At 43.4% G+C, this 72,089-nt stretch overlaps 1 non-coding gene across 1 annotated transcript; it reads right to left on the reverse strand.

The window, feature by feature from the left end:
• Positions 1-41,641: 41,641 nt before the first annotated feature.
• Positions 41,642-41,832, reverse strand: LOC130296136 (U2 spliceosomal RNA). The gene has a single exon (XR_008849128.1). It is a non-coding gene; the product is annotated as a U2 spliceosomal RNA (small nuclear RNA).
• Positions 41,833-72,089: the final 30,257 nt, after the last annotated feature.

Consider the following 72,089-nt stretch of genomic DNA (forward strand, 5'->3'; position numbering starts at 1 on the left):
CGTATTGCCTGATTTGTTGGGCCTAGGGTTGAAACTAGAGGTGAGCGAACTTACAGTAAATTCGATTCGTCACGAACTTCTCGGCTCGGCTTTCCGGTGCTCCGGTGGGCTGGAGAAGGTGGATACAGTCGTAGGAGACTCTTTCCTAGGACTGTATCCACCTTTTCCAGCCCACGGGAGCTGAACTCATTTATGCAGGATAAAGTCATCAACTGCCGAGCCGAGAAGTTCGTGACGAATTGAATTTACGCTCATCTCTAGTTGCAACTCCAGGGCCCAATTGCTAAATCTTTGCAACAGGGTCCCCCGACTTCCAGGTGCCATTTATAATACTGGTATCTTCTTGTGTGACATAGAGACCACTGAAGGAACTCCGGGCACTCCAGCCCCTATAAATATGCCCATGTCTGGGCCCTTGCCCCACCTATAGCAGGTTCTGACACACTGTATGGAACTTTGGATATTTGATGTAGAATTCCTTGCTGGATCTGTATAAAAAGACACAACATTTTTGTGCATTGAAATATTTTTATATTATAGGATTGATGACTGTTCAAGACCCTCGTGAAACCAAACCGCAACATATGTGAATATAGAAAATGTAGTATTATACTGGAAATATGATGTTTTTCTGTAATGGTGATGGGGTCCTGTATTTCAATAAATGGTATTCCCCCGACACAGTTTCACAAGGTGGAGCAGGTGGCAAGTAAAGGAGGGGATGCCAGTGGTCCCTAAGGACCTTCTGATGCATAGAGACTAATGAAGGGAGGACACAGACGACTGAAAAAACATAGCGCTATAACTTTTAACCCCATGCTGGCCAGCCTATGTTTTGCTGCTCGATTCATTTTTTTATTTATTTGCCCGTTTTTTCTCCGAAAATGGGACTAAAGGTGAAAATGTTTTCCTGTGGAGCATTTCATAACAAAATCTACTAAATATAGGAATTATAGTCATGATCTAAAGTCAAAATGCTGTTAGGAAAAGTTATAAAAGCTGTAATAGTTTAGATCCATGGGTTGGATTAGTAGGATCTTTAGCATCTTAGTAGCAACTTCTATCTATGTATCTAGGTACAAGGACTCACGGCATGGCCTGTTTCATTGAAAATGCTAAAGAATTTGACAGGAAAATCCAATAAGAACAGATTACCGTATTTTTCGCCCTATAGGACGCACCGGCATATAAGACGCACCCAATTTTAAAGGTGCAAAATCTAGAGAAAAAAAAGATTCTGAACCCAACAGTGATCTTCAACCTGCGGACCTCCAGATGTTGCAAAACTACAACTTCCAGCATGCTCGGACAGCCGTTGGCTGTCCGGGCATGCTGGGAGTTGTAGTTTTGCAACATCTGGAGGTCCGCAGGTTGAAGACCACTGGTATAGGAGGTAGTACTCACGTGTCCCCGCTGCTCCGGACCCATCACCGCTGCCCTGGATGTCGCTCCATCGCTGTCGCCGCGTCCCCGTGGTGTCCACGACGCTCTGGACGTCTTCTTCCCCGGGATCCACGCTCTCCGTTGCCGTCATCACATCGCCGTTATCACGTTGCTACGCACGCCGCTTCTATTGGATGATGGGACAGCGTGCACGACGATGTGATGACGTCGAAGGAGAGCGCCGGCCATGCAGGGGATCCCGGCACGGAGCAGACACCGAGGAGGCAGGTAAGGTCCCTCCCGGTGTCCTGTAAGCTGTTCGGGACGCCGCGATTTCACCGCGGCGGTCCCAAACAGCCCGGTTGAGCAGCCGGGTTAGTGTCACTTTCCCTTCAGACACGGCGGTCAGCTTTGATTGCCACGTCTGAAGGGTTAATACAGGGCATCACCGCGATCGGTGATGTCCTGTATTAGCCGCGTGTCCCAGCCCCTGATGGCCGCAGGGACTGCCGCGATAGGGGTGTATTCGCCGTATAAGGTGCACCAACTTTTCCCCCCCAGTTTTGGGGAAGAAAAAGTGCGTCTTATACGGCGAAAAATATGGTACTTACAGATTACTGTCAGCCAAGTATTCCTTCTGACACTCCCATACACATTCAAAAGTTTAACTCCAACATGTCCTTTCCTTTATTCCACTGGCATCAGCTCAACAAACCATTTTGACACCCCCATACACATTAGAAAGTTGTATTCCACTGACATGACATTAGTGGGGTTGGCTAATTTACTTTTACTGTCTATGGGCACTTTTAGGTGTCAGAAGGTCCTACTGGACATACCAACAAAAATAATGAAATCTATTAACAACAGTTCTTTGGAATATGACCAGATACAGTCTACTTTAAAGGGGTACTCCGGTGGAAAACAAATTTTTTTTTTCAAATCAACTGGTGCCAGAAAGTTAAATAGATTTGTAAATTAGGTACAATGACAAAGGCACGTGTGTGCACTCACCGCTCAGCGGAGACAGCTCGGCATGGGAGTCCGGTTCAAGGAAGGCTGGATCACAGCATTGGTGCAGGTAGAAGGGCGCCCGGAGGCTACGCCGGCTGTTTCACATGTGTATGCGTGCTTCTTCCGGCCTCAAAGCCAGAAGAAGCACGGAAGAAGCACGCATACACGTGTGAAACAGCCGGCGTAGCCTCCGAGCGCCCTTCTACCTGCACCAATGCTGTGATCCAGCCTTCCTTGAACCGGACTCCCATGCCGAGCTGTCTCCGCTGAGCGGTGAGTGCACACACGTGCCTTTGTTATTGTACCTATTGATACTTCATATCCTTCGTATGTGCACCCCGCAGGAGACCTACTAGGGGCCACTGAGACCTTGCAGTACCCTTAGAGACAGGTGTAGTAACACCTTAGTGTGCCTTCTCCGTTCTTGCTTCTTTGAATTGCAGATTTGTAAATTACTTCTATTAAAAATCTTAATCCTTCCAGTACTCATCAGCTGCTGTATACTAGAGAGGAAGTTGTGTAGTTCTTTCGAGTCTGACCACAGTGCTCTCTGGTGACACCTCTGCCCATGTCAGGAACTGTCCAGAGCAGAAGAGGTTTGCTATGGGAATTTGTTCCAGTTCTGGACAGTTCCTGACATGGACAGAGGTGTCAGCAGAGAGCACTTTGGTCAGAATAGAAAGAACTACACTACTTATTCTGTATACAGCAGCTGATAAGTACTGGAAAGAATTAGATTTTTCATAGAAGTAATTTACAAATCTGTTTAACTTTCTGGAGCCAGTTTATATGAAAACATTTTTTTCCACCGGAGTACCCCTTTAAGATGACATTTTACACAATAGATTGGCAATTATTCTCTAGTGTTATAACTTTGTACATATAATGTTCTCTGCTAGCTAACCAGTGTACATTGAAATAGGTCACCAGTTCCAAATACAACAAGCTATTGGCACCATTGGCAAGGTGTAACATTACTCACGTGTCCACAGGTCACGCTGGCAAGCCAGGTGACTTATAATGACACAGATGGAAACTACCATTGGATACTTTAATATTAAGTATAATTTAGTAATACTTACCCAGCATGTCTACAGCATCTTCAAAAAGTCTCCAGGGCATCATGGGTTTTAACTTGAAGCTCCGGTGCCAAATTCACATGGACTGTATTCCACAATGATGGAACTGGTTGAGCCAACTTAAATAGCCTGTTGTGAAATGACACAGTCCTTAGGGAGCATTGTGCATTGAGGAGAGGGGATCCCATTCCAAAAACAATAGAGGCAATGATGGAAAAAAATCCCTTCCATTCTCCTTCACACCCATTTATACTTACTTACAAAATGCTAAATTTGTACATAGTAAGGTTACAATATTAGTGATTTTTTTTCTGTAATATACCTGGGATATTGAAAATTACCTAGCAGCATATACTTATTATCACTAATAGCATCCATTATACTTGTGGGTCTAGCAGCGGCAGGCCGGGGGTTTAAAGTGTGCAGTAGTATGTAGCACTGAAATGTTGGGGGCAGTAGACATTGATGGTCGCTGTAAAGTTGTCAGTGATCATAGTGATTCGAGTATCTCCTTTGGTAAGTTCTCTCACACTTCCCTAGGTTGGTACAGTGACGAGGGGGCTGCACGAGTGGTGGTGGTGATGATGTTTCCCCAGGGCACGCCATGTGTAGTATCTGACCTGATGGTGTTTTAATTAGTAGCTTTGGCGAAAAGGGGCATCGAGCCTGGATCCTTGCAGGTGCCTTTTGGCTCAGAGGTGAAGGGCAGGTTTGTTGGGGGGCCTCTTTCCTGTTGGAGAAGGGATTTTCAGTGGGACACATTTGCACTTTTTCTTGCACTTTGGGTGAAAGAGAGCACTTGGTGTTTAAAGGGGTATTACGGCGCTTAGACATCTTATCCCCTATCCAAAGGATAGGGGATAAGATGCCTGATCGCGGGGGTCCCGCTGCTGGGGACCCCCGGGATCTTGGCTGTAGCACCCACATCAATGGCTTCCGGCAACGCTGGAGGCTTCGGATCCTGACCACATGAGTGAAAGAGCTTGATGTCACGCCCCTCAATGCAAGTCCCGCCCCTCCCATAGGATTGCATTGAGGGGGCGGGGCATGACGGCACACGGGAGCGGAGCCGTGATGTCACAACGCTCCAGCCCCGTGATCGACAGTAATCAGATCCGGAGCGAACACGCTCCGGGGACTGATTTTAACGGGGTGCAGCGTGCAAGATCACGGGGGTCCCCAGCAGCGGGACCCCCGCGATCAGGCATCTTATCCCCTATCCTTTGGATAGGGGATAAGATGTCTAAGTGTCGGAGTACCCCTTTAATGTGCCTGTGTTTGTAAGGTGCATAGATGAGACCAGACGCAAAGGTTTCTTAAACAAATTCACAACCGCTTCATCCATTCATGAGGCACAATTTCTTGAACTCTTAGAAAGGCTTAAAGGGGTACTCTGCTGCTCAGCGTTTGGAACAAATTGTTCTGAACGCTGGAACTGGCGACGGTAGCTCGTGACGTCATAGCCCTGCCCCCTCAATGCAAGTCTATGGGGGGGCGTGACGTCATGAAGGGGCGGGGGTACGACATCACGAGCTCCCGGTGCCAACTCCAGTGTTCGGAACAGTTTGTTTCAAATGCTGAGCAGTGGAGTACCCCATTAAGACTGGTGAAGCCTTTTTTCACAACCGGTTCCGCAGTTCCTAATGGCAGTACCACACTGCCTGGATGGAAGCCCACCGAGGTCCTACTATCTTCCTAAAGGGCCCTTGTGTAACTTATCCCCAAAGGCAGAACTTTGAACAGGATCTAGGGTGATGACAGCACTTGGACAAAAAAGGACCTTTGTGAGGATTTATTCCCAAAAGCATTTATGAATAACTCCTTAAAAAGGAGCCTTGTTATGTGAGTGCTGTTACCAACCCATATCCTGTTTTGAAGTTTTTCCAGTTATGGGGGTAAGACAGACCAAGCCCCCCCAGGCAATATGCGCAAGACTGTTCCCTCAATGTGTTGCTTTCACACAACTTTATTTTTCTCTTTCTTTGCTCTCAGGTTAAGGTGATGTCAAGAACCAGGAGCACTTACTGCCCCAAACTATCCTGTACTCCGTACTGGTGTAGTCCTCTCTCCTCCACGCTCTACGCTACACCTGTGGTGTCTGTGGAGACCCTGTTGTGTACCCTGTTCAAGTTTATAATACCCTTGGAAAATGGAAACGGAGCCAAGTTGATCCCAACGATTGAGGCCCACCATCAAGGAGCCCCACCACAGGCACAAGAACTACCCCTTTGATATATATACCCTAAGAATGTAACTGCAATGCCTGAGCACGTTGAGTTAACACATAAAATGGCGGACACCACCATCTTCTTGATTTCCAAGTCATTTTTATTTACCTCACAATAGCAGCAGTCAGCAGTCTACGGTTAAACATTATGCAAATGTCTTAGGGACGTTCCAGATTTCATGATAAAAGATGGTTGTCGGTTCTGTGCATCTCGTGCGTCAATAGAATTGACTGTTTTATAAGATTATAACGTTCCATATCAGAGCTGTCCATCTCTAACCCAAAACGAATACTAAATGTGAACAAAATAACCAAATTACTGACATCGAGAAATCTGCAAAGAAGTCTGCTGCATCCTAAACAGTTAAAGGGTACCTCTCATCAAATAAACTTTTGATATATTTTAGATTAATGAATGTTGAATAACTTTCCAATAGCATGTTAATGAAAAATAGGCTTCTTTCTATTGTATTTTTCCCGATCAGTCCTGTCAGCAAGCATTTCTGACTCATGCTGGAGTCCTAAACACTCAGAGCTGCCAGCCTGCTTTGTTCACAGCCAAACAGGCTGTGAACAGAGCAGGCTGGCAGCTCTGAGCGTTCTTCTTTGTGAACAAAGCAGACTGGCAGCTCGTAGTGTTTAGGACTCCAGCATGAGTCTGAAATGCTTGCTGCCAGGACTGGTAGGGAGACCCCTAGTGGTCATTTCTTCAAAGTGGAAAATTAAATAGAAAGAAGCATATTTTTTAATAACATGCAATTGTGAAGTTATTCTGCATACATTAATCTATAATATATCAAAAGTTTTTTTGATGAGAGGTACCCTTCAATGTAGGTCATTCTATTATTGTCAGTATTTAAAGGGTAAATTCACCTTCAAGGACCGTTTTGTAGTATACATATAAACAGCATCTCCATATCAAGTTGGGTAACTGCTTCACTATTCTTCTGGTTGATATTTGGAAGCCTTTGGACAGATCCCCCCTTTCTGAGTTCCCATAAAGTAGCTTCCCCATTAGATTACAGTACATTATTAATTAAAATTGGGATCAGTACTAAAGGGGTACTCCCCTGCCCCAGCTTTGGGGACATTTTCTTCCGAGCACTGGGTGCGGGCTGCGAGGGTCGTGACGTCATGCCCCCTCAATGCAAGTCTATGGGAGGGGGCGTGACATCCGTCACGCCCCCTACCATAGACTTACATTGAGGGGGCGTGGCCGGGATGTCACGAGCAGGGTGTGACTGTGATGTCATGAGCCTCCACCTCGCATCGCCAGTCATCCGACACGGAGAGAAGTTCGCTCCGTGAGCCGGATGTCTGGGGTCCCACAGCCGAGATCGGGAGGGGTCCCCAGCGATCAGACATCTTATCCCCTATCCCCTCCCTCCCATAGACTTGCATTAAGGGGGCATGACATGACGTCACCAGGTACGTGGCTGTGACGTCACAACCCCCGCAGCCCGCACCCAGCATTTGGAACAAAATGTTCCGAATGCTGGGGCAGTGGAGTACCCCTTAAAATGGTAATCCGGTGGAAAATATATATTTTTTAGAAAATTAAACACATTTGTAAATTACTTCTATTAAAAAATATTTATCCTTCCAGTACTTATTAGCAGCTGTATATTACAGAGAAAGTTCTTTTGTTTTGGGATTTTTTTTCTTCTGTCCACAGTGCTCTCTGCTGACACCTCTGTCTATGCTTATGTTTTCAGATAAAAAAAGGGAGGAGGAAAAGATTACATGATGCGTAAATGAAATATTTAAGGTGCTGTAATATCCCCCTATAAGTAAAGTGCTTGGTGACCTCCCAAATATGATATGTAAACAAAAAAGACTGGAGTCACTTAGTTTTTATAGAAAATTATAAACAATTTTATTTTATTAACAAATATATTAAATAAAAGGTAGGAGAGTGTCCACCCAGGAGGGACAAGAATCAAGCAAAGGTGTCACTCAGGTATCCATTACACAGTGCCTAGTGCATAATATATTTTTAAAAAAGCATATACATAACAGTGGGCACATGTAAACAGAGTCTATTGTGCAAAATAGTGCAGAAACATATAGTTTAAGGTATATACTTAGACATACATGATAATAAAGAAGGCACAGGACACCGGAGCGACACCACCCCAACGCAGCGTTTCGGCATAGTTTGCCGAAACGCTGCATTGGGGTGGTGTCGCTCCGGTGTTGGGGTGGTGTCGCTCTGTTTTTTTTTTTAATCAACTGGTGCCAAAAAGTTAAACAGATTTGTAAATTACTTCTATTAAAAAATCTTAATCCTTCCAGTACTTATTAGCTGCTGAATACTACGGAGGAAATTCTTTTCTTTTTGGAACACAGAGCTCTGTGCTGACATCTCTGTCCATTTTAAGAACTGTCCAGAGTAGAAGAAAATCCCCATAGAAAACATATGCTGCTCCGGACAGTTCCTAAAATGGACAGAGATGTCAGCAAAGAGCACATTTTTTGGTAACTTGCATCCTTTCTTGGTGAAAAATCCCAAAATTTGATGAAAAATTAGAAAATTTTGCATTTTTCTAACTTTGAAGCTCTCTGCTTGTAAGGGAAATGGATATGCCAAATATTTTTTTTTTATTCACATATACAATATGTCTACTTTATGTTTGCATCATAAAATTGATGAGTTTTTACTTTTGGAAGACACCAGAGGGCTTCAAAGTTCCGCAGCAATTTATCAATTTTTCACAAAATTTTGAAACTCGCTTTTTTTCAGGGACCAGTTCAGGTTTGAAGTGGATTTGAAGGGTCTTCATATTAGAAATACCCCATAAATGACCCCATTATAAAAACTGCACCCCCCAAAGTATTCAAAATGATATTCAGTCAGCGTTTTAACCCTTTAGGGGTTTCACAGGAATAGCAGCAAAGTGAAGGAGAAAATTCACAATCTTCATTTTTTACACTCGCATGTTCTTGTAGACCCAATTTTTTTATTTTTGCAAGGGGTAAAAAGGAGAAAATTTTTACTTGTATTTGAAACCCAATTTCTCTCGAGTAAGCACATACCTCATATGTCTATGTTAATTGTTCGGCGGACGCAGTAGAGGGCTCAGAAGGGAAGGAGCGACAAATGGTTTTTGGGGGGCATGTCACCTTTAGGAAGCCCCTATGGTGCCAGAACAGCAAAAAACCCCACATGGCATACCATTTTGGAAACTAGACCCCTCGGGGAACGTAACAAGGGGTAATGTGAACCTTAATACCCCACAGGTGATTCACGACTTTTGCATATGTAAAAAAAAAAAAAAAATTTTTCCTAAAATGCTTGGTTTCCCAAAAGTTTTACATTTTTAAAAAGGGTAATAGCAGAAAATACCCCCCAAAATTTGAAGCCCAATTTCTCCCGATTCAGAAAACACCCCATATGGGGGTGAAAAATGCTCTGCTGGCGCACTACAGGTCTCAGAAGAGAAGGAGTCACATTTGACTTTTTTGAAGGAAATTTTGCTCTGGGGGCATGCCGCATTTAGGAAGCCCCTATGGTGCCAGGACAGCAAAAAAAAAACACATTGCATACCATTTTGGAAACTAGACCCCTTGGGGAACGTAATAAGGGGTAAAGTGAACCTTAATACCCTACAGGTGTTTCACGACTTTTGCATATGTAAAAAAAAAAAATTTACCTAAAATGCTTGGTTTCCCAAAAAATTTACATTTATACAAAGGGTAAAAGCAGAAAATACCCCCCAAAATCTGTAACACAATTTCTCCCGAGTACGGCGATACCCCATATGTGACCCTAAACTGTTGCCTTGAAATACGACAGGGCTCCAAAGTGAGAGCGCCATGCGCATTTGAGGCCTAAATTAGGGATTGCATAGGGGTGAACATAGGGGAATTCTACGCCAGTGATTCCCAAACTGGGTGCCTCCAGCTGTTGTAAAACTCCCAGCATGCCTGGACAGTCAACGGCTGTCTGACAATACTGGGAGTTGTTGTTTTGCAACAGCTGGAGGCTCCATTTTGGAAACCGTGGCGTACCAGACGTTTTTCATTTTTATTGGGGAGGGGAGGGGGGCTGTGTAGGGGTATGTGGATATGTAGTGTTTTTTACTTTTTATTTTATTTTTTGTGGTAGTGTAGTGTAGTGTTTTTAGGGTACAGTCGCACGGGCGGGGGTTCACAGTAGTTTCTCGCTGGAAGTTTGAGCTGTTGCAGAAAATTTGCCGCAGCTCAAACTTGCAGCCCGATACTTACTGTAAGCCTCCGCCCATGTGAGTGTACCCTGTACGTTCACATTGGGGGGGGGGGGGGGGACGACATCCAGCTGTTGCAAAACTACAACTCCCAGCATGCGCTGACAGACTGTACAAGCTGAGAGTTTTAGTTTTGCAACAGCTGTAGGCACACTGGTTATGTATCACTGAGTTTGTGACCTTACTCAGTGTTTCAAAACCAGTGTGCCTCCAGCTGTTGCAAAACTACAACTCCCAGCATGTACGGTGCATGGTGTAAGGTGACTGCTGGGAGTTGTAGTTTGCAACAGTTGGAGGCACACCGGTCGTGAAACACTGAGTTAGGTAAAAAAAAAACTGAGTTTCACAACCAGTGTGCCTTCAGCTGTTGCAAAACTACAACTCTCAGCAGTCACCGACAGCCAATGGGCATGCTGGGAGTTGTAGTTATGCAACCAGCAGATGCACCACTACAACTCCCAGCATGCACTTTAGCTGTTTGTGCAAGCTGGGAGTTGTAGTTATACAACAGCTGAAGGTACACTTTTCCATAGAAAAAATGTGCCTCCAGCTGTTGCAAAACCATAAGTCCCAGCATGCCCATAAGGGAATGCTGGGAGTTGTGGTGGTCTGCCTCCTGCTGTTGCATAACTACAGCTCCCAGCATGCCCTTTTTGCATGCTGGGAGCTGTTGCTAAGCAACAGCAGGAGGCTGTAACTCACCTCCTGCTGCTGCTCCGTCGCAGGACTGTCCCTCGCCGCCGCCGTCGCTCCTGGGGCCCCGATCCCAAAATGGATGCCGGGGATCGGGGTCCCCAGCACCCGGGGTCATCTTCCCGCACCCGCTCACATCCTCCGGAAGAGGGGCGGAGCGGGTGCGGGAGTGACACCCGCAGCAGGCGCCCTGATTGGTCGGCCGGTAATCCCGCCGACGAATCAGGGCGATCGTGAGGTGGCACCAGTGCCACCTCACCCCTGCAGGCTCTGGCTGTTCGGGGCCGTCAGAGACGGCCCCGATCAGCCAGTAATTCCGGGTCATCGGGTCACTGGAGACCCGATTGACCCGGAATCGCCGCAGATCGCTGGACTGAATTGTCCAGCGATCTGCGGCCATCGCTGACATGGGGGGGCATAATGACCCCCCTGGGCGATATGCCATGATGCCTGCTGAACGATTTCAGCAGGCATCGGGCACCGGCTCCCCTCCGGCTAGCGGTGGGGACCGGAATTCCCACGGGCGTATGGATACCCCCTGCGTCCTCAAGGACTCGGAATGCAGATACCCCCTGCGTCCTTAAGAGGTTAAAGGGGTACTCTGCCCCTACACATGTTATTTCCTATCTAAAGGATAGAGGATAACATGTCTGATCGTGGGGTGTCCTGCTGCTGCTGGGTCCCCCCCCCCCCTCCCCCCCCGATTTCCGGTCCAGTGCTACGGCATTACAGTCAAGGAAGCCTGGGGCTTCCATGATCGTGAAGTCATGCCACGTCCCATTCATTCATATCTGTGGGAGAGGGCGTAACAGCTAGTACACAGCCGTCACGCCTCCTCCCATAGATATGAATGGAGGGGGCGTGGCGGCTGTGATCGTCAGTCACCCGGCACGGAGCGGAGTTTGTTCTGTGCACCGGATGACTGGGGTGCCGCGGTGGAGATTGCAGGGGCTCCCCAGCAGCCGGCCTTATCATTTGGATAGTAGATAACATGTCTAACGGCAGAGTACCCCTTTAATGTAGTTCTTTAATGTACTGTACACCTACAGTACCACAAGCTTTCCGTGACATAACTGGGAGCTATGAAAAAGACTCAAGGATCTGCATATGTATCACTAGTTCGTCCATAGTGTTTTTAGTCTCTGGTGGGAGGAGTGCACAGTAAAGTGCCTTTAAGTGTGTGGTATCCCGGTGCCGTATTGCATGCCGTACCTTGGTTAGGGTTCCCCAAAGTCAGAGTTCCTAGGAACTGTGGGGGGCCGCTTCTTTAGTCTTCCCCTAGTCACCCCTCAAATAGTTAATATATTGCTAAAATAAATGTAAATACTGTATAGAAAGTGTATACTTACCTTGCATAGCATCGCAGGGCCTGTGGGTCATGTGACTGTGGTTTAGTCTCTATGGTAGGTAAAAGGACCTTTGGAGGGTCTGGGTCATGTGATACCCACAATGCCTTGTAAAGCTGATGGTGGTGACCAATCCTAAAATGGCCAGCCCCTGCCCATATAAGGGAGCTGCAGCCAATAATCTATCTCTATCTCTCTCTGTCATCGGCAACCACTGGGCCAAAGCCTGCCGGCCTCGGCTGGAATCAAACAGTGAGTTCTTACAAACTTCCCCGCTACATCTAGCAAGGACCCTGGACCTAAACATAACCCTAAGTCCAGCAGATCTGCGCATTCTAAATCCTACTAAGCTAAAGAACTTACAAAAGTCCAAACCATACGTCAATCTCAGCTAAGCTGTACATAGACTTTATTGTAAAGACTGTTCCTGTTATCCCATGTTACAGAAAATCTTCAGTAAAGTTTCCGAAAGTTTTCAGCAAAGCTCTGGTTGTGGACATTGCTTTTATTCTACATCTCCCTATCGCTTTTGGGAAGGGTGGCGATAGGCCAAGCATCACAGTATTAAACCTCACACTGGCGTCACGACTGACAAGAGTTAATTATAACCGTGATATACCTCACAGCAACACCCCAACTGCCATACACCCCCCAAGGCACCACAAGTGGAAAACATCCATAGTGCAAAAAATGTAAGTGCCAGAATGATATAGGGGGCTAACATTGGCATTACGCCATTTTTTTCCTTTTGATGTAGGGTTTGAGTTTTTTTTTGTCACTTTTCTGTCTGACTTTGTACCATGCACATGCTCCCATTTTACTGTGTCACGATGAGTTCTCTGGAAGCACCATGTAAGAACGCATTCTGGAAACCATTCATCATAGTTTTGAATGGAGTTCTAAGAATGAAATATTTGCATCTTACTCGCACATTTGCTTCCTATTAGCATTTATTGGCCTCATTTGTTTGTTGTTGCTTGTTCAGTCTCTAGTGTCTACCCAGAGGCATATTTATAGCCCATTTCATTTTAAGATACAGCATGAGTTTTTAATGCCTAGGTTCATCTACCCTTAAATGGGCTATCCTATGGGAGCCTTTTTTTTTTTTTGCCCAAACAACACTTCATTTCCACCATCTACATCTACTACTATTTAGTCTAAAGTGTTATTATTCAGTTTAAAGGGGTACTCCTGTGCAAAACAATTTATTTTAAATGAACTGGTGCCAGAAAGTTGAACAGATTTGTAAATTACTACTATTAAAAAAAACTTAAACCTTCCAGTACTTATCAGCTGCTGTATACTACAGATAAAGTTCTTTTTGAATTTATTTTCTGTCTGACCACAATGCTCTCTGCTGACACCTCTGTCCATGTCAGGAACTGTCCAGAGCAGGAGCAAATCCCGATAGCAAACCTATCCTGCTCTGGACAGTTCCTGACACGGACAGAGGTGCACCTGAGTCACAGAGAGCACCTGAGTCACAATACAGCGCTAATATGCACAGTGATGTCCCAGTACAGGGTTATTATACACAGTGATGTCACAGTACAGGGATAATACACACAGTGATGTCACAGTACAGGGTTACTATACACAGTGATGTCACAGTACAGGGATAATACACACAGTGATGTCACAGTACAGGGATAATACACACAGTGATGTCACAGTACATGGATAATACACACAGTGATGTCACAGTACAGGGTTATTATACACAGTGATGTCACAGTACAGGGATAATACACACAGTGATGTCACAGTATAGGGATAATACACACAGTGATGTCACAGTACATGGATAATATACAAAGTAATGTCATAGTACAGGGATAATATACACAGTGATGTCACAGTACAGGGATAATATACACAGTGATGTCATAGTACAGGGATAATACGCACAGTGATGTCACAGTACAGGGATAATACACAGTGATGTCACAGTACAGGGATAATACACACAGTGATGTCACAGTACAGGGATAATACACAATGATGTCACAGTACAGGGATAATACACAGTGATGTCACAGTACAGGGATAATACACAGTGATGTCACAGTACAGAGATAATACACACAGTGATGTCACAGTACAGGGATAATACACAGTGATGTCACAGTACAGGAAAAATACACAATGACGTCACAGTACAGGGATAATACACAGTGATGTCACAGTTCAGGGATAATACACAGTGATGTCACAGTACAGGGATAATACACACAGTGATGTCACAGTACAGGGATAATACACAGTGATGTCACAGTACAGGGATAATACACAGTGACGTCACAGTACAGGGATAATACACACAGTGATGTCACAGTACAGGGATAATACACACAGTGATGTCACAGTACATGGTTATTATACACAGTGATGTCACAGTTCAGGGTTATTATACACAGTGATGTCACAGTAAAGGAATAATACACAGTGATGTCACAGTTCAGGGTTATTATACACAGTGATGTCACAGTACAGGGATAATACACAGTGATGTCACAGTACAGGGATAATAAACACAGTGATGTCACAGTACAGGGATAATACACACAGTACAGGGTTATTATACACAGTGATGTCACAGTACAGGGATAATATACACAGTGATGTCACAGTACAGGGATAATACACAGTGATGTCACAGTACAGGGATAATACACACAGTGATGTCACAGTACATGGTTATTATACACAGTGATGTCACAGTTCAGGGTTATTATACACAGTGATGTCACAGTACAGGGATAATACACAGTGATGTCACAGTACAGGGATAATACACAGTGATGTCACAGTACAGGGATAATATACGCAGTGATGTCACAGTATAGACAGAGTGTGAGTGCACAACTGATGGCACTGTGTGCATGTGGGGTGAGTAGTAGTACTGTTGTAGAGTATATATATATATATATAGCATGGGCGAGCCTGGGCAGTGGGCAGCATGTATATGCATTTTCATATAGTCGGCTGGGCCCTTTATGTTCACTGGCCAGTGGACGATACCTGCAGAGTGCAGAGTAATGGTGGAGGCACTCACTCAGGCATGGGCAGCCAGGCACTGGGGCCGTGTGCTTAACATAGCCAGAGACTGCAACTGACGTGAAACAACAGGCAGCCAGCAACCAAACCACACAGAGCACTGACAGACCCTTGCAGGGAGAGGCAGCGGCTGTGATGTGGCAACTGTCTTCTTCTCTGTCTTAGAGTCTCTGGTGAGCAGGTGGGGGCAGGGACAGGCAGGTACATATCGGAAGTGCCTGCGTGCGGTATGCGACCAGCCCCAACAGCCACCTCTCTTAAAGTGGCAGAGGAGTAGCAGAGACTGGTCAGACACAGAAGCGCTGTTGAACTTGCAGTGGTCAGGGCCAGAGCAAGGCCCCAACCAGAGCAAGGCCTTAAGCGGCAGCCTAAGTGGCCTAATAGTAGAGCCGCCTCTGCTGCAGGACTTGACTTTGAGGTCTCCAACACTCTGGACACACACCAGGCACGACTGACCTCAGCAAAGACTTATCTGCAAAGAGAGCGAGCTAGCTCCACCTAGAGCTTATATGGGGGAGACTAGCAGGGAGCCCATAGGTCACTCTTGGGGTCACCTGGTCACTGATACCTCCTGGGTAACAATCACATGACATGTCACATGGTATAACTCTTTACAGCAACAAGACATTTTATAATACATTACAATGCAGAACATATGTGCAGGGGGGAAACAAGTACGAGGGAGCCCAGGGGACACTGAAGGGAGGCTGCCGGACAGGGTAACAGCTCCCGTACTGGGCCACCACACATTTTCAATCTATTTAGAGTTATAATTCTCATCAATTCACAAGTAATTGTTTTACCGCTCCTGAGATATGAATAATAAATGTTAGGAGGGAATAAACGTTCTTCTCATTTTCGTGGCTCTATTAAAATCCCCGGCCTCGATGGTTGTATGGTAACATGAGTATAATAACATGCTTATGAGACTTAAGGGGCTATGTACAGCACAGTGGTAACGAATTAGGCAACTTGTCTCCATCAAAAATAACACCGTCTATATTATACCAGTCTACCTGAGCAGAAGGATAAGGAGAGGGGAACCCATGACCACTCATCAATGATAATAAGGAGATTATCAGACTGTAAAATGCAAACACATGACTTCTCCATTACTACTAGGAAAAATCATTATGGGCAGGATAGGAAGGAACTGAGGATTGCTGACTGCTATAGGACATGGCTCCCATTGAAGCTGAATTTGTAGAATGTGCTCAGACACAGTAGTAGCATGAAACTCCTGTCCCCTAGTGTAAAATCCGAACAGGACACTCACATACCACATTGGGTCCATTCACTCGGTGGGATTTCTGCTTGTGGAATTCCGCGAGCAGAATTTCAGAAGGTTGAATGGGAGTGCGGAATCCCATAAAGTCTATGGTCTTTAATTTGAGGTGGAATTCCGAAGGGGAAATTCCGCCATGTGAATAGACCCTCTGCATATCCTATAGCCATGTGTCTGCTCAGATACCTGGGCATGTCCCTATTTTTCTAGTCTTTTGCTTGGCTGAGAAGAGATGGCAGTATTTACTATGTGCAACCTACAGGTCTTTTTGAACAACTCGTATGACATCAACAAATAATGGCTCATCTCATGTCTAAACAGACTATAGCTTCATTGTTAGAAAACCTTTTAAAAACCAAAAAATGTTGTGAAGTGAAATACTGTATATGGTTCTTGAAGGTGTCAAAAATATTCCAATGGGTTGTTGACATAATGGCATCACACATTCAGATGGGGCCAGTCGAAGAGCTTGTATTTTGGCATATATTTTTAAATCTTGGTTCAATAGTGATGGATTTGGTGGAAGTTTTGGGGTCTATTCACAGATATTCCAGGTTTAGGGAGAGTTATAATTAATCCTTGCAGGTTTTCTTGAGGGAAGGTCTCTTGGTCAAAAGCATACTGGCAAAACTCTCTAAGTTGTGGAGATAAAAGGCCTAAAGTCCTGTAATACAGTGACCCCCCGACCTACGATGGCCCCGACATACGATCATTTCATCATACGATGGCCTCTCAGAGGCCATCCCGTGTTGAAGGCAGCATCAACATACGATGCTTTTGTATGTCGGGGCCATCGCATAAACGGCTATCCGACAGCGTTGACTTCTTCAGCTGCCACTGGATAGGCGTTTACGGTGCCCCGTGTGCTCCGGTGATGGTCTCCTACCTGTCCTCGGGGCTCCGGCGCGTCCTCTTCGGGATCCCCTGCATCATCGGCGCTCTCCATCGTCGTCATCACGTCGCTGTGCACGCCGTCCCATCATCCAATAGGAGCTGCGTGCGTAACGACGTGATGGCGGCAACGGATAGAGAAGATGCCGGGGGAAGCAGAGGCCTTGCTGGAGCGTTGGGGACACCCCAGGGACACGGCAACAACGATGCAAGGCGACATCCAGGGCAGCGGTGATGGTCCGGAGCGGTGGGGACAGTTGAGTACAACTTCCTCTACCAGTGGTCTTCAACCTGTGGACCTCCAGATATTGCAAAACTACGACTCCCAGCATGCTGGGTGTTGTAGTTTTGCAACATCTGGAGTTCCGCAGGTTGTAGACAACTGTCCTATACTTTACATTGCACGGATCCCTCAACATACGATGGTTTCAACAAACGATGGACCATTTGGAACGGATTACCATTGTATGTTGAGGGACCACTGTATACAGTGGAAAAGCCATCTGCTCCAGGAGCTTTATTGAGAGGTAGCTTTGCGAGAATCTTAATTTTAGCCATGGTTACCTTCACATTCAGGACTGAAGGTGCTCCTATTGTAATTAGGGCAGATGCAGGTTGGAAAGATATGATTGGATATCACTTTTAAAGGATGGAGGGGTAGGGATAGTATCTTGCAAACTATATAGTTAAGATTTAGGAATAATATTTCATGAACCTATTGGTTATATTGAAGAGAGAGTATAATTTGGTGTTATTCTTTAGATTAGATTTAAAGTGTTGGACTTCAAGATGGGAAACCATCAGCTTGCCTACTCTGTCCTTTTGTGAATAATAGTGTGATAGCCTCGTGGGTGTAGGGTATGGGGAGTGTAGCTGTGCGGTAATCAAAGGGTGCTTGTTAACCCTTGCTATTCGTGACGCCAGGGTGTGGGCTCCTCAATAAAGCTTTTCCTACCGCCACCCTTCCCAGGAACGATAGGGAGGTAGATGATAATGGGTTTGAGGTAGAAAATGATAGATTGTCCACAACCGGAAAGCTTCTGTAAACAGTGTTAACTTTTACTGAAGATTTTCTGTACACTTCATTAACATAACAGTTTCTTAGCATAACAACAGCTTTCCTTTGGGGATTGACAATGGTTGGGAATTTAGCATTCAGAGTCTTTTAGTCTATTGCGCTGTTCCACTGGATTTAGGGGAATAAGTTGCGGTCCAGTAGTCACGCTAGCATTAGCAGGAATTTCGATTTGAACTCACGATTTTGGTTCTGCTGAGGCCGTAGGTTTTGAGGCCTAGCGTGTGTTTGAAAGTTGCGTAGCACCGTCCTGTTAGTCCGGCATCCACGAGAGCAGCAACCCAAGAGAGCGATAATTGGACGCAGCTCCCTTATATAGGCAGGGGCTGGACTAACGCTAATTGGTCCAAACTGATGTCAATCACCATTACAGAGATTTGTGGGTAACACGTGACCCAAGGACATCCTAAGGTCCTGCAACATATCATAGAGGTTACTAGCATGGTCACATGACCGAAGGTCCTGCGACGCTGTACAAGGTAAGTACTATACATTACTATACATTCCTATGAAATATAGATATAATTATTAAATATAGACATATATTAACATTAAAGTAAGACTTAAAGAGAGGCGACTAGGGGCTGTCCCACCTGAGGAACCCTACCTGAACGTAGTTACTCTGACTTTGGGGACCTCTACAATAGGTACGGTATGCAATACGGTACCGGGACACCACAATAGAGCATCTTGGTTTTACAGAATGCCTTTTTTTTTTTTTATATATATTTGTTTAAGAGACACCCTCTCAGTGTCTGTCACAACAGCTTTACTTTTTTTTTTACTAGTGTGAGTAGTGGATAAACCTTATTAAAGGAGTAGTCCAGTGGTGACCCAGTGGTGAACAAGGCGCTGCCTTCGGCAATCTCCGGCTCTGCCATAGAGATGTATTGAGGGGGCATGTTGGCCGCCGCTTCGTGCGGGGGTCGACACCCGCTATCTGGCCGGAGAGCCTGGCCCCCGTACAGAGAGATCGCAGGGGGCCCCAGCGGTCGGACCCCCCGCGATCTCAAACTTATCCCCTATCCTTAGGATAGGGGATAAGTTTTTCACCACTGGACTACCCCTTTAAGGGCTTCCAGTTGATGCATCTTACCTAGAAGGTAAGAGACCTGTTGGGATGTCCATTTTTAGTGCGCCATATTTAATAAAAAAAAAAAATGAAAACAAGACTTATGAGTGTTCCAGACTGTAGTCAGATCAGTGGATGTCGATGAGTTAGAGTAAAAGAATTCCATCAAATTATGTACTAAGGCTGTTTTTAATTCAGAAGTGGACTTAAAAAATGGACTACTATGCCACATAAAAGCTAGAGGTTGGTCATGTTGAGAAAACAACGACAGCATTACGGTTGTGTAGTCTGACCATTTAATCATTTCTATAGTTGAGATCTATCAATTAAAAACTTGTCCAATCTGAAATACAAATTATGGAATGGAATGAGAAGTCCCGATCTGATGGGTGGTGGATTCTCCATTTATCATATTGTTCTTTATGCCATGAGGCTGAGGCTGTAGATAATTGTGCATACGTAGATATATCAACAGAGGATGCCATAACTAAAGTGAAGTCCTTGCAAACCACAAGCTGTCCCTGCCTGATTTCGCACACCTTCCTCATTACTCCATACCATAGTAAGAGGTGCATTATTGAGAGTACAAAAAAGAAAAAATGGATCTACCAGATGGGTCCGAGAATACTTGAGTTAGGGAAAATGCTACAGTGTCTCTAATTGCTATTATATCCCCTCGAGATTTGGTCCTAAAATTCCAGGGAAATACATTTGGAAAAGTAGGGTGTTTTAGGTGATGTACATCTCTGGATACAAGATGTGTCTACTGGACACAAAGTATGTCGCCTTCAAAGATTTTGTTTTCCTCCAGAGATGAGACCATATAGTGTCTAGTACTCCTTTAATGAAGGGCAAGTAGCATGTCTCTCATAGCAGAATCAGAGTGACATTGGAGACAGGCAGAGTCAGATGTACCACCATACCTCTTCCTTCAAATGTTGTGGAGTCATACCCACCCAATGCCATTGGGATGGAAGCAAACCTTGTGGCATCATACCCAAGAGGACTGAAGGCTGTATTTGCTGGCAAAGGTAGCAAATTAAGTACTGAGCAAAGGGTCTGAATACCCCTAATACTCAATATGTCAATTCAATATTTTAGTTTTCCTTTTCAATAAATTAGCAAATATTCCTAACATTCTGTTTCACTTTGTCATTTTGGGGTATTAAGTGCAGAATGACAGTGGGGAACTTTTTTTTTTATTATCTATATTAGCACAAAACCACAATATAACAACATGTTAAAAAAAAGGAAAGGGTCTGGAGACTTTATAAATGCATTGTAGCCACATGTAGGAATACACTCCTAGCTGGCAGCAGGAAGGGCTCTCTGCTCCATGCTATACCCACTTGTTTTGGGTGCCACTTACTCTGGCAGCTGGAAGCATAAGAAGTACAAAAGAACATACAACATATGACCAAAAAAAGCAAGATAAGGGGGAAGTGCAGATATCTGCTGTCGGTGTACTAAAGTCAAGTATTGGGTGAAGGGGAATTGTGGATAAAACACATACATAGTTCATAAGGTTGAAAAAAGACCAGAGTCCATCAAGTTCAACCTATATCCCTAATGAGCCCCTACTGAGTTGTTCCAGAGGAAGGCAAAAAAAACCCCTCATACTAGATGTAAAAATTCCTTCCCGACTCCAAATATGGCATCAGAATAAAACCCTGGATCAAGGTTCTGTCCCTATAAATCTAGAATCCATAACCAGCGATGTTATTATTCTCCAAAAATGCATCCAGACCCCTTTTGAACTCTTTTACAGAGTTCCCCATGACCACCTCCTCAGGCAGAGAATTCCACAGTCTCACTGCTCTTACAGTAAAGAACCCCCATCTGTGCTGGTGTAGAAACCTTCTTTCCTCAAGATGTAGAGGATGCCCCCTTGTTATAGATACAGTCCTGGGTATAAATAGATCATGGAAGAGATCTCTGTACTGTCCCCTGATATATTTATACATAGTTATTAGGTCTCCCCTAAGCCTTCTTTTTTCTAAACTAAATAATCCTAATTCTGATAATCTTTCTGGGTACTGTAGTCCTCCCATTCCCAGTATTACCCTGGTTGCCCGTCTTTGAACCCTCCCCAGCTCCACTATATCTTTCTTGTTCACTGATGCCCAGTACTGTACACAGTATTCTATGTGTGGTCTGACTATTGATTTGTACAGTGGTAGAATTATTTCCTTGTCATAGGCATCTATGCCCCTATTGATGCACCCCATGATTTTATTTGCCTTGGCAGCAGCTGCCTGACACTGGTCACTACAGCTAAATTTACTATTAACTAAGACTCCCAAGTCCTTTTCCACGTCAGTCATCCAAAGTGTGCTCCCATTTAATACATAATCCCAGCACGGATTTTTCCTCCCCATGTGCATTACCTTACATTTATCAGTGATGAACCTCATCTGCCACTTCCCGGGCCAAACCTCCAACCTATCCAGATTCATTTGTAACAGTGCACTGTCCTCTATAGTGTTTACCGCTTTACAGAGTTTAGTATCATCTGCAAAGATTGCTACTTTACTATACAGCCCCTCTACAAGGTCATTAATTAATATATTAAATAGAACAGGACCCAAGACTGACCCCTGTGGTACACCACTAGTAACAGTCATCCAATCAGAATAAGTACCATTAATAACCACCCTCTGTTTCCTATCACTGAGCCAGTTACTTACCCACTTGCACACATTCTCCCTCAGCCCAATCCTTCTGATTTTATGCTCCAATCTTTTATGTGGAACCGTATCAAATGCTTTGGAAAAATTCAGATATACAACATTCAGCGATTGCCCCTGATCCAGTCTGGAGCTCACCTCCTCATAAAAGCTGATCAGGTTAGTTTGACAGGACCGATCCCTCATAAATCCATGCTGATATGGAGTCATACATTTATTTTTATCAAGGTATTCCAAAATAGCATCCCTTAGAAAACCCTCAAACAATTTACATACAACGGAGGTTAAACTAACAGGCCTATAATTCCTGGGGTCAACTTTTGTCCTCTTTTTAAATATTGGCACCACATTTGCTTTGCGCCAGTCCTGGGGAACAGTCCTGGTCACTATAGAGTCCTTGAATATTAAAAATATGGGTCTGTCTATCACATTACTTAATTCCTTTAGAACACGGTGGTGAATGCCATCTGGACCTGGTGATTTGTCTATTTAGATTTTTTGTAGGCGGCACTGTACTTCTTCCTGGGTTAGACAGATGACCTGTACTGGGGAGTTTACCTTATCACACTGTATTTCACCTGGCATTTCATTTTCCTCAGTGAATACAGTGGAGAAGAATTGGTTTAACACATTTGCTTTTTCCTGATCCCCATTATTTTTTAAAGGGCCAACACTTTCACTTTTGACCTTTTTGCTATTTATACAGTTAAAGAACATTTTGGGGTTAGTTTTACTCTCTTTGGCAATGAGTCTTTCTGTCTCTATTTTTGAGGCTTTTATCTGTTTTTTACATAATTTACATTTTTCTCTATAGTTTTTTAATGCTATTAAAAAAAACTTTTGAGACGTCCCTTAATCGACCAGTAGACTCCTCCTTAATATTCTATGAATTGCCATTTTGGGAACATGAGTTGCCTAACATCTAGTTTCTTAACATTTTCCACAGAGATCTTGTGATATGGAAGGAAAGGGAAAATGAATCTAGCTGATCATTTTCTAGAATATGTGCCAGCTATTTCGTAGAATTCGTTTATCTCATCAGCCATGGTGTTTACCACACAATGAAAGTAGGACAAACCCTGATGTCGTAAGTGATTTTACTAGAATAGAAAAGTCCCGGCAGTGTGGATGGTATGCTAATTTGGGGATAATATGAGATGCCATATATAATTACCATTTACAAGTAGTGATGACTGCATTATTGTAGGCGTGAGGATTTACTGCACAGTATATGGAGGCAGAAACAACAAGACCTACTTTCCATTACCAAGGTGCTAACATGAAACTCCACCTACGCCTGGTGTAATATACTACCATGTAGTAGAATGCAGTGGCCGTAACAACGGTAGCAAAACAGGTGCAGTCAGGCGCACTCCTTGGGATAGCTGGTCCTCCACTCGGCGAAATGGAACGGACCCGCTGGCGGGTCCGTTCCATTTCACCGAGTGGATGACCAGCTATCCCGAGGAGAGCGCCTAACTGCACCTGTTTTCCTACCATTGTTACGGCCACTGCATTCTGCTTATATTAGACCATCCAGTAGCCTTCCAGGATGGGTTGGTGCTGGCAGCACTCCCAGAATTCTAGCTACAGTTTGGCTTACAGGTGCTACATGGCATTGTGCTCATAGTACAACACCCGAAGGTGAGCACAATCTTATCTTACAAAAATCTCATTGGCTGTAAGGATGGGTAGATAAATCTGAAAAAGACAGCAGAGATTCTCATTGGACAGTATCTCGTGGTGGGAGCAGTTGATGCTAATAGAATAACAGCAAAAGTGCAGAAACAACAAGACCTACTTTCCATTACCAAGGTGCTAACATGAAACTGCACCTACGCCTGGTGTAATATACTACCATGTAGAGGAATGCAGTGGCCGTAACAACGGTAGGAAAACAGGTGCAGTCAGGCGCACTCCTTGGGATAGCTGGACATCCACTCGGTGAAATGGAACGGACCCGCTGGCGGGTCCGTTCCATTTCACCGAGTGGATGACCAGCTATCCCGAGGAGAGCGCCTAACTGTACCTGTTTTCCTACCACTGTTACGGCCAATGCATTCTGCTTATATTAGACCATCCAGTAGCCTTCCAGGATGGGTTGGTGCTGGCAGCACTCCCAGAATTCTAGCTACAGCTTGGCTTACAGGCGCTACATGGCATTGTGCTCATAGTACAACACCCGAAGGTGCGCACAATCTTATCTTACGAAAATCTCATTGGCTGTAAGGATGGGCAGATAAATCTGAAAAAGACAGCAGAGCTTCTCATTGGACAGTATCTCGTGGTGGGAGCAGTTGATGCTAATAGAATAACAGCAAAAGTGCTCACCTTGTGGGGTTGTGTGTCAGACACAACCACCTATTGGTAGGGAAGTTGAGAAAAAAGACCTCTTGGAGGCGCTGCAGACTCCAATGGAATAAAACCGAAGCCAGAGATGTAGCAATGGTACAAAACACTGGGAGGTTTATTGCAATAGATAAAACAATAAAATGGATTACGCGTTTCGGGGGAGCCACCCCCTTCTTCAGATCAGAATACATGCAGTGAAATATGCAGAGTTTAAATATGTACAAAATGGGCGCCAACCACTTAAGTGGGAGGAGCCAAACATGTTTATGTCACATGATGCAAAAAACAGAATATAATAAATGAGTCTAAAAAAACATCCAGTATACATTTAACAATTGTATCAGACCATTGTGAATGTAAAATCACCCAAATCCACCATTCAGGAACCCATTATTTCCACACAAAGTAACATACAGAGTTCACATACACACTCGGCCAGACACCAGAAGAGGGCTCCACTCCAGAGACGTGTCTCACAGAAACGTACCTCCTATAAAGACTCCAATATTGTGAACAATAATCCCAATGGTAATACACACTACCAACCACCCAGGACTTTTATTGCCTCCAAATCACACAATAAAACACGACAGTCTTCTGTCCTCCCTACGGACAATACACCTACTGTTAGAATGCAACCACTTTGCACTATCACGACAGCTAACCTATCTACCTCTACCCTATCAGGTACGCATTTACCATCTGTGTCTTTATCTAATGCTGCTCGACCGTCCAATATATTACCACCCACTCGGTCTCCCACCTTATCGAACAATGGCGCATTACCCTCAACTGGTACATTGTCAACACACTCATCTTGTTCTCCACCTCCTGGTCCCTCCACATCTTCTGGTTTAGTACATCTTACATCCGTCACTCATACACACTCTGGTCTAATACATTCCATAGACGTCCCCTCTTCTGGGGTATCCTCACCCCACCAACACGCTTCTGGTCTAGCTCCTAACATCAAATCCATCTCTCACTCTACCAATCCCAATTCCGTCTCATCATCCTTTTCTCAAGATATTGCCACACAAGATCTACTGGATCTTATGGGTCACATTAATAACTCACAATCCAACCTGCCTTCGGGCAGATACTGTAATGATTCTGATACCACTTTAGATGATTCCCTCAGCATCAACGCTCACTTAGATACCACTTCTAGACGAGCCTCCACACAGCTATTTTTTACTCCCACTGGTACTACTCACAGTCCGGTTTACAATACCACACATAACTCAGTATCATCAGATGGTTCTCCCAGTAACAACACCACGGTTTTTTTAGGTCTACCATCTCTCATCAAGACCCCACCACTGGTGGTGAACCCGGTGGATTTCCCCCCCCTGGAGCACGTCCACATTGCACTCCCTTTGGGTACAAAAAGGAAAAACCGAGAAAGAGGGGATGCAGAGGAGGACGTGCAGTCAGGGAGAGAAAAGAAACTCAAAGAACACATACTAAGAAAAACATGAACCTAGTCAAAATATTTAACCTCTCCACATATGTGTTGGATGAGGTACAGCAAAGGGTCCTTGAAAAAGGGCTCTCTTTTTGCCCCACTTCGAAATCAAACAACTTTGACCTGTTCATGGATCTAAATAATTTCATACGCAAAATCACCATTAAGAGATTTTTCTCTCTTAAAGAGCATGATGGCTCTTCATCTACTATCACTGCCAGTCAGGACTCTGACATGACACCTTCACCTATACATACAGAGCTTCGTCCTAAATCTTCTTTTTATCCCGTTCATGCGAAAGGCCACTTTATAGACACTTTCTCTAACCTAGTCCAAACAGACTTTGATAAACTGACCAAGGACACCACAAAGAAATATTCTTCTAATCTTACACATGTCGAAAGTATAGCGATAAAATCGCTTTCTGATAACAAATCTATCATTATCCGCCCTGCCGATAAGGGGGGAGGGATAGTCATACTCAATAGGGATGACTATATCACAGAGGCTCACAGACTCCTGTCAGATAGCATGTACTATCGTCCCATCTCACACAATCCTACGAAGCAATTTTGTAAGGAGTTGTTACTATTGGTTGAGTCTGGTGTCTCCCAAGGCATTCTATCCAAGTCTGAGAGGGACTTCATACTCATTGAAGAACCTGCCCTGCCATTATTCTACTATCTACCTAAAATCCACAAAAACATCACTAATCCCCCCGGCAGACCCATAATTTCAGGAATCAATTCCCTGTCCTCTAACCTTGCTCATTATATTGACCTACTTCTACAGAACCATGTCACCAATCTCAAATCGCATCTTAAAGATACCACAGAGTTCATCAAATCCATTTTGGAAGTTCCATGGTCTACAGATTATCTTTTTGTTACAATGGATATTGCATCTTTATACACAGTGATTGAACATCAAGCAGGTATCAAAGCCGTTGCACATTTCATCTCCAATGACCCCAATATGCCCGCAGCCCAGGTAGATTTTATTCTACAAGGGCTCAATTTCATTTTAACACACAATTATTTTGAATTTTTGGGCCAACTGTACATGCAACATACAGGCACTGCCATGGGGTCAAAGGTAGCCCCTAGCTTCGCAAATTTATTTGTGGGGCTATTCGAGGAACGTTTTGTTTACACACACCCTTTGTTTATCAACTGTATATATTATCGGAGATACATCGATGATATATTCATAATCTGGAAGGGCGATAGGTCTGCACTGGATGAGTATCTTTCATATCTTAATACCAATGATTGGTCTCTACGGTTTACACAGTCAGTTTACACCAATCATGCTGAGTTTTTAGACGTTTTGGTTTCCCATGATGATACGTCAATTTTTACAAAAACATACTTCAAGCCAGTTGACAGTAATAGTTACCTCAATTTTGATAGTAGCCATTTCAAAAAGTGGCTGGTTAATGTACCTTTTGGGCAATTTAAAAGAATAAGGAGGAATTGCACAAGGGAGGAGGATTTTATTTCCCAGAGTAATATCCTAAAAGCCAGGTTCAAAGCGAAGGGCTATCCTACCTCCCTTGTACAATCTTCTTTCAGTAGAGCTCTCTCTCTCGATCAAGCCAAATGTCTACTTCCCAAGGCGGATGTTGCATCTACTAGCATCACTAATCGTTCTACAAATTTCATAACTACTTACAGTAGAGAACACCAAGACATCAGAAAGATTCTAACCAAGCATTGGTCCATCTTAACTGCAGACCCCCATCTCAACAGCCTTCTTCCATCTAAACCTCCCATCACATTTCGTAGAGCTCGTACCTTGCGTAATCTGGTAGCTCCCAGTAAGCTGAAATCTCAGATTACATTTTCCTCCACCTTTCTTGACACTATAGGGAGCTACCGTTGCGGTTTGGCACGGTGTAAATGCTGTTCCAATATTGCACATAAATGCAAAACCTTTACCTCCACTACTACAGGGGATACTTTCCCCATAAAATCATTGTTGAACTGTGGATCTCAATACATTGTATATGTATTGCAGTGCCCTTGTGGCTTGCAATACGTGGGAAGGACGATCAGATGTTTTAGGGAACGCCTCAATAAACATCGGAGTAATACAGCTCATGGTTTTCTCCTACACAGTGTTTCTCGACATCTGACTGAGAAACACAGTGGGGATTTCAATTGTATTTTGGCTACCCCCATTGAACAGATTACAAAGAGTGTGAACCAGAGATTCAATACGCTAAGGAGGAGGGAAAATTTCTGGATTCACACCCTGGGCACCCTAACACCCAGAGGTCTGAACGAAATGATAGAATGTAATCTGTAATACGCTAAATTAAGAATATTATTATTACTATTTTTAAAATATTTTAAATATTTAATATATCTTATAAATAATTATTATTTTTTTCACACACCTTCTTATCCCAGATCGGACATGATTTGTTTTACATATCACTTTGTGTCTTTTTAGCTTATAATTATCCGCACTAAGGGATATTATATATCTATACATTTTTATATATATTTCTCTATTATAGTTTTAGAACGCCAGGATATATGTCATCCATACGTAGTGATATTTGTTGGTCTCTATTTGGCTTTAATCCCTTACCTTGTTTAACATATCTCTTTTTAATTAGGCTTTTTTTTTGTTTTTTTTGCTTATTCTAACCCCATGAGTACCACAGTGTAATATTCCATGAGGGCGCTACACCAGAAAAATCGGTGCGAGCACTACATGATCCATTCATTCACACATGTATGTTTATATGCCAAATTTGCGCATACTTTGAATTTTTCAACTTTCCCATTTATATGGCATATATGTCTAGTAGTGTATCTTTTTCCGTTCATTATATATTTATGCATCTTTGCATTTCCATTAGTTTCACCACATTATCTTACCTTCTTCCAAATTACCTCTGACAGCTCAATTGCGGTCAACTTCGTTGTCTCTGAACACCTACTGGTTCATTCCGGTCACGTGACGATCGTCTCTTAGTAACGCATCTGTGGCCCTTGTATCCGTTGGCTGTTTTTTGGTCCTATGACGTCCGGCCCGATGCCCGTGACCATAGTATCTGTTTATCAACAATGCTGGTGCGCGTAAGGGGCTGGCGTCTGTGACAGCATCCGGACCGCGGCACTGTCCGGATGTTTACATCTGTTTTTAGCATCAGCTCATCCAGCATGCGCCGGATGTTTACCTTTGACGGTCCGGACACTGCCAACAGAGATCGATGTTCTGTATGCCTGTTTTACATTCCTTACTATATTTATAAGATGGCTCTTGTGATTTTACATTCACAATGGTCTGATACAATTGTTAAATGTATACTGGATGTTTTTTTAGACTCATTTATTATATTCTGTTTTTTGCATCATGTGACATAAACATGTTTGGCTCCTCCCACTTAAGTGGTTGGCGCCCATTTTGTACATATTTAAACTCTGCATATTTCACTGCATGTATTCTGATCTGAAGAAGGGGGTGGCTCCCCCGAAACGCGTAATCCATTTTATTGTTTTATCTATTGCAATAAACCTCCCAGTGTTTTGTACCATTGCTACATCTCTGGCTTCGGTTTTATTCCATTGGAGTCTGCAGCGCCTCCAAGAGGTCTTTTTTCTCAACTTCCCTACCACAAGCTCCATCAGGATTGGTCTTCTTCCTTTCCCTGTGACCTCCGGCTTAGCAGCGGTTCCAGTACTCTGTGAACTTTTGTAACCCCACTGTGGGTTGATATGCAAGTTCTGACTTGCTCTCAGGTGAGCAGCCACTACCTAGGGGTCATTTATTTTGACCACAAACTGCTGTAATATTCCATTCCCATACGGTATCACACGAGGCGCCTCCCTCTGGTCTCTCCCTCTTTTCTTTCTACAGGTCACTAGCTCATTGGCCATCCGCAGTGGTGTGCCATTTGAGACCTCGGCGACGGTAATACCACTTGGCTCTATCCACACTACCACCAAACGAAACTCTCATTATGGATTTCAAGACCTCAAGACTACATAAAAGAGCTCATCTATTCAAGACTTTAGTTACAACGGATCCTTTGGATTGCAATAGGGACAATGACATCCCTGTTGTGGAAGGTATTAATACGGCTTTAGACTTTGATAAAATGAAGTCACTTTTCTTTGAATTGGAAAGATTGCTATTTGATGAAACACAGCACCAACTCGATGGTGCCTTTATTGACATTTACAAGATGGAAGACATCATCCCGAGAGGCTTAAGGTTACATCCTCTGGCTACGTTTACTAATGATAATGACTTCTACAATGATTGGGAGAAAGCTCTCAAACTTTGCTCCAATACATTGTTGGATCTACTTTCCAAAAAACGTAACACTTTGGTTAATGATATCTCAGACAAAATAGACATATGTCTAAACTCACTCTCTGATTTTCGACATATGCCTGATTATAACAATTGGCTATCTACTCTTTCCAATAAGGTACACAAGTGGGAGAGAGATGTGATCTCTAAAAAAATACATAAACTATCTAGAGACAGAGCAGACTACCAATCAGGAAATATCAAATATTGGCTCAAGCCCTCTTTACCACCCAAATCCACCATTCAGGAACCCATTATTTCCACACAAAGTAACATACAGAGTTCACATACACACTCGGCCAGACACCAGAAGAGGGCTCCACTCCAGAGACGTGTCTCACAGAAACGTACCTCCTATAAAGACTCCAATATTGTGAACAATAATCCCAATGGTAATACACACTACCAACCACCCAGGACTTTTATTGCCTCCAAATCACACAATAAAACACGACAGTCTTCTGTCCTCCCTACGGACAATACACCTACTGTTAGAATGCAACCACTTTGCACTATCACGACAGCTAACCTATCTACCTCTACCCTATCAGGTACGCATTTACCATCTGTGTCTTTATCTAATGCTGCTCGACCGTCCAATATATTACCACCCACTCGGTCTCCCACCTTATCGAACAATGGCGCATTACCCTCAACTGGTACATTGTCAACACACTCATCTTGTTCTCCACCTCCTGGTCCCTCCACATCTTCTGGTTTAGTACATCTTACATCCGTCACTCATACACACTCTGGTCTAATACATTCCATAGACGTCCCCTCTTCTGGGGTATCCTCACCCCACCAACACGCTTCTGGTCTAGCTCCTAACATCAAATCCATCTCTCACTCTACCAATCCCAATTCCGTCTCATCATCCTTTTCTCAAGATATTGCCACACAAGATCTACTGGATCTTATGGGTCACATTAATAACTCACAATCCAACCTGCCTTCGGGCAGATACTGTAATGATTCTGATACCACTTTAGATGATTCCCTCAGCATCAACGCTCACTTAGATACCACTTCTAGACGAGCCTCCACACAGCTATTTTTTACTCCCACTGGTACTACTCACAGTCCGGTTTACAATACCACACATAACTCAGTATCATCAGATGGTTCTCCCAGTAACAACACCACGGTTTTTTTAGGTCTACCATCTCTCATCAAGACCCCACCACTGGTGGTGAACCCGGTGGATTTCCCCCCCCTGGAGCACGTCCACATTGCACTCCCTTTGGGTACAAAAAGGAAAAACCGAGAAAGAGGGGATGCAGAGGAGGACGTGCAGTCAGGGAGAGAAAAGAAACTCAAAGAACACATACTAAGAAAAACATGAACCTAGTCAAAATATTTAACCTCTCCACATATGTGTTGGATGAGGTACAGCAAAGGGTCCTTGAAAAAGGGCTCTCTTTTTGCCCCACTTCGAAATCAAACAACTTTGACCTGTTCATGGATCTAAATAATTTCATACGCAAAATCACCATTAAGAGATTTTTCTCTCTTAAAGAGCATGATGGCTCTTCATCTACTATCACTGCCAGTCAGGACTCTGACATGACACCTTCACCTATACATACAGAGCTTCGTCCTAAATCTTCTTTTTATCCCGTTCATGCGAAAGGCCACTTTATAGACACTTTCTCTAACCTAGTCCAAACAGACTTTGATAAACTGACCAAGGACACCACAAAGAAATATTCTTCTAATCTTACACATGTCGAAAGTATAGCGATAAAATCGCTTTCTGATAACAAATCTATCATTATCCGCCCTGCCGATAAGGGGGGAGGGATAGTCATACTCAATAGGGATGACTATATCACAGAGGCTCACAGACTCCTGTCAGATAGCATGTACTATCGTCCCATCTCACACAATCCTACGAAGCAATTTTGTAAGGAGTTGTTACTATTGGTTGAGTCTGGTGTCTCCCAAGGCATTCTATCCAAGTCTGAGAGGGACTTCATACTCATTGAAGAACCTGCCCTGCCATTATTCTACTATCTACCTAAAATCCACAAAAACATCACTAATCCCCCCGGCAGACCCATAATTTCAGGAATCAATTCCCTGTCCTCTAACCTTGCTCATTATATTGACCTACTTCTACAGAACCATGTCACCAATCTCAAATCGCATCTTAAAGATACCACAGAGTTCATCAAATCCATTTTGGAAGTTCCATGGTCTACAGATTATCTTTTTGTTACAATGGATATTGCATCTTTATACACAGTGATTGAACATCAAGCAGGTATCAAAGCCGTTGCACATTTCATCTCCAATGACCCCAATATGCCCGCAGCCCAGGTAGATTTTATTCTACAAGGGCTCAATTTCATTTTAACACACAATTATTTTGAATTTTTGGGCCAACTGTACATGCAACATACAGGCACTGCCATGGGGTCAAAGGTAGCCCCTAGCTTCGCAAATTTATTTGTGGGGCTATTCGAGGAACGTTTTGTTTACACACACCCTTTGTTTATCAACTGTATATATTATCGGAGATACATCGATGATATATTCATAATCTGGAAGGGCGATAGGTCTGCACTGGATGAGTATCTTTCATATCTTAATACCAATGATTGGTCTCTACGGTTTACACAGTCAGTTTACACCAATCATGCTGAGTTTTTAGACGTTTTGGTTTCCCATGATGATACGTCAATTTTTACAAAAACATACTTCAAGCCAGTTGACAGTAATAGTTACCTCAATTTTGATAGTAGCCATTTCAAAAAGTGGCTGGTTAATGTACCTTTTGGGCAATTTAAAAGAATAAGGAGGAATTGCACAAGGGAGGAGGATTTTATTTCCCAGAGTAATATCCTAAAAGCCAGGTTCAAAGCGAAGGGCTATCCTACCTCCCTTGTACAATCTTCTTTCAGTAGAGCTCTCTCTCTCGATCAAGCCAAATGTCTACTTCCCAAGGCGGATGTTGCATCTACTAGCATCACTAATCGTTCTACAAATTTCATAACTACTTACAGTAGAGAACACCAAGACATCAGAAAGATTCTAACCAAGCATTGGTCCATCTTAACTGCAGACCCCCATCTCAACAGCCTTCTTCCATCTAAACCTCCCATCACATTTCGTAGAGCTCGTACCTTGCGTAATCTGGTAGCTCCCAGTAAGCTGAAATCTCAGATTACATTTTCCTCCACCTTTCTTGACACTATAGGGAGCTACCGTTGCGGTTTGGCACGGTGTAAATGCTGTTCCAATATTGCACATAAATGCAAAACCTTTACCTCCACTACTACAGGGGATACTTTCCCCATAAAATCATTGTTGAACTGTGGATCTCAATACATTGTATATGTATTGCAGTGCCCTTGTGGCTTGCAATACGTGGGAAGGACGATCAGATGTTTTAGGGAACGCCTCAATAAACATCGGAGTAATACAGCTCATGGTTTTCTCCTACACAGTGTTTCTCGACATCTGACTGAGAAACACAGTGGGGATTTCAATTGTATTTTGGCTACCCCCATTGAACAGATTACAAAGAGTGTGAACCAGAGATTCAATACGCTAAGGAGGAGGGAAAATTTCTGGATTCACACCCTGGGCACCCTAACACCCAGAGGTCTGAACGAAATGATAGAATGTAATCTGTAATACGCTAAATTAAGAATATTATTATTACTATTTTTAAAATATTTTAAATATTTAATATATCTTATAAATAATTATTATTTTTTTCACACACCTTCTTATCCCAGATCGGACATGATTTGTTTTACATATCACTTTGTGTCTTTTTAGCTTATAATTATCCGCACTAAGGGATATTATATATCTATACATTTTTATATATATTTCTCTATTATAGTTTTAGAACGCCAGGATATATGTCATCCATACGTAGTGATATTTGTTGGTCTCTATTTGGCTTTAATCCCTTACCTTGTTTAACATATCTCTTTTTAATTAGGCTTTTTTTTTGTTTTTTTTGCTTATTCTAACCCCATGAGTACCACAGTGTAATATTCCATGAGGGCGCTACACCAGAAAAATCGGTGCGAGCACTACATGATCCATTCATTCACACATGTATGTTTATATGCCAAATTTGCGCATACTTTGAATTTTTCAACTTTCCCATTTATATGGCATATATGTCTAGTAGTGTATCTTTTTCCGTTCATTATATATTTATGCATCTTTGCATTTCCATTAGTTTCACCACATTATCTTACCTTCTTCCAAATTACCTCTGACAGCTCAATTGCGGTCAACTTCGTTGTCTCTGAACACCTACTGGTTCATTCCGGTCACGTGACGATCGTCTCTTAGTAACGCATCTGTGGCCCTTGTATCCGTTGGCTGTTTTTTGGTCCTATGACGTCCGGCCCGATGCCCGTGACCATAGTATCTGTTTATCAACAATGCTGGTGCGCGTAAGGGGCTGGCGTCTGTGACAGCATCCGGACCGCGGCACTGTCCGGATGTTTACATCTGTTTTTAGCATCAGCTCATCCAGCATGCGCCGGATGTTTACCTTTGACGGTCCGGACACTGCCAACAGAGATCGATGTTCTGTATGCCTGTTTTACATTCCTTACTATATTTATAAGATGGCTCTTGTGATTTTACATTCACAATGGTCTGATACAATTGTTAAATGTATACTGGATGTTTTTTTAGACTCATTTATTATATTCTGTTTTTTGCATCATGTGACATAAACATGTTTGGCTCCTCCCACTTAAGTGGTTGGCGCCCATTTTGTACATATTTAAACTCTGCATATTTCACTGCATGTATTCTGATCTGAAGAAGGGGGTGGCTCCCCCGAAACGCGTAATCCATTTTATTGTTTTATCTATTGCAATAAACCTCCCAGTGTTTTGTACCATTGCTACATCTCTGGCTTCGGTTTTATTCCATTGGAGTCTGCAGCGCCTCCAAGAGGTCTTTTTTCTCAACTTCCCTACCACAAGCTCCATCAGGATTGGTCTTCTTCCTTTCCCTGTGACCTCCGGCTTAGCAGCGGTTCCAGTACTCTGTGAACTTTTGTAACCCCACTGTGGGTTGATATGCAAGTTCTGACTTGCTCTCAGGTGAGCAGCCACTACCTAGGGGTCATTTATTTTGACCACAAACTGCTGTAATATTCCATTCCCATACGGTATCACACGAGGCGCCTCCCTCTGGTCTCTCCCTCTTTTCTTTCTACAGGTCACTAGCTCATTGGCCATCCGCAGTGGTGTGCCATTTGAGACCTCGGCGACGGTAATACCACTTGGCTCTATCCACACTACCACCAAACGAAACTCTCATTATGGATTTCAAGACCTCAAGACTACATAAAAGAGCTCATCTATTCAAGACTTTAGTTACAACGGATCCTTTGGATTGCAATAGGGACAATGACATCCCTGTTGTGGAAGGTATTAATACGGCTTTAGACTTTGATAAAATGAAGTCACTTTTCTTTGAATTGGAAAGATTGCTATTTGATGAAACACAGCACCAACTCGATGGTGCCTTTATTGACATTTACAAGATGGAAGACATCATCCCGAGAGGCTTAAGGTTACATCCTCTGGCTACGTTTACTAATGATAATGACTTCTACAATGATTGGGAGAAAGCTCTCAAACTTTGCTCCAATACATTGTTGGATCTACTTTCCAAAAAACGTAACACTTTGGTTAATGATATCTCAGACAAAATAGACATATGTCTAAACTCACTCTCTGATTTTCGACATATGCCTGATTATAACAATTGGCTATCTACTCTTTCCAATAAGGTACACAAGTGGGAGAGAGATGTGATCTCTAAAAAAATACATAAACTATCTAGAGACAGAGCAGACTACCAATCAGGAAATATCAAATATTGGCTCAAGCCCTCTTTACCACCCAAATCCACCATTCAGGAACCCATTATTTCCACACAAAGTAACATACAGAGTTCACATACACACTCGGCCAGACACCAGAAGAGGGCTCCACTCCAGAGACGTGTCTCACAGAAACGTACCTCCTATAAAGACTCCAATATTGTGAACAATAATCCCAATGGTAATACACACTACCAACCACCCAGGACTTTTATTGCCTCCAAATCACACAATAAAACACGACAGTCTTCTGTCCTCCCTACGGACAATACACCTACTGTTAGAATGCAACCACTTTGCACTATCACGACAGCTAACCTATCTACCTCTACCCTATCAGGTACGCATTTACCATCTGTGTCTTTATCTAATGCTGCTCGACCGTCCAATATATTACCACCCACTCGGTCTCCCACCTTATCGAACAATGGCGCATTACCCTCAACTGGTACATTGTCAACACACTCATCTTGTTCTCCACCTCCTGGTCCCTCCACATCTTCTGGTTTAGTACATCTTACATCCGTCACTCATACACACTCTGGTCTAATACATTCCATAGACGTCCCCTCTTCTGGGGTATCCTCACCCCACCAACACGCTTCTGGTCTAGCTCCTAACATCAAATCCATCTCTCACTCTACCAATCCCAATTCCGTCTCATCATCCTTTTCTCAAGATATTGCCACACAAGATCTACTGGATCTTATGGGTCACATTAATAACTCACAATCCAACCTGCCTTCGGGCAGATACTGTAATGATTCTGATACCACTTTAGATGATTCCCTCAGCATCAACGCTCACTTAGATACCACTTCTAGACGAGCCTCCACACAGCTATTTTTTACTCCCACTGGTACTACTCACAGTCCGGTTTACAATACCACACATAACTCAGTATCATCAGATGGTTCTCCCAGTAACAACACCACGGTTTTTTTAGGTCTACCATCTCTCATCAAGACCCCACCACTGGTGGTGAACCCGGTGGATTTCCCCCCCCTGGAGCACGTCCACATTGCACTCCCTTTGGGTACAAAAAGGAAAAACCGAGAAAGAGGGGATGCAGAGGAGGACGTGCAGTCAGGGAGAGAAAAGAAACTCAAAGAACACATACTAAGAAAAACATGAACCTAGTCAAAATATTTAACCTCTCCACATATGTGTTGGATGAGGTACAGCAAAGGGTCCTTGAAAAAGGGCTCTCTTTTTGCCCCACTTCGAAATCAAACAACTTTGACCTGTTCATGGATCTAAATAATTTCATACGCAAAATCACCATTAAGAGATTTTTCTCTCTTAAAGAGCATGATGGCTCTTCATCTACTATCACTGCCAGTCAGGACTCTGACATGACACCTTCACCTATACATACAGAGCTTCGTCCTAAATCTTCTTTTTATCCCGTTCATGCGAAAGGCCACTTTATAGACACTTTCTCTAACCTAGTCCAAACAGACTTTGATAAACTGACCAAGGACACCACAAAGAAATATTCTTCTAATCTTACACATGTCGAAAGTATAGCGATAAAATCGCTTTCTGATAACAAATCTATCATTATCCGCCCTGCCGATAAGGGGGGAGGGATAGTCATACTCAATAGGGATGACTATATCACAGAGGCTCACAGACTCCTGTCAGATAGCATGTACTATCGTCCCATCTCACACAATCCTACGAAGCAATTTTGTAAGGAGTTGTTACTATTGGTTGAGTCTGGTGTCTCCCAAGGCATTCTATCCAAGTCTGAGAGGGACTTCATACTCATTGAAGAACCTGCCCTGCCATTATTCTACTATCTACCTAAAATCCACAAAAACATCACTAATCCCCCCGGCAGACCCATAATTTCAGGAATCAATTCCCTGTCCTCTAACCTTGCTCATTATATTGACCTACTTCTACAGAACCATGTCACCAATCTCAAATCGCATCTTAAAGATACCACAGAGTTCATCAAATCCATTTTGGAAGTTCCATGGTCTACAGATTATCTTTTTGTTACAATGGATATTGCATCTTTATACACAGTGATTGAACATCAAGCAGGTATCAAAGCCGTTGCACATTTCATCTCCAATGACCCCAATATGCCCGCAGCCCAGGTAGATTTTATTCTACAAGGGCTCAATTTCATTTTAACACACAATTATTTTGAATTTTTGGGCCAACTGTACATGCAACATACAGGCACTGCCATGGGGTCAAAGGTAGCCCCTAGCTTCGCAAATTTATTTGTGGGGCTATTCGAGGAACGTTTTGTTTACACACACCCTTTGTTTATCAACTGTATATATTATCGGAGATACATCGATGATATATTCATAATCTGGAAGGGCGATAGGTCTGCACTGGATGAGTATCTTTCATATCTTAATACCAATGATTGGTCTCTACGGTTTACACAGTCAGTTTACACCAATCATGCTGAGTTTTTAGACGTTTTGGTTTCCCATGATGATACGTCAATTTTTACAAAAACATACTTCAAGCCAGTTGACAGTAATAGTTACCTCAATTTTGATAGTAGCCATTTCAAAAAGTGGCTGGTTAATGTACCTTTTGGGCAATTTAAAAGAATAAGGAGGAATTGCACAAGGGAGGAGGATTTTATTTCCCAGAGTAATATCCTAAAAGCCAGGTTCAAAGCGAAGGGCTATCCTACCTCCCTTGTACAATCTTCTTTCAGTAGAGCTCTCTCTCTCGATCAAGCCAAATGTCTACTTCCCAAGGCGGATGTTGCATCTACTAGCATCACTAATCGTTCTACAAATTTCATAACTACTTACAGTAGAGAACACCAAGACATCAGAAAGATTCTAACCAAGCATTGGTCCATCTTAACTGCAGACCCCCATCTCAACAGCCTTCTTCCATCTAAACCTCCCATCACATTTCGTAGAGCTCGTACCTTGCGTAATCTGGTAGCTCCCAGTAAGCTGAAATCTCAGATTACATTTTCCTCCACCTTTCTTGACACTATAGGGAGCTACCGTTGCGGTTTGGCACGGTGTAAATGCTGTTCCAATATTGCACATAAATGCAAAACCTTTACCTCCACTACTACAGGGGATACTTTCCCCATAAAATCATTGTTGAACTGTGGATCTCAATACATTGTATATGTATTGCAGTGCCCTTGTGGCTTGCAATACGTGGGAAGGACGATCAGATGTTTTAGGGAACGCCTCAATAAACATCGGAGTAATACAGCTCATGGTTTTCTCCTACACAGTGTTTCTCGACATCTGACTGAGAAACACAGTGGGGATTTCAATTGTATTTTGGCTACCCCCATTGAACAGATTACAAAGAGTGTGAACCAGAGATTCAATACGCTAAGGAGGAGGGAAAATTTCTGGATTCACACCCTGGGCACCCTAACACCCAGAGGTCTGAACGAAATGATAGAATGTAATCTGTAATACGCTAAATTAAGAATATTATTATTACTATTTTTAAAATATTTTAAATATTTAATATATCTTATAAATAATTATTATTTTTTTCACACACCTTCTTATCCCAGATCGGACATGATTTGTTTTACATATCACTTTGTGTCTTTTTAGCTTATAATTATCCGCACTAAGGGATATTATATATCTATACATTTTTATATATATTTCTCTATTATAGTTTTAGAACGCCAGGATATATGTCATCCATACGTAGTGATATTTGTTGGTCTCTATTTGGCTTTAATCCCTTACCTTGTTTAACATATCTCTTTTTAATTAGGCTTTTTTTTTGTTTTTTTTGCTTATTCTAACCCCATGAGTACCACAGTGTAATATTCCATGAGGGCGCTACACCAGAAAAATCGGTGCGAGCACTACATGATCCATTCATTCACACATGTATGTTTATATGCCAAATTTGCGCATACTTTGAATTTTTCAACTTTCCCATTTATATGGCATATATGTCTAGTAGTGTATCTTTTTCCGTTCATTATATATTTATGCATCTTTGCATTTCCATTAGTTTCACCACATTATCTTACCTTCTTCCAAATTACCTCTGACAGCTCAATTGCGGTCAACTTCGTTGTCTCTGAACACCTACTGGTTCATTCCGGTCACGTGACGATCGTCTCTTAGTAACGCATCTGTGGCCCTTGTATCCGTTGGCTGTTTTTTGGTCCTATGACGTCCGGCCCGATGCCCGTGACCATAGTATCTGTTTATCAACAATGCTGGTGCGCGTAAGGGGCTGGCGTCTGTGACAGCATCCGGACCGCGGCACTGTCCGGATGTTTACATCTGTTTTTAGCATCAGCTCATCCAGCATGCGCCGGATGTTTACCTTTGACGGTCCGGACACTGCCAACAGAGATCGATGTTCTGTATGCCTGTTTTACATTCCTTACTATATTTATAAGATGGCTCTTGTGATTTTACATTCACAATGGTCTGATACAATTGTTAAATGTATACTGGATGTTTTTTTAGACTCATTTATTATATTCTGTTTTTTGCATCATGTGACATAAACATGTTTGGCTCCTCCCACTTAAGTGGTTGGCGCCCATTTTGTACATATTTAAACTCTGCATATTTCACTGCATGTATTCTGATCTGAAGAAGGGGGTGGCTCCCCCGAAACGCGTAATCCATTTTATTGTTTTATCTATTGCAATAAACCTCCCAGTGTTTTGTACCATTGCTACATCTCTGGCTTCGGTTTTATTCCATTGGAGTCTGCAGCGCCTCCAAGAGGTCTTTTTTCTCAACTTCCCTACCACAAGCTCCATCAGGATTGGTCTTCTTCCTTTCCCTGTGACCTCCGGCTTAGCAGCGGTTCCAGTACTCTGTGAACTTTTGTAACCCCACTGTGGGTTGATATGCAAGTTCTGACTTGCTCTCAGGTGAGCAGCCACTACCTAGGGGTCATTTATTTTGACCACAAACTGCTGTAATATTCCATTCCCATACGGTATCACACGAGGCGCCTCCCTCTGGTCTCTCCCTCTTTTCTTTCTACAGGTCACAACCACCTATTAGCGCTTCAGATGGGGTCACGGTGCAGCCGCCCGGGTACTTTGGTAGCAGATCGACTCCTGCCAAATGGGGATATGTCACAGAGGTAAAAAAAAAAAACAAGCCGGGGTTCCTGAACTTGCATGAAGCAGAATGTTAAAATCAAATAGTAATTTATTCCAATGCCAGGAAAAAACAGACGCGTTTCGGAGCTTGAACGGCTCCTTTTTCAATGTTAAAGCCACACAAGCCAATTTTAACATTGAAAAAGGAGCCGTTCAAGCTCCGAAACACATCTGTTTTATCCTGGCATTGGAATAAATGACTATTTGATTTTAACATTCTACTTCATGCAAGTTCCTTCGCACGGATTGCGCCGAGGAACCCCGGCTTGTTTTTTTTTTTACCTCTGTGACATTGGCTGTAAGGAGTAACGGCACATTGTTGCGCTTCGATTCTCTGTTTCTCTTTTTTCATATTTGAACGTACCATGTAGAGGAATGGAAAAAGGCTAAGTTATAGCCGAAACTGGTAACCAATAAAAGACCACAGCCTTCCTACACATATTGGAGTCTGCTGCTTTTTTTTTTTTTTTGGTGCACTGTACCCAAAGATACTGCCATATCGGGTCAATGCATAGGGCGACGGAAGCAAGCTTCGAAATCGGCCCCCGTTCTCAAAAATCCATTTAATATATGGTCCCCAGATAGGGGACGTATCAGATATTAAACTGATAAGAACAGATACTACACTTGATCTTAGCCAAAAGGCCGAGAAGCGATGAGTCTGCTGCTTTTATGCTGTGACCTGCACGATTTGGACCTGAAACGCGTCAGTCGTTCCTTACCTGTACTGTGACTCCTGTCAAACAAATAAAGCAAGCTTTAAGTGCATCACCAGTGCTGGACATCTTTTCTTCTTTGGATTATTTCTGTGAAGCCGGGGCAGGACCGGCGGGTCTGATTGCGCAGATGTGCATCGCAGGTCGTTGGTGCAGAGCAGACCGCTTCACTTCTTTGCAGTGCACGATTTGGATGGTGTAATATTCTATGTATGGCATCGCCAAATGTAATAAAATCTGCCCCACTGACACAATGTTCCTGCCTTTTAAATGTTTGCTTTCAGATCCTTTAAAGTGGCAGAATAAAAGGATAACGCTTACCACTACTTAAAGGAGTACTCTGGTGGAAAACTATTTTTTTCTTCTTTTAAATCAACTGGTGCCAGAAAGTTAAACAGATTTGTAAATTACTTCTATTAAAAAATCTTAATCCTTCCAGTACTTATTAGCTGCTGAATACTACAGAGGAAATTCTTTTCTTTTTGGAACACAGAGCTCTCTGCTGACATCATGACCACAGTGCTCTCTGCTGACATCTCTGTCCATTTTAGGAACTGTCCAGAGCAGCATATATTTACTATGGGCATTTTCTCCTACTCTGGACAGTTCTTAAAATGGACAGAGATGTCAGCAGAGAGCACTGTGCTTGTGATGTCAGCAGAGAGCACTGTGTTCCAAAAAGAAAATAATTTCCTCTGTAGTATTCAGCAGCTAATAAGTACTGGGAGGATTAAGATTTTTTTAATAGAAGTAATTTACAAATCTGTTTAACTTTCTGACACCAGATGATTAAAAAAATTAATAAATAAATAAAAGTTTTCCACCGGAGTACCCCTTTAATGATTTCAAACAAATATGAGTTTGACTCTTTCTACAATGTTCCCTATTGGATTTTCTATTAGGGCACATGAACTTCAGGTTTGACAATATCAAGGTCTTAAGATGTTTCCTACTTTGGAGTACAGGAATAAAGGAAGAAGCAAATGTCATGAAAGGTAGACTTACCTTTATCAACGGCTTATTTAGGAGACCTTACAGGTGACTCAATGCATTTGTCATTATCCTAAGCTTAAAGGGGTATTCCGCCCCTAGACATTTTATCCCCTATCCAAAGGATAGGGGATAAGATGTCAGTACGCCGCAGTCCCGCTGCTGGGGACCCCCGGGATCCCCCCTGCGCACCGCGCTATCATTACAGCACAGAGCAAGTTCACTCTGCACGTAATGATGGGCGGTACAGGGGCCGGAGCATCGTTACGTCACGGCTCCACCCCTCGTGATGTCACGGCCCGCCCCTTTCAATACAAGTCTATGGGAGGTGGCGTGACGGTCGTCACGACCCTCCCATAGACTTGCATTAAGGGGACGGGCCGTGATGTCACGAGGGGCGGAGCCATGACGTCTCGCTGCTCCGTCCCCCGTATCGCTCGTCATTACGCACAGAGCGAACTCGCTCTGTGCTGTAATGATAGAGCGGTGCCGCAGCGGGGATCCCGGGGGTCCCCAGCAGCGGGACCGCGGCGATCTGACATTTTATAACCTATCCTTTGGATAGAGGATAAAATGTCTAGGGGCGGAATATCCCTTTAAAAGTTTTTTGAGTCAAAAAGTAGGCATGGGAACAGTTATCAGGATAACTTAGAAAAGAGAGAGCTATATAAAATATATTATTGGTTCCCCACCCTTGAACAGGACACTCTTGAACAGGACATAGCTTCCCTGTAAGTCAATGCTTAAAGGGGTATTCCTACCAAAAACATTTTATCCCCTATCCAATGGATAGGGGATAAGATGTCTGATCGTAGGGGGCCCGCTGCTGAGACCCCCCGCGATCTCCCTGCAGCACCCACATTCTTTGCGGGAACGGCTTCTCTAGTTTCGGAAACCTCTGGGGGATGTGATGTCATGCCTTGCCCCCTCCATTCATGTCTATGGGAGGGGGAGTGATGGCCGTAAATTGGGGACTTAATGTGGATTTGAGCTTCTTTGCTCATTATCAAAACTTCCTATACCTGTGCTGGAATGTCTTCTCTTCCGTATTTTACCATGTCCTGTTGTATCACCCTTCTCTCCCCCCCCCCCCCCCCCTCTTTCATCCTTCTCTATGTATTCTATGGTCCTATAGCTGGCCAATTTATAGCCTAACTTAGTGTGAACTCTCCACATCTGTTGTTTTAACCCAAGTATACTTTGTGAGATGTAACCTGTGTGTTTTCTTCTATGTGCTCAGAAATGCTTTTGACTTGATAAAATATTGTTAGTCCAATAAAAAGGTTTTACAAGATTCTGCAACATTCTATGATTTCGCATCCTCATCACTGAACTAATACGGCTACTCCAAACTACTGTGATATTTTTGTTATAAAGTTCTCAATCTGGACCCATTCTGGCGAACCATTAACCCCTTAAGGACCAAGGACGTACCGGTACGTCCTTGGTCCTGCTCTCCTGATATAACGCGGGGTTACACAGTAACCCCGCGTCATATCACGGCGGGCCCGGCGTCATAGTGAAGCCGGGACCCGCCTCTAATAGCGCGCAGCGCCGTTCGCGGCGCCGCGCGCTATTAACCCTTTAGCCGCGCGCTCAGAGCTGAGCCGCGCGGCTAAAAGTGAAAGTGAAAGCTCCCGGCTAATCGCGGCATCCCGAACAGCTTACAGGACAGCGGGAGGGCCCCTACCTGCCTCCTCGCTGTCCGATCGCCGAATGACTGCTCAGTGCCTGAGATCCAGGCATGAGCAGTCATGCGGCAGAATCGTTGATCACTGGTTTCTTATGAGAAACCAGTGATCAATGATGAAGATCAGTGTGTGCAGTGTTATAGGTCCCTATGGGATAACAATGATCAGTGTGTGCAGTGTTATAGGTCCCTATGGGGGCTATAACACTGCAAAAAAAAAGTGAAAAAAAAAGTGAATAAAGATAATTTAACTCCTCCCCTATTAAAAGTTTGAATCACCCCCCTTTTCCAATAAAAAAAAACACAGTGTAAATAAAAATAAAAATAAACATATATGGTATCACCGCGTGCGGAAATGTCCGAATTATAAAAATATATCATTAATTAAACCGCTCGGTCAATGGCGTGCGCGCAAAAAAATTCCAAAGTCCAAAATAGTGCATTTTTGGTCACTTTTTATATAATTTAAAAATGAATAAAAAGCGATCAATAAGTCCTATCAACTTCAGATCACGGCGCAAAAAATGAGCCCTCATACCGCCCCATACACGAAAAAATAAAAAAGTTATAGGGGTCAGAAGATGACAATTTTAAACGTATTAATTTTCCTGCATGCAGTTATGATTTTTTCCAGAAGTCCGACAAAATCAAACCTATAGAAGTAGGGAATCATTTTAATCGTATGGACCTACAGAATAAATATCAGGTGTCATTTTTACCAAAAAATTTACTACGTAGAAACGGAAGCCCCCAAAACAGCGTTTTTTTTTTTTCAATTTTGTCGCACAATGATTTTTTTTCCCGTTTCACCGTAGATTTTTGGGCAAAATGACTGATGTCATTACAAAGTAGAATTGGTGGCGCAAAAAATAAGCCATCATATGGATTTTTAGGTGCAAAATTGAAAGAGTTATGATTTTTTAAAGGCAAGGAGCAAAAAACGAAAATGCAAAAACGGAAAAAAACCCCGGTCCTTAAGGGGTTAATGGTCAAATTTCCTCCGTAGAAGAATGTGTATTGCCCACACCCAGATTATCCCGTTACGCGGAGGCGAGGACCATGCTGGGGGGTCCGTAGAAGAATGTGTATTGCCCACACCCAGATTATCCAGATACGCGGAGGCGAGGACCATGCTGGGGGGTCCGTAGAAGAATGCGTATTGCCCACACCCAGATTATCCAGTTACGCGGAGGCGAGGACCATGCTGGGGGGTCCGTAGAAGAATGTGTATTGCCCACACCCAGATTATCCCGTTACGCGGAGGCGAGGACCATGCTGGGGGGTCCGTAGAAGAATGTGTATTGCCCACACCCAGATTATCCCGTTACGCGGAGGCGAGGACCATGCTGGGGGGTCCGTAGAAGAATGTGTATTACCCACACCCAGATTATCCAGTTACGCGGAGGCGAGGACCATGCTGGGGGGTCCGTAGAAGAATGCGTATTGCCCACACCCAGATTATCCAGTTACGCGGAGGCGAGGACCATGCTGGGGGGTCCGTAGAAGAATGTGTATTGCCCACACCCAGATTATCCAGTTACGCGGAGGCGAGGACCATGCTGGGGGGTCCGTAGAAGAATGTGTATTGCCCACACCCAGATTATCCCGTTACGCGGAGGCGAGGACCATGCTGGGGGGTCCGTAGAAGAATGTGTATTGCCCACACCCAGATTATCCCATTACGCGGAGGCGAGGACCATGCTGGGGGGTCCGTAGAAGAATGTGTATTGCCCACACCCAGATTATCCAGTTACGCGGAGGCGAGGACCATGCTGGGGGGTCCGTAGAAGAATGCCTATTGCCCACACCCAGATTATCCCGTTACGCGGAGGCGAGGACCATGCTGGCTGAGATGTTCCTCAGAATTCATACAACCATGACTGTAGATAATGTGATTTCTCCTGCACGCGTCTCCTTCACTGACTATACACTGAATCACCAGCTCGTGTTTGCATGTCCCAGTCCATGTGCAGCTATAATCTCTTCTAGCATTGCTTGCATGTTAGCTGTATTATATTCCTCACCTTTAGTCTCTGATATCTGTCTACATATTTACTAGCGCAAAGCATTAGGTGGATTTCTAGACGTTATCTCTTGTTTCTTCTAGACTCAAGAAGAACAAGTCTCAAGGATCATGATACTATAGACTGATCACTAAGGAAAGGGGAAAACAGCATTGACATAAAAATAACACCAAACATAGCGTACATAACAACTGGTAGAACAGCCTCTGGGCCCAGTCATCTTCAGGACTACTGTTACTATTATACAGTGATCCCTCAACTTACAATGGCCTCAACATACAATAGTTTCAACATACAATGGTCTTTTCTGGACCATCGTAACTTGAAACCAGACTCAACATACAATGCTACGGACAGTCCAGATCTGTGAAACGTGTCACAACTGGAGGAACTGACCAATCAGAATGGGCATTCACTGGTAAATCACCTGTATTACTGAAGCGTATGCACTGACTGGTGTCTGGTAGCGCCCCCTACAGTACAGGGAACTAGGGAACCAGGGAACTACAAGTTCTGTACTACTCCTTACCTGTGCGCGGTTTAGCTGCTCCTTTGGACACCAAGTAAGGGCGGCTCCATTTGGGACCCTGTGTGTACTGTATAGGACCCTGAAGAAGCTCCTGTCCCCTACATAAACCATTGTTTCCCAACCAGGGTGCCTCCAACTGTTGCAAAACTACAACTCCCAGCATGCCCGGACAGCAAACGGCTGTCCGGGCATGCTGGGAGTTGTAGTTTTGCAACAGCTGGAGGCACCTTGTTTGGGAAACACTGACCTAGACAGTGATTTACAGCTCCCAGCAGATCTTTCTTACTTTTATATGTAAGGATTTGCTTCATCTGTATCAGTTATCTACTTATTTTTGTTTAATCCTCACTTTTTCCTATTTTTGGATTACATTTTGGGGCTTAAGAACAAATTACCAGGTTTCCATAGAGTTATGGTCTCAACATACAATGGTTTCAACATACAATGGTCGTCCTGGAACCAATTAATATTGTAACTTGAGGGACCACTGTACTTCAAGCACTGTATCTTGGTGTTTCTAAAGAATATGGCAACGGTTCCTCGTGGGTGTTACCCCAATGATAGGAGGCAGCGAATGAGATGAACCCCTGTGTTAACAGTGGCATAACTTATGCTTACAGATCACAATCTAAACTCTTCAACATGCCCCCCACCTGTTATGTGTTATTTAGAATGTCAGGGGTCTGTATTTTTTTTTGAATTATTTAGAATGTCAGGGGTCTGTATTTTTTTTAGAATTATTTAGAATGTCAGGGGGTCTGTATTTTTTTTAGAATTATTTAGAATGTCAGGGGTCTGTATTTTTTTTTTAGAATTATTTAGAATGTCAGGGGTCTGTATTTTTTTAGAATTATTTAGAATGTCAGGGATCTGTATTTTTTTAGAATTATTTAGAATGTCAGGGGTCTGTATTTTTTTAGAATTATTTAGAATGTCAGGGGTCTGTATTATTTTTACAATTATTTAGAATGTCAGGGGTCTGTATTTTTTTTGAATTATTTAGAATGTCAGGGGTCTGTATTTTTTAGAATTATTTAGAATGTCAGGGGTCTGTATTTTTTTTTAGAATCAATTAGAATGTCAGGGGGTCTGTATTTTTTTTAGAATTATTTAGAATGTCAGGGGTCTGTATTTTTTTTTAGAATTATTTAGAATGTCAGGGGTCTGTATTTTTTTTAGTATTATTTAGAATGTCAGAGGTCTGTATTTTTTAGAATTATTTAGAATGTCAGGGGTCTGTATTTTTTTTAGAATTATTTAGAATGTCAGGGGTCTGTATTTTTTTAGAATTATTTAGAATGTCAGGGGTCTGTATTTTTTTAGAATTATTTAGAATGTCAGGGGTCTGTATTTTTTTAGAATTATTTAGAATGTCAGGGGTCTGTATTTTTTTTAGAATTATTTAGAATGCCAGAGGTCTGTATTTTTTTTAGAATTATTTAGAATGTCAGGGGTCTGTATTTTTTTTAGAATTATTTAGAATGCCAGAGGTCTGTATTTTTTTTAGAATTATTTAGAATGCCAGGGGGTCTATATTTTCTATCGGGCACCCATGGGCCTGTGCCTAGGGCAGCAGTGTTGAGGGGAGCAACACTTTAGTCCTGCCACCATTCTTTGGCTTGGAATTTTTTTTTTTTATTTCACTCTGATTGAATCAACACGGGTCAAAACTATTGCAAAATGTCCCCAGGTGCTTATTATGCGGACTTATGATTGATTTCCCTTCGTTCTGTATATGGGGGAGGGATCCATGGTCAAACTCTGACAAAATTTGCATGTAATGCATTTTTTGTAATGCAACTTAACTTTTACTGTGTATTTGTGACAGATCTGCAGGAAAAAAATCTAACATTTGCCGAAGGGTATATTCAAGGCCCTAGGGCAACACAAGTTGTAAATACGGCCCTGTACATATTAGAAAATAATAGACATACTAACATACCGAAACTTTAGATTTCATGAAGTTGAAACATAACAAAATAAACAAGAAATGAGCTTCAGGAAGTTTTTACGGCCTCAGGAATTTAAACTTTGTGTAGACCTATGACATTCTTGGCACGGATTCAGTATCTCAGACATGTAAAATGTGTTTAGTTAGTTTGGAAATGGGACATGCTAATCACAACAGTGAGAAATGTACCATAGAAAACAACAAAAACGACGGCAAAAGACTGCACCGGCACCTCCATTCATGACAAAGGGGTGAAAAAAACGATCAGTGGTGGCCATAGAAAAAATAGGGCAACAAGACTGATGTTGGTAGACAAAATACAGTGGCATTCCTCAAATCGTTTGGTAAAATCTTTGAGGACTTTTATTCGGTGAGTGCCACTGAATTTTCTTTACGCACAACAGAGAGAAATGTGCGTGCTGGTGTCTTTCTCTATGTTCGGCAATGGGCAGAGCTGAGCACTTGCTTGCAAAATTTTATATGCTCTATTGCTCTACAATGTACGTGACAATCAATAGCAATAGTCGAAACCTTATAAAAAAAAAACAAGAAAAACGAGTCAAGGACAACAGACGTGAAATACTGCAGCATGCACATGAACTGCACCTATTCAAGTGATAGTGAAGGGTCACATGATCCCATCCACTGAAATTCTGCATCCAATGCAAATGTATATTATATTTCATACCCTGTACAAGCACATAAAATAAAAATTCTGCGCAGAATAGTGGCGCACTGCGGATTCTATAATCGAAAACATTTCTGACACTTGTGCATTTTTTGCATAAAAAAAAGAAAATAATTAGTGGATTAGCCCCACTGAATGGTGGATTTACTGACACATGTGAGCTAACCCTTTGGCCTGAAATTTGGATAGACTTAAAGGGGTACTCCACCCTTAGACATCTTATCCCCTATCCAAAGGATAGGGGATAAGATGTCTGATCTCGGGGGTCCCCATCATGACTCCGCCCCCGTATAACGTCACACCCGCCCCCTCAATGCAAGTCTATGGGAGGGGGCGTGACAGCTGTCACGCCCCCTCCCATAGACTTGCATTGAGGGGGCGGGTGTGACATCACACGGGGGCGGAGTCGTGACGTCACAATCTTACGTCCACGTGGTCGGGATGGTATTAGCCTGAGGGCCTCCAGCGGTTCCGGAAGCCGTTACAGGTGGGTGCCGCATGGTAGAATGCGGGGGTCCCCAGCGGCGGGACCCCCAAGATCAGACATCTTATCCCCTATCCTTTGTATGGGGGAGAATATGTCTAGGGGTGGAGTACCCCTTGAAATAATTTACTGCTAAAATTTATGTGTGATGTCCCAGTGCAGCAGTTGCAGCTACTACCCACTAGCGTTGTCAGGTGGCAGAGTTGGTACAGATTTGCTGGACAGGTGTATCTAAGGTACCAGAAAGGTTTAAAAAATGTCTTTGGTTCCTACTTTATATTTTTGTATACACTGAGGTAAGCACAGTGCAAAATGGTAATATTTTCACATGTACTGTATTCCATTGTACAGCTTAATGGGTATTCCAGGAAAAAAACTTTTTTTTTTATGTATCAACTGGCTCTAGAAAGTTAAACAGATTTGTAAATTACTTCTATTAAAAAAACCTTAATCATATCCATAATTATCAGCTGCTGAAGTTGAGTTGTTGTTTTCTGTCTGGCAACAGTGCTCTCTGCTGACATCTCTGCTTGTCTAGGGAACTGCACAGAGTAGAAGAGGTTTTCTATGGGGATTTGCTTCTAAACTGGGCGGTTCCTGAGACAGGTGGCATCAGAGAGCACTTAGACAGAAAAGAACCACTCAACTTCATCAGCTCATAAGTACTGAAAAGATTTAAGATTTTTTAATAGAAGTAATTTACAAATCTGTTTAACTTTCTGGAGCCAGTTGATATATATATATATATATATATATATATATATATATATATATATAAAAGTTTTTTCCTGGATAACCCCTTTAATGGTTTTTATGGTCACATGTCAGCTCCTGTAATTGCAGGAGATAGTCCCAAGCAGAGGTGGAACTCGTAGCTTCTGAACTCTGATGCAAAATCTGCAACAGGGCCCCATGTACCAATTTTAATACTGGTCTCTTATGCGGCAGATGTGCTTTGGGGCCTCCTCAGGCACCAGAGCTCGTCTGAGACTGCTAGCTCTGCTACCTCTGCACCCTTTATAGCTACACCCCTGGTCCCAAGGTTCTCTTCTGGGGAAAGAGGCTTTTGCTAAAGTCACATGTACCCAAAAGTTGCTGTCCTCTCTCCAGTCCCAATGTAAGGATAGATCTGTCAGCATTGTCATAGTCTCCAAGAAGAGATCGTTTTACAGAAAGGATGGAGCTGAACAAGGAACTTTCTGAGTTCCGTTGATCTATTTGAGGCCTACTCCCAAGTTAGGGAGGACTTCCTGCCTTTTACAGTGTTGTTTCACAGACTGCATCCTACACCAGTAAAGATCCTTGTCCAGTAGTTTTAGTAATTTGGAATTGAGAACTGAAGAGCTTGAAAATCTTAAAGGGATATTCTGGGAATTTTTTTTATTTGACTATGCTTCAGGGGCGGTAAAGTTAGTGTAGTTCATAATATAGTGTCTGCACCTGTGTGTGACGGTTTTCTCACAATTCTGTGATTTTCATCCCAATATTTATTTTTAACAGCATACAAAATGACTGCTGTCTCGGATTTTTTCCCAGCTTGCAATGCAGCTGATGACAGGGAGCCTGTCTGCTTCAATGGGTGGAGAGAGCAATCTGCAACTAATGCAACAGCTGCAGGCCCCCTGATTGAAAACCACAGGTCTGCAGCTCATTTATGTTTCAATGGGTGGGGTAGCTGATGTGTGGGAAGGAGGAAAATGGTATCATGGGATTTGTAGGCAAATAAGAAAACTGAAAACAGGAAATACAAGTTCACAGAAAGCTAGCCACAGTATTATGGTAATCTCAAACATAGCCATTTAGCCATTTAGGACAGATCCTTCCTAAGCATGTCCATTACTGTCTGCCAGGTACGTACTAAAATCACCTTATGCTGGATAACCCCTTTAATCCTGCACACCCATAGCTGCAGAAGTTAGGCTCTTTGACACTGCCATTGCACCCCGTCAAGAACTCTCTTTTTTTTTTCGAGTTTGACGGCTGTCATTTTGATGGGGCACAATGGGCAACAGCGGGTCCTGATGGACCCCATTATAGTCAATGGGGTCCGTCAAGCGCCACTGTTTTTCAGTGGGAGTAGCGAGAGAAAAAGACGGCGCAAGCTGTATTTTTTCTCCTGCTGTTTTCCCTGACGGCCGTCACATTACTGTACTGTGTCCTAACGGTAGTGTGAATGAGGCCTTATTCTCTCGCACACGTTCGAGAAGACGACAAGATTTCTATTATTCAGCTAAGATGCTAAAAAAAAGCACTACTTCAAGGGACAGTGACCAAATCTACATTCTGTTGACTCCTAAGCTGCACAAATCAAAGCTGCATTCAAGAGACTGTATTTTTGGGGAATTGTGAAAGATGGTCAGTAAAGTTTACAAGTTGTTCCTTGGAATCGTAGCATCAAAGGTCTCATTCCTGGGCTTTGCATACTTGAACAGCTTTTTTGGAAAAAAGTATATTTGTCGGGTTCACAGATTAACATTGGGTTTGAGCCACTTGACATACACATCAGAGACTACTACTCTCATTATCCCACATATGCATAAAAATACATTCAAGTGTAAACTCCTTTAAAGTGGTAAACTGGTTTGTCTGGTTGCCTATTTAGATGACTGTATATGGAATGCTCTCCATATATTCTGGGAGAAGTAGCTGAATGATCTATGTCAGCAATGGTTCAGCCCAAGTGGTTGACACCGTACACGTGTGAGAATAAACCAGGTTCTTAATCAATGTGACCATAAAAGCCATACCTTAGACTTATCATTCAAGAGTTATGCAGAAAACTCTAGACGTTTCTCAAGGTCATCCACTTGCCATAACCTCCTGCTGTAAGAAACGATGTCACCTACAGGTGGTAGTGAGGTACTACAGTTATAACTGATGTGATGAGCGTGCTTCTATCAAATATAACCATACGCCTTTCCTTCAATTCCTCGGTTGAACTTGATGGACATTTTTTCGACCATATAAACTACCGCATTTTTCGTCATATAAGACGCACCCAATTTTAAAGGATAAAAATCCAGAAAATAAAGATTCTGAACCAAGTACAATGTAAAGTATAGGACAGTGATCTTCAACCTGTGGACCTTCAGATGTTGCAAAACTACAACTCCCAGCATGCCCGGACAGCCGTTGGCTGTCCGGGCATGCTAGGAGTTGTAGTTTTGCAACATCTGGAGGTCCACAGGTTGAAGACCACTGGATATTCGCGAGCAACACTAGTACTCACGTGTCCCCGCCGCTCCGGACCCGTCACCGCTCGTCACTGCCATCCCGGATGTTGCCCTCCATCGCTGTCGCCGAGTCCCTGGGGTGTCCCCGTCGCTCCGGAACGTCTCTGCTGCCCGGTATCCTCGCTCTCCGTCGCCGCCATCGCGTCGCTACGCACGCAACTCCTATTGGATGACAGGACGGCGTGCGCGACGACGTGATGACGACGAAGGAGAGCGCCGGCCATGCAGGGGATCCCTGGATACGGAGCAGACACGGTTCCTCCCGGTGTCCTGTAAGCTGTTCGGGACGCCGCGGTGAATTTCACCGCGGCGGTCCCGAACAGCCGGGATAGTGTCACTTTCGCTTCAGACGCTGCGGTCAGCTTTGCTCGCCGCATCTGAAGGGTTAAAACTGGGCATCACCGCGATCGGTGATGTCCTGTATTAGCCGCGGTTCCCGGCTGTTGATGGCCGCAGGGACCGACCCGATAGGACACGGTTTTAGTGTGTATTTGCCATATAAGACGCACCAACTTTCACCCCCCCCCCCACCCCCGGTTTTGGGGAAGAAAAAGTGCGTCTTATATGGCGAAAAATACGGTATGTAACTCCGGTCTTATAGAAGGGCTGTCATACTTCTAGCCCATTCATTTTTAGACTATATTTTCTCGTGTGCTTTTACATATCCACTCATGGAATTGGTTGGAAATGTTTCAAGTAGGACAGGATTAACCCATTAACCCCATAAGGACTCAGGGTTTTTCCGTTTTTGCACTTTCGTTTTTTCCTCCTCACTTCTTAAAAATCATAATCCTTTCAATTTTGCACTTACAGACCCATATGATGGCTTGTTTTTTGCGCCACCAATTGTACCAAAAAATCTACGGCAAAATACCCCCAAAAATTGGGGCTTCCGTTTCTACGCAGTGCATTTGTTTGTAAAAATGACACCTCATCTTTATTCTGTAGGTCCATACGATTTAAATGATCCCCTACTTATATAGGTTTGATTTTGTCGTACTTCTGGGAAGAATCATAACTACATGCAGGAAAATGTATACGTTTAAAAATGTCATCTTCTGACCCCTATAACTTTTTTATTCTTCTGCATATGGGAATGTGTGAGGGCTTATTTTTTGCGACGGGATGTGAAGCTTTTATCAGTACTGTTTTTGTTTTCATGGGACTTTTTAATCACCTTTTATTCATTTTTTTTTTAAGTGACAAAAAATATGCTATTTTGGACTTTGGATTTTTTTTTACATGTACGCCATTGACCGTGCGGTTTAATTAACAATATATTATTATAGTATGGACATTTACGCAGGCGGCAATACCACATATTTTTATATTTATTTTTATTTACATAGTCTTTTTTTTAAATGGGAAAAGGGGGTGATTCAAACTTTTATTAGGGAAGGAGTTAAATCACATTTATTAACTCTTTTTTTTATACTTTATTTTTACACTTGTATAGGCCCCCTAGGGGACTATAACATGCAATACCTTGATTGCGTACACTGATCAATGCTATGCCATAGCATAGCATTGATCAGTGTTATCGGCCCTCCAGTGCTCCAGCCTGGATCTCAGGATGCCAAGGAGAAAGGTAGGGACCCACCTCGTGTGTCCTCAGCTGATCGGGACACTGCAGTTTTACTGCGGTAATCCCGATCAGTCCAACTGAGCTGCTGGGAAGCATTTTTTTTACATTTTACATCAACTTTGATTGCCGCCTCTAAGGGGTTAATACTGGACATCACCGGGATTGGGGATATCTGGTATTAGCCACGAGTCCCAGCCGTTGCTAGGTGCTGGGGCTGACCTGATATGACATGGGGTCAGCACGTGCCCCCGTGCTATATCACGGGAGCGGGCGCAGGGCGTACAGGTATGCCCTGTGTCCATAGGAGGTTAATTAAAGGACAACTGTAGTGGAACAATTTTATACATGTCCGTGCCCGGGCCTAAAAATAAACAAAATAAACTCATACATACCTTCCTACGCGCCCCTGTTGGTCCGGCACAGGCCTCACAGTCCGGCAGTGCTGACGTCATTCCACTTCCTGGGGACGGGGACGCCGCAGAGCCGTCGGCGTATCACCGGCCGCAGCGATGTCCCGCCCGGCCTGTGATAGGCTGAGCCCACTGTCATGTAAGAAGCCGTCCAGAGCCGGGACATCGCTGCGGCCAGTGATACGCAGACGGCTATTCGGCGTCCCCGTCCCCAGGAAGTGAAATGAGGTCAGCACTGCAGGACCGTGAGGCCTGTGCCGGACCAACGGGGGCTCGTAGGAAGGTATGTATGAGTTTATTTTTTAGGCCCGGGCACGGGCATATATAAAAGTGTTCCACTACAGTTGTCCTTTAAGGTAAATACAATTTTTCCAGAAACAGAAGCTGGAAAATCAATGATAACTCATTCTACACGCTCCGAAATTGGCACAGTGCATTCAATAAATCTGGAGTTTTCCATATGTGTGCACCTGTCAACCAGAAATCCTACACTTATTACTACTATTTCTACTGTTACATGGTTACTTAGGCTGAGAAAAGACCCTCACCCATCAAGTTTAACCAATCTCAGACCTCGCTGTGCGATGCAGAGGAAAACAAAACAAGACTCCCTGGGAAAAAATGTATGTAGGTTGGATGATTAAGCTGAAGCAATTTCCCAGCTGTCGCCTCCCATATTAATTATATCGCTCAGCTCATTAGTCACAAAATTAACATCTAGACCATTGTTAGAGGCTGTTATTGGGTTCTCATGAGGACCTCTGGTGGAAGAGTATAGTCATAGTTTGACTACTCTAGAGAACCCTTTCCTATATTGATGATGGGACTACCTTTCCTCAAAACTTAAAGGTTTATACTTGGTTAATTGTAAAAGATGGGAGGTTAGAGTTCAGCAATAAAGAAGACCACATGAGGGGGTGCAAATATATGTAATATATTTTTAACTATTATCAAAAGACAAGAAAGATAGATGAACTCAAAGGGGACCTGTGGTCCGTATGGAAAAAACAAGTCAAATATTATTTTGTAGCCTCAGATGCTCAGAGTTTATGGTTTTTATTCTGTTGGTATGCCCCCCTGGTACGGAGATAAAGGGATTTTGCTATTTTGTCAGGAAGGTGGGAGTTTTATTTTTAAAAAAAGGAGTACAAATTATAGGTTTAAGGAGGTGTGAGCCTGATTCAAGCCCCTTTGCCCCATTTTCACACCCCGGAGACCAAATAACACCCTCTCAGCCTCATGTTTATACTCCCTGAAGCTGATTCTTGCCCCTTCAGTCTCGTAGCCAAACTCCATGAGCCTTATTCTAAGGGTCCTATTCTATTTAATATATTTATTAATGACCTTGTAGAAGGATTGAATAGTAAAGTAGCAATTTTTGCACATGATACTAAACTCTTTAGTTTGGGCTGGGAAGTGGCAGACGAGGTTCAACACTGATAAATGAAAGGTAATGCACATAGTGAAGAAAAATCTGGGCTGGGATTATGTATTAAATGGGAGAGCACTTGGGACGACTCATGTGGAAAAGGACTTAGGAGTCTTAGTTAACAGTAAATTTAGCTGTAGTGACCAGTGTCAGGCAGCTGCTGCCAAGGCTAATAAAATCGTGGGGTGCATCAATAGGATCATAGATGCCCACGACAAGGAAATAATTCTACCACTACACAAATCACTAGTCAGACCACACATAGAATACTGTGTACAGTACTGGGCACCAGTGTACAAGAAAGATATAGTGGAGCTGGAGAGGGTTCAAAGACGGGCAACCAAGGTAATACGAGGAATGGGCTTTAGTATCCAGAAAGATTATTAGAATTAAGGTTATTTAGTCTAGAAAAAGGAGGCTTAGGGGCGACCTAATAACTATGTATAAATATATCAGGGGACAGTACAGAGATCTCTCCCATGATCTATTTATACCCAGGACTGTATCTATAACAAGGGGGCATCCTCTACATCTAGAGGAAAGAAGGTTTCTACACCAGCACAGTCAGGGGTTCTTTGCTGTAAGAGCAGTGAGACTGTGGAATTCTCTCCTGGAGGAGGTGGTCATGGTGAACTCGGTAAAAGAGTTCAAAAAGGGGTCTGGGTGCATTTTTGGAGAATAATAACATTACAGGTTATATATACTAGATTTATAGGGACAGAAGGTTGATCCAGGGATTTATTCTGATGCCATATTTGGAGTCGGGAAGGAATTTTTATATGAGTTTTTTTTTTTGCCTTCCTCTGGATTGACTCAGCAGGGACTCATTGGGAATATAGGTTGAACTTGATGCACTCTTGTCTTTTTTCAACCTTATAAACTATGTAACTATGTAATGCATGACCCCTCAGCCTCATTATCACACCCCTGAGACCAACATTTACATCCCTTTTTGGAATGAAGTTCCCACCCATCTGACTACTCAGGGAAAAGTGCAAATAGCTAAATAATAAGATCCTTATATCTCATGAACAGCGATGGAGGTGTAGCAACAGTGTTAGAATTAAGATACCGGAGGCTTAAACACAATTTTTATTTTATTTTGACAACAGTTCCTCTTAAACCTAAAAAAGGGAAGAAGGAAAATGTATAACTACCCCCAGTGGTCCAGACCTCCACCAGCCCTTCAATCAATACATTGTTGGGTCTTGTGGACACCTACTAATTCTGACACGTCTGTTTATTATTGAGAGGTCTTACATTTTCTGGTTTAAAGAGAGACAAAATACAAGGTCTGTGGGTCCAATTGCTGCTTGTTAAAAGGAACCTTCACATGGCCCAATTATAGTGAGTGAATGGCTGCATGAAGGATCACTTGATCATTATTGTTGGCAGTGCTTCCTATGTTTACATAGTGAGATGTGGACAATGTGTACAATGATTTTTCGGGCCTCACAAAAGATGTGCTCCAAGTTTCCTCATTTGTCGTTGATCCCTGGGCCTTTCATGTGAGAAATAATTGCCCCCTGAATCTAGATGTATTCTTTTTTGGCAAATTCGTTGCAGGAATGACAGAACATGTCAAAGGTTGGAGTCCTCAAGAAGGAAGTATGACCTGACGTGACACACAGCGGGGTTGGATATTTTCCTGAAAACAAATATAGTCACATGTTTAGGCATGTTTGGAATTCCTCGTCTCTCAGCAATAAGCTTTAAAGCCTATAAGAGTAATGAACAGATAAACACAATCAGAATGTAGGACCAAGGACTTTATGCAAGGTCAATAAAGGACTGGAATAAGCCATTTGTGATAAGAGCTGCCACCTACGCACTTGGCATATGATGTTCCCTACATGACAAATAAATAAAGTCTCTATGGGAAAGAAAAAATCACAGGAAGAAACTACATTTTGAGCCCATAACGTCATCTTCTGGCATGGACAGATTGTCCTAACTGAGGTTGGAGATCAAGAATAGAGTTCGTGGGAACTTAGCAGTGAACCAGTGAAATAATAATAGAACATAACCACAGTGTTTATTTATTAAGAGTGCGGAGAACTTCATTGTAGTTTCAGTCAATTACGCCCATGCAACATGGATGCATGTCATCACATATAGCTCAGACAAGAAGTGTCGCTACCACATGGTGCAACGACCAAAGAGATCCAGTTGGGCCCACATAGGCGTCTGCTGTTTGTTTTCTCCCACAAACCTGCCCTGTAAGTTTTTTTTTTTTTTTTTGCTTACAATGCACTTCCTCTGAAGAAGAGAATCTGGCAAAGGTTCCACTATTATGTAGTAAAGGGGAAGGTAACAACTAGCATTGGATCACCGCTTTCCAGTTCTCTAATAGCCCTGTAGTCGCCTTATTTAAAAAATCAGCACAAAAATAAAAAACAGGCACTGCAAGTGTGAATACGGTCCACACCAATACCAAACAAGGCCACAAATGGAAACAATGGCAGCTATGTGTCAGCGTGGTGCTCAATGTCAGACAAAAGCGACAAGAAATCCATAGAGAGAAGTCAAGAAGACATGTCAACTCACCAACTGACAGCAGGATAACGGTGTTTATTTGGAAGGTGCTGTTACACTGACATCCATAAATCGTGATGACAAGCTGTGGTGGAGTGGGATAGGAGGCAAGGCAACATCCATTTCACGTCACATGATGCTTCTTCCTGCCTCCTTCTTCCGTGCTGACATGCTGCGGGAGAGTGGAGTGGGATAATGGGCAAGGCAACGTCTGATTCACGTCACATGATGCTTCTTCCGGCCTCCTTCTTCCGTGCTGACACGCTGCGGGAGAGTGGAGTGGGATAGGGGGCAAGGCAACGTCCGTTTCACGTCACATGGTGCTTCTTCCGGCCTCCTTCTTCCGTGCTGACACGCTGCAGGAGAGGGGAGTGGGATAGGTTGCAAGGCAACGTCCGTTTCACGTCACATGATGCTTCTTCCGGCTTCCTTCTTCCGTGCTGACATGCTACGGGAGAGTGGAGTGGGATAGGAAGCAAGGCAACGTCCTTTTCACGTCACATGATGCTTCTTCCGGCCTCCTTCTTCTGCGCTGACACGCTGCGGGAGAGTGGAGTGGGATAGGGGGCAAGGCAACGTCCGTTTCACGTCACATGATGCTTCTTCCGGCTTCCTTCTTCCGTGCTGACACGCTGCGGGAGAGTGGAGTGGGATAGGGGGCAAGGCAACGTCCTTTTCACGTCACATGGTGCTTCTTCCGGCCTCCTTCTTCCGTGCTGACACGCTGCGGGAGAGTGGAGTGGGATAGGAAGCAAGGCAATGTCCGTTTCACATCACATGATGCTTCTTCCGGCCTCCTTCTTCTGTGCTGACACGCTGCGGGAGAGTGGAGTGGGATAGGGGGCAAGGCAACGTCCGTTTCCCGTCACATGACGCTTCTTCCGGTCTCTTTCTTCCGTACTGACACGCTGCGGGAGAGTGCAGTGGGATAGGTGGCAAGGCAACGTCCGTTTCACATCACATGATGCTTCTTCTGGCCTCCTTCTTCCGTGCTGACACGCTGCGGGAGATTGGAGTGGGATAGGGCACAAGGCAATGTCCGTTTCACGTCACATGACGCTTCTTCCGTCCTCCTTCTTCCGTGCTGACACGCTGCGGGAGAGTTGAGTGGGAAAGGGCGCAAGGCAACGTCCGTTTCACGTCACATGACGCTTTTTCCGGCCTCCTTCTTCCGTGCTGACATGCTGCGGGAAAGTGGAGTGGGATAGGGGGCAAGGCAACGTCCCTTTCACGTCACATGACGCTTCTTCCGGCCTCCAAGGAGGCCGGAAGAAGCGTCATGTGACGTGAAACGGATGTTGCCTTGCCCCCTATCCCACTCCACTGTCCCGCAGCGTGTCAGCACGATTTATGGATGTCAGTGTAGCAGCACCTTCCAAATAAACACCGTTATCCTGCTGTCAGTTGGTGAATTGCCATGTTTTCTTGATTTCTCTCTATGCATTTCCTGTTTAAAAAATGCCAAAAGGGGTAGGTTGAATATCCCCTGAAATTTTCTGCAAGGAGAACCAGGGATGTATCAAGAAACAAGTTATCTGCCCCCATTCTGAAATGCACATTTATGGGGAAGCCGGGGAACATATAGATGGCTGCAAAGGTGACTACTTTGGGTTTCCTGTTCCTCATGTGACTACTTATTAGTTCTATCCACTGTATAGGTGACACATGTTAGATGGTGAGGGTCCGATCATTGAAACATTTATTGATTGCTAGAATGGGGACCTCCAGACAGCCATGGTAAGAAGGAGCAGAAGAGCCTGGCCATGTGTGGATAAGTGATTGATAAGGAAACCTCTTATGTAATGCACATATGTGCTTCAGTGCCACCTCCACCAGCCTTCAACGTGCAGCCAGTATTCCAACCCATCCCTGGTTCATTGAGTCTTAAAGGGGTACACCCTGGAAAACATTTTTTTTTTAATCAACTGGTGCCAGAAAGTTAAACGGATTTGTAAATTACGTCTATTGAAAAATATTAATCCTTCCAGTACTTATCAGCTTCTTTGAATTTCCTTTTCAGTCTGACCACAGTGCTCTCTGCTGACATCTCTGTCCATGTTAGGATCTGTCCAGAGCAGGATAGGTTTGCTATGGAGATTTGCTTCTACTCTGGGCAGTTCCTAAAATGGACAGAGGTGTCAGCAAAGAGCACTGTGGTCAGACAGAAAGGAAATTCAAAGAGAAAAGAACTTCCTCTTGATCCTACAGAAGCTGATAAGCACTGGAAGGATTAAGAAATAGAAATCATTTACAAATCTGTTTAACTTTCTGGCACCAGTTGATTTACAAAAATGTTTTTTCCAGTGGAGTACCCCTTTAAGTAAACCTTGTGTCTTCACCAGAGTCTTTTGCAAGATAGAATATTCTTGGCTTCCAGTGGCCCAGTTTGCATCTGAAGGGCCCTGGGAGAGAGGTACAGGCACAGGTTGGAGGGGTAAGCCTATGCAAGTAACCCCTAGTAAGGTAATGGACAGGCAGGATCAACTAGCCAGGTCAGTAATGGAAAGACAGGCAGGAGGCACTAAGTAATACAAATGACATGAGTCTGTGGACAACAGAAGCCCACTTCAGTCAGCACCCTTTGGGAAGTGCCCCTAGGGTCAGCTCCCTGATATGCCAAGCAATGCTGTCCCCACTGCAGAATACAGGTCATGATCCCACTGATGGATCATGGCAGGGTAGGTATGATACTCCCCAAAAATAAAAACAACAGAATATAAAAAAAAAACTATGGCTCCTTGGTCATCATATGGCCCTGAAGACCTCCGCTTACCCGAGTTTTTATAATAAGACCCCTAAGCTCAGTGAGCCAGGGTTCTCATATTTATAAAACCCAATAGGGATTGGACTGTGGCCAAATATTGTCGCCAACTGGGAGTATGCACACTCGATCATCATGGGAAGCTTGAATTTTTAGGTCACAGGAACCAATATCACTTGAAACATTTATAGGTAGAGAAGAGAAGGAGGATTCTGGTTCCCGTTCTCACCAAGCACTGGTTTCATGAATGACTCCCGGCTCATCACAACTGTTGCAATAACTATATCGATTTCCTAAGTAACCACAGATCGGTTAACAAAGGTGGTTTTCTTTTTATAGAGAACACAAGAGTTTAAGCCTTGTGTGGAATTGACACTACACATCCATGAAATCCTATATTCCTGTGACCATTATTGAACGTTACGTTAAGTGAATATTGTGAAACCGTTTTTAAGACTCAGTGGACAAGTATACTGTTCTTATAATTGTATACTTATTGTTCTGCAGACATCAAAAACATGAAAATATACAAGAACAAGCCTACTTAAAGGAGCACTCCAGGATAAGAAAAATAAGTTTCAGATCGCAGGGGGTCCGACCGCTGGGGCCCCCCACGATCTCCCGTACGGGGCCCAGACAGTCAGCGGCCAGGGGGTATGTCCGACCACCGCATGACGCGGCAACCGCCACGCCCCCTCAATACATCTCCATGGGAGAGCCGGAGCACTGCAATCAGCAGCCCCTGCCATAGAAATGTATTGAGGGGGCGTGTCGGCCGCCGCATCATGCGGTGGTCGAAATGCACTATTTCGGCAAAGAGCCGAGGGCCCCGTACAGGAGATCACGGGGGGCCCCAGCGGTCGGACCTCCCACAATCTGAAACTCATCCCCTATCCTTAGAATAGGGGATAAGTTTACTTATCCTGAAGTACTCCATTAAATGGATACTCTGGTGGAAAACATTTATTATTATTATTTTTTTTTATGAACTGGTGCCAAAAAGTTGAACAGATTTGTATATATTATCAGCTGTATACTACAGAGGAAATTCTTTTCTTTTTGAATTCCCTTTACTGTCTGTCCACAGTGCTCTCTGCTGACACCTCTGTCCGTGTCAGGAACTGTTCAGAGCAGCATAGGTTTGCTATGGGGATTTTCTCCTGCTCTGGACAGTTCCTGACATGGACAGAGGTGTCAGCAGAGAGCACTGTGAACAGACAGATAGGAAATCCAAAAAGAAAAGAATTAGTATACAGCTGCTAATAAGTACTGAAAGGATTAAAACATTTTAATAGAAGTAATTTACAAATCTGTTCAACTTTCTGGAGCCAGTTGACTTAAAAAGACCTATAAAAAATGCTTTCCACCACAGTACCCCTTTTACAGGGGTCATCCAGGATAGAAACACAGAACTAATTTCTTCCAAAAACAGCCCCACCTCTGTCCTCAGGTTGTGTGTGGTGGTATTACAACTCAATGGTACTGTGCTGCAATACCACACCAACTGAGGACAGAGGAGGTGTAGTTTTTGGTCTGTGTTTCTATCCCTGGATAACCCTTTTAATGCAGCAAACCTAAAGCCCAGGAGCTTTAGGAATTTGAATTTCTGCACTAGATGTTTCTGCACAGCGCAGCAGAATCCCATTGAAATCAATGGGACTGTGCTGCTGCGGAATTTCAACGTGGAATTCCGCACTAAAATTCTGGCATGTGAACATACCCTATCTTACACCTTTACCATACACCTTATATTCCCAGTAGGGGTGCTATAGAGTAAAACAATATAGACAGCACAGGTGAGAAGCTTCAACCACAAGACTGGGAGGAACATAATGGGGACTCATATATTTCCCTTTAAAGCCTTTGTCATTGGTCATGTTGCCTATGGCTCCTGGTGATGAATGGTCTTATCATTGCATTCACAAAATCCATTTTTCTTTAAATCACTGAGGTTCAGAAGACACATTAGAGCATACAGGAGACAATGGAGAAGCTGTCATTTGCCATGTGTGGTCTGCAGAGACCACTGACTTCTCTCTCTAACCTTTTTCAGCCCTGCTTGATAAGACTACATATATTAAAGATATTACCATTGTTAGCCAACTTTGCCCTAGGCACTTGGACTGAATGTTAGCGCAGCATGTGGTACAGTTTATAGCTTAGGGAAACTGTTCTGTATATTGTACTGTCATGCTATGTATGATTATACTGGAAGACCACCCAAGCTCTTTCAATAAACTTGGAGTGAATATCCCTTATAAAAAATGTTTTTTAAAATGCCGCCACAAATGCCACACAGTCTTTTTTTTTGTGAAAAAATACTGCAGCTAGATGTTAACTGAAGGTCAATAGGGATTTATGAAAGGCCAAACCCACTTGACGTTTTTCTGCAGTTTTGGATTCAGTGACAGTTTTCCAAAATTGCACCATGTTAAGACTATGGCTTTTTTGGGACAAAATCTTGTAGATTCTCCCCATTTCTTCAATAGAAGTCACATGATGAAAGAATCACATGACTTGTCATGATAAAAGTGCAGAGAAAAAGAAGACAAAGTAAAAAAGGCTGAGACGAAAATCCACTATTTTTGAAAAACCACTACAAAAACCGCATCATGAGAGGGCAGGTTTTTTTGTTCAGGTAAAAAAAAAAAACAAGTGGAAAATTAGTCTTAGGGTATGTTCACAGGTGCATATTTTTGCTGCAGATTTGCTGCCCACTGATGTAAATACTGCGGCAAAAATATGCACATGTGAATGCACCCTAAGGCTGTATAAGTAGGTAGGTAGATATAAAACTAGGTTGGTAGCTTTGTATGTGGGTTGGTAGCCAGGTATCTAGGTAGGAAGGTAGCCAGGTAGCTAGGTAAAAAGCTATGTAGGTAAGTAGGTAGGTAGCCAAGTAGCTAGGTAGTTAAGTAGGTAGTTATGATAAATAGCTAGTTAACTAGCTATGAAGATAGGTAGTTCATAAATAGGTAGGTAAATAAGTAGGTAGGTAGGTAAATAGGTAGATAGCTATGAGGGTAGGTAACCATGTAGCTAGGTAAGTAGCTATGTAAATAGGTAGTTAGCTAGGTATGTCATTAGGTAGGTAGGCAAACATGTGGGTAGGTAGGCAACCAGGTAGGTCGTAATGTTTGTTAGGTAGCCAGGTAGGTAGTAATGTTGATTAGGTAGCCAGGTAGGTAGTACTGTTGGTTAAGTAGCCAGGTAGGCAGTAATGTTGGTTAGGTAGCCAGGTATGTAGTAATGTTGGCTTGGTGTAGGTAGCCAGGAAGGTAGCTGTTATGTTAGATAGCCAGGTAGGTAGTTATGTTGGATAAGTTAGTACCAGGCCACGCCGCATCTCCCCCTCCTCTACCCAATATCCCAGGACGATGAAAACTAAACAAAACCCCAAATGTATGCTTACCTAATGTTCCATGCAGCAGTCTCCTCTGCAGCGCAGGCTGTCCACATCTCCCTTCCGCCACAGTGTAGGCACCGTTGAGTGACCTCAAACGCGAAGGTCACAGGTCTCCTCTACGTGTAGGCTGCAGATGCTGTGGCTCACTATAAGAGGAACACTGAGAGGAGGCTTTCAGCTGCATGCGCTTTAGTGTCCTGAATTTCCCATAAGCAAACTAGTGTCATTCCCGTACCTACACTTTGGTTTCCTGCGCCGTGCCTGAGGTTTTTACCAAGCATAGGTATGTCACTGGTCAATTCTTCTCCACTGGGTATGGATTTAATCTCCCATTGCAGTCAATACACTAACCCTCCCACACAAGACAATGTTGTGCCCTAATTAATTTCCTTTTATTTTTCCTATTATCTTATTCATATGAGGATCTGGGGGGACAGCATATAAACACAACAGAAAAGGACAAAAATTCACAAGGATGAACATTTTAGTTTTTCTTGTTGCGACTAGCTCACTACAGCTACAACATTGCCATGCTATTATTCATGACTCCATTCGCGTATAAAAACAAGAACATGGTGCAGCAATTTAATTAAAGGGATATTTCTAGAATTACCATTTTTTTAAATGTTGCTAGACGGCTGGTAATAATGAAGAATAAGTAATACTTAGCTACCCTGGTTCCCTGCAGCTCCTGGTTCGGCAACTTCCAGTCCTCTGCTAGTCTCTGCTCTAACTTACTGAGATGACTGGTGTTAGCAGGACCTGCACAATCCGCCAATAACTGGCCACAGTGGTGTTCTGTCTAAGTCAGTGATTGTCGAGCGCGCAGGTCCTGCTGAAGAAATAGGAAGGAATGGAGAAGTTGCCAGACCAGGAGCTGCAGGGAACCAGGGTAGGTGAGTTTCACATATTTTAAATTTTTATCAGTCCCCAAGCAAAAATAAATAAATCCCCCTTAATTCATCAGGCACAATGCCAAAACTAGACCTGATTGTAATTTAATAGGGATATTCCGGCCTTAAGACATCTTATCCTTTGTTCAAAGGATAGGGGATAAGATGTCTGATCGCAGTAGTCCCGCCGGCATTCTGTGCTGGGTGCTGCTCTCGAGACCGAGATGTCACGTCTCGTTCTCGAGAGCAGCGCCTGGCACAGAATGCCGCTGGAACCCCTGCGATCAGACATCTTACCTCCTTTCCTACTGAAGATCCATTTTTAGGATAGGTCAAAAATGGACTCCACTATAGAGCTGATTTAGCCACGCTTGTCCATGCTGCTGTGTCTGGTAATGCTGCTCAGCCCAATTGCATGTGCTTGGACCTTATTATGTTAGGTAAGGCAGTAAATTATTTGTGGCTAACCCTCACCCTACAAAACCAAACTCAGTTAACCTTAACCCTACGGCACGGCCATCTGGTCTTTGATTTACTGTGCCATACTTATACATTACAGTTTAAGCTGCGCTGCTTCGGGTGAGTACTGGGCATTAACTGCTAATGGCAGACATCAGCGAACCCACCAATGTCTGCCATTAACCCTTTAGAAATTTTTACGCCATATAAAGTAAAAAATCACTATTGCCGACTCTATTGTGGAGCTGAGGTTCTGACACTGTGCCCAAAAAACCAGTTTCGAAAAATTTCAGCCTAATATTTTCACATTTAATGTGGTGAATTTGAGCTCTGGAAACCCAGACAGCTCAGAGCAATTGGAAAAAAGCAACATGTAGGGAAAAATTAGTAAATATCATCAGAAAATACCTGTCAGAAAAATCCTAGGCCCAGATTTATCACACTTTGTGAGAGAAAAAGTGGAGAGATTTTTCCACAGCAACCAATCACAGCTCAGCTTTCACTTTACCAGAGCTCGTAAGCTGAGCTGTGATTGGTTGCTGTGGGAAAATCACTCAATTTTTCTCTCACAAAGTTTGATAAATCTGGACCCCACAGTCCACTCTTAGTAAATGAGGCCTACTGTGTCAGTTTTACCATAAAGTGCACTGCATTTCTTACATTTGTCCCCAAACTTTATTCTTTTAGACAAACTACAACTGGTTGCACATAAAAACAAGACCCCATATGGGTCTGTGGATGAAAAAAATAAAATAGTTATGATAAGGTGGAAAAAACCAAAACGCTAAAATGACACTTGCTGTATCCACAAGGCCAAAACCCTCTGTGTCCTAAAAAGTGTTAATATTGCGGATCAGCTGATTGAAGGGGCCACACCCCACCCCCACGTAAGCTCTGTAACATTGTGTTACTAGCCGCAGCGTTGTACATTTTGTAGTAACTGTGCCCGGTACTTTACATAACTCGGTTCCTTTCACTTAAATAGCTTTTTGGGACATTATGGAAGAAATGCCATACAGTACAGAAGCTTTTCATATAAATCATATGAAATTGGAATGAAAATGGGGACGTTCATTCACCGTCTAGTCATAGCATCCTGGTACCTCACAACATCACAACAGTATGACCGCTTAAGTGAAAGCTTATGACATCACATTGTTCCCACTGAATACTTCCTGATTATGTCATTAGAATGTGAGGTAAAGCCCATATGACATCACCAGAATGTACATAATACTTGAATGGGAACAGTACACACGGAAACTGGGGAAGGAAATGCAGGGAATGGATCTAGAATAGTGAGGATTTAACTAAGCTTCACGATGACCGCATCTGACCTAGAAATGTAAATTTAGGTCACAAAAATCCTTGGGTTACATCATATTGTTACTGTGTGAGGATATAGGGTAGTGCTGATTTCCTCTTATTCATATGAGGTGCGGTTTCTGGTTTCGTGGGAACTGTATTTCACTATGAACAAGGAGGGGACTCCAATGGCTATAACTCTCAAGTAGCCCTTTAGCAAGTGTATACGATACAACCCCTTTTGTTATTACTTTGACATCATAGGATATATACAATACAGGAATTTAGGTGCACTACTGTGGTAGATGTATACAGTGACATTGGCTATCCCTCAACACTGATGTTAAAATTGAGACATTCGCCAGTATATCCTTATGTGAAGGACACACCAGAGCCCGCACACCAACGCTAAGGTTTCTCAAATGGAGCGGGACCTAACGCTAAACCTACCTGTGCGTGATAAGCAAAACAGGGGCCAGTGGGTAATTACGGCAGCATTAGGCCGACTCACAGAGTCCTCCCAGGTACCCTCCAGCGTGGCTAAGCACACATACAATGGGAGGAGGGAGGCAAACTTGTATTATATGTTTCTAATTGTTGCTCATCAACACCGTCTATCTGGTGTAGGATTCTATTGTGGCACTTGTAGTCCGCTGCAGGCATCCTCCATTGTATGCATTTTTATGCTGGGGATCGCCCCTAGCAACGGACTACAAGGGCAGGATCTGCTCCCCCAGTATAAATGCACAACCGCATTTGGGGTTGAGCACCTCCAGCCATTTGAGACCACGATTTTTGTTGTTGTTTAAATTTTATACTTGGAGGTGTGTAAACTCCATATGTAATGTGCCTTGAACATTTTCCAGGCAGCATTAAGGTAGCACCTGTGAGGCCATGCACCTATATCAGCCAACTTAGGTGGGGCTTGCAGTTTGCCTCCCTCCTCCCATTGTATGTGTGCTTAGCCACGCTGGAGGGTACCTGGGAGGACTCTGTGAGTCGGCCTAATGCTGCCGTAATTGCCAACTGGCCCCTGTTTTGCTTATCACGCACAGGTAGGTTTAGCATTAGGTCCAGCGCCATTTGAGAAACCTTGGCTTTGGTGTGCGGGCTCTGGTGTGTCCTTCATATAAGGATATACTGGCGAATGTCTCAATTTTAACTTCAGTGTTGGGGGATAGCCAATGTCATTGTATACATCTACCACAGTAGTGCACCTAAATTCCTGTATTGTATTGTTCTAATTGTTACACATCCACACCGTCTATCTGGTGTAGGATTCTATTGTGGCACTTGTAGTCCGCTGCGGGCATCCTCCATTGTATGCATTTTTATGCTGCGGATCGCCCCTAGCAACAGACTACAAGGGCAGGATCTGCTCCCACAGTATAAAAGCGCAGCCGCATTTGGGGTTGAGCACCTCCAGCCATTTGAGACCACGTTTTTTGTTGTTGTTTACATCATAGGATATAGCAGGTGTCAAAACGCATTAATAGCATGCTATATACCTGTATATACCTGCATACCACTACATGGTCATTATACTTACATATGAAGTCCATACATATTCAAAAGAAATAGAATGGGCACTGCTCTATAAAATGAGCCACCGCTAGAATCAATGGAATCGACTGAATAAGTCCAAACTGGGGTGCCAGGAGGTATGCAGAAAAAGAGAAAGCCAAGCAAGTGTAATTCAGTAAGAAAAGAAGACTTCCCGCACTCACCGGTAAAACAAATCCAGTAAGGTTTATTAAACATCAGTGACAGGAAAGGGAAGTTGGCACAGAGCCGTCAGCAGGGGCGTTTAGGAACGACAGGCTGTTTCGCGTCATTGACGCGAAACAGCCTGTCGTTCCTAGACGCCCCTGCTGACGGCTCTGTGCGTCTTCCCTTACTGCACCGTGGTGATGTCCGTTATGTGTCACTACTGATGTTTAATAAACCTTCCTGGATTCGATTTACCCGTAAGTGCGGGAAGTCTTCTTTTCTTACTGAATTACTCATACTTACATATGACCGTATACATAACCACATGGCATACCTCTATATATCTTCCTGCACAATTGCTTAGCCAGTATACCTCTAAATGTCCCTTTTCACCACCATATAGTCAATATAATTCCTTATATCTTCCTAAACAACAACATATACACTCATGTATATCCTCACACCACCGCATAGCCAGAATTCCTCTATATCCTGATCAGGACTGCGGCCTCCTTGAGGAGGCAGCTGGCTATACCCACATTCATTTGTATTGGTGTCTTTAAGTTGCACACAGTCGCTTGTTTTACCCTGTGACAATAATAATGTTCTACAACAGGCAGCACCTATTTCTTTCATGGCGCGGCAGCCACTAAGTGAACCAGGCCTTAGCGTACAGCTCAGACCTTCACCAGATGGCAGACCTGGATAAGCAGACCCTTCCTAAAAATAGTTAAGTACCACTCCTCTATATGTTCTCCTACATCATGTACATCACTAAAGATCTGGTATAGCTTCATATATCCTCATATATATGTGGTGTCCCACTACAGGTACATAGTACTGTACTACCTGTAGGCCCTGTCAGGTAGAGTCCCTCATGGACCTGGGGGCTCCCCTGCAGGGACTCCCTGTGTTATCTTGTTAATTTATTAAATGTGGTTTGTGTATCTTTAAAGGGGTACTCCGGCGCTAAGACATCTTATCCCCTATCCAAAGGATAGGGGATAAGATGTCTGATCGCAGGGGTCCCGCCGCTGGGGACCCCCGTGATGTTGCACACAGCACCCTGTTAGAATCAGTGCCCGGAGCGTGTTCGCTCCGGGACTGATTACTGGCGATCACGGGGACGGAGCGTTGTGACGTCACAGCTCCGCCCCCGTGTGACATCACGCTCCGCCCCCTCGATGCAAGCCTATGAGAGGGGGCGTGACAGCGGCTGGACCCCCACGATCAGGCATCTTATCCCCTATCCTTTGGATAGTCTGCTGTCACTGACGTAAGTCAAGTCCTGCACATAGTCAAGTCTGGTCTAATAACAGTCAAGTCTAAATTACAAGTCAAAGTCAAGTTTATTACAAGTATTGGTCCAGCAAGCTGCGGGGTCCTCTGGGTACTGGTCACCTCTCTGGGAATTCTGGCCATAGCTGTGAAGATAATTACACCTGTCTGCTATTCAGCAAAGCCTCCATTTACCCTCAACTGGTTGTGGACTCTTTATTCACTACTAGCCCGTGGGATAGCAGAGAATCCGGGCGTGTGGTGTTCCGGAACCCGAAAACCACACTGGCGTCACGAACACATAGGGGTTAATACCATCAGACCCCCGGGGTTAATAACATCTGATCCCACCACTCACTGCAACACCCGTGGCACACCACAGATATATCCTCACATTCCCATTACACCCCCATATATCTTTATACGTCACCATTATACTGCGATAACTATCTTACTCATAGCCAGTAGACCTCACTATAAGGCCGTGCTTCATGCACAATGTAGTCTTATATGTGGGAGATGGGAAACTTCTCCAGTCTCATGACATAAATCAGATGAGGAACCAAAAAAGTCTCTACATTCATAAAGAGAATTGTGAATTGACCTAGATAATGTTTTCCACAGTCCCTGCGGTCCGTGTTCTATAGGTTCCTATAGATGAATGGTATTGTGACATTTTTTCATTTTGTGTGTCGTACATACTTATGTCCTGATTTTACAGATCTTCCTTATTCTATCTGGTGATGTGGTCAATCCAGACAACATTAGTTACATCATATACAGTAAATACGCAAATGCTTCCTCTAAATCTGATTCCCTTGCATTACCGGTTCCACAA

This window comes from Hyla sarda, chromosome 11 (genome assembly GCF_029499605.1).
Source record: "Hyla sarda isolate aHylSar1 chromosome 11, aHylSar1.hap1, whole genome shotgun sequence".
NCBI lineage: Eukaryota > Metazoa > Chordata > Amphibia > Anura > Hylidae > Hyla > Hyla sarda.